We start from the raw sequence: 72089 nt of genomic DNA, 5'->3' as shown, positions 1-72089 counted from the left end.
TCAAATTTTTATGAAAATGCTCCTATGACCAAAGTAGAATATTTGATGAAAAGTTGAATTACAGGAAAACAAATGAAATTAGGAAGATGGATTATGGAGGAAGATGTAAATGGATTGACTTAAGAATTGATTTGAAAGGAATGAATTTGACAACGGATTGAATTAGAAGAATGATGATGTGGAGGAATGAATTAAGAATGCATGATGAGATTTGTGGAGGAAATTGGATCTAGATGATGATGAAGCATGACTAGGATGAAGATTATGAATGAGATTGAATGATGAGGAAAATAAGGAAATGATGTGGACGAATGGAGATGATTAAGACGTCTAGCAATGATGTGAATGATGAAGATCAAGAGATGTATGAGTGTGATGACTTGGATGGAAAGAAGATGTGATGTGGAAGTGATGTGGACAACTTGACTAAGAGGTCTTAAACCAAGACTTGTTTTTTTATTTTTGAAATTGTTTTTGATTTGTTATGTTTTATGATTTTTATGGGTTTTTAGGCTTTATGATGTTTTTTGGATTTTTGGTTGTTATGATTTTTTTGGATTTTTGAAGTTTTAAGATGCAAAATATATACAATGAAATATGGACAAGGCAAGTGTGTTTCAAACACTCAAGAACGTCAAACACACCAATAAACCTATAAGGTTTTGACTAGGATGTACAAGGATCAAGTAGAGGACGTCCTCGATATATGCAAGGTATGTGAGGCCCAAATCTGTAGATGAAAGAAAATACTGACACACAGCCGAGGGGAGACAGTAACCCAAATCTCCTCCTTCACTTCCCAAAGGTATAAAGTTCTTTGGGGCTTAGCCAAGAGTGACGATATTTTGCTTCCAAGAGAGGTGTCTTTCAATTCACCTCCCAATTTTTATACTCCGCCAGAACACTGGAGTTGAGGTCATCCCAAGGGGTGATGAAATCCCCAAGCAGGCATCCTACAAAAAAGAAAAACAAAATAACTTATTTCTTGTGCACCCAAGATCACCCGAAGGCACGAGGGGAGAGAATATGTAAGTGGCCTCGGGGTTTAAAAAGACATGCGTTCATTCCCAATGAAACTCTAGGTTATGTAATCTACTTGAAGACACATGTGTTTAAAGCATACAATGTTCCCTCCAATTTGAAATCATGGTCAATGTAAATGAAAAGCGCAGATTCATCAACAAGAAAGTAAATCGAGCATGTGCATAAGCAAAATGTTGAAAATGAAATCAATTTCCCTTAAGACATTCAAGATTGAATTTGATTGTTTTAGCATTTAACCATGCATTCAAAGATGAGTTTTTAGGCATACATGTTCATTCCCAAAATAAAATTAAGGCAAAATCTGCAAGAAATATGATTAGTGATAAGATATCCCTGCAAAAACATAAGTTAGTGCATCAAAAATGTAGAGCAAACGTGAAACAACCCTGCAATGAAAAGGTTAGCACAAAGTTTGGACTTTGATAGAAAAAATAGAGATCTAAACTGCATCAAAATTTTATGAAACCAATATCATCATGACGGGCTTGGAATCAGCTTTTTGGCGATATTTTGTTTTGCAAAAATGGAGTTCGTATGCTCAAGTTATGAGCAAAAAAAGGAAGACTACTCCTTATGGCTTAGAAAGGCATGTGGACTACTGATGCAATGCTGACATTAGCAACCTGGGAGAAAAAATTTGACGGTTAGGAGAACGTCAAGCAATTTTTTTTTGTTTTTGAACGTTTTTGCTAAAAAAAAGAATGTTAGATCTGAATGACTTTCATAAAAAAAGTTTATATATATATATTTTTTGGTGAAAAGAAAACTTTTGTTATTTTTCAAACGAAATATCAAATTAGAATTTTTTTTAAAAAGTGGGCGGTTTGCAAGTGGCAATATTTGAAGGCAGTGGTTTTGGGGGGGGTGGTAGTTTTGTGATCGTTGTTTAAGGGAGGGTCGCAGGGCCGTGGGAAGAGGAGGAGTGGCGGAGGAAGGGAGGGAAGCATAGGTGAAAGAGGTGGTGGTGTTTGGGCGGCAGAGGGCAGTGGCAGAGGCCACGGGGGGTGATGGTGAGGGTCTGAGTGGGGCAGCGAAGCAGGCAGGAGGTGGACAGAGGATACCGAGTGCAAAGGTGGAGGGATGGTCTGCGGTGGGGTAGCGGGCACTGCAGAGGCTAGCAGCCCGAGGGCAGAGGGGACTACGCGGGGGTAGTGTCGGACGACGTGGCCACGGGAGGAGGGCACAGGCGGAGGTCAAAGTGGTGCTGCTAAGGAGGAGGAGCAGGGCGCGAGGCGGGTGGCAGGAATGTAGGGGGCAAATGCCACAGCCGAGGTGGTGAGATTGCAGAGGGCAGGGGGGGTTTCAGCGGTGGCAAAGGTCACGGGCTGTGCTCGGGTGGAGGTGGCGTGGGAGCTGGGTTGCACGGTTGCAGGGTGGAGGCACAGATGTCACGGTCAAGACGGCGGGATTGCAGAGGGGAGGGGGGGTTTCGGCGACGGCAAAGGCCGCAGGCTACGCTCGGGAGGAGGTGGCGCGGGAGCTGGGTTGCGCGGTTGTAGAGGAGTGAGAGACCGACTGTGGTGAGAAATACAACACTAGTGACTGGTTTCGGCGCTGGGATAAGGGGGAGGGAAGTGGTGCAAGGGCGGCACTCGCGGGCGCCGCCGCTGGTGGCGCCTGCAGGTGGCTGGCCCTGCAAAACTAAAACCGGTTTTTAAATTTAAAAATTATTTTTTAAAAAAAATTATTTTTATTTTTAATTTTTTTAAAAAATTATTTATTTACTTTTTTTTAACAATTTATATATATGTTAAAAATGCATAAAAAAAGATATAAATGAAAACTAAGCCCTTAAAAAAATTTTAAAAAAAAATTTAGACTTTTGACTCCCTTTTTTTTTTTTTTTTTTTTTTTTGATTTTTAATTAAACTAACCCCTTATTTTTAATTTTTTGAAAAACAATCTATATAAAAGCAAAATATTAATAAAATAAAGCAACCCCCCCTTTTTTTTTTTCTTTTAACCTATTTATCTATGAACAAAGAAGGAGTAATTTTTTTTTTCTTTTTAAAAATTTTCCTAATAACAAATATTTAATGCATATGTACCCTAAAACTTGAAAATAAAGCCATAAGCAAAATATAAAGTTTTTTATGTCAAAAAACTTCCCTTAGGTCCTCCAAATGCAATGATGTGCTTGATGGTTCGATTAGAGGCTCTTTATGAAACTTGATCTCCAAATGCAAGCCTTTAACCTACAAGCTTGAACACTCACAAAACACTCAAAAACACATTAGATGGTTAGTTCGAACCCATGAAGTGGGTCCCACCAAGCATGCCAAAATGTGTTGCATAAAAATGTAACTAAAGGAAAACACTAAACAACTAATGCATCTTCCTACATTATCATGCAAAACCTCAAAATATGAAAGAAGACATATAAATGAACAACAAAATAGCACTATGCAAACCTCATGAAACCATCAAGTCTAGATGATTTCATTGCTCATGGGATGTGGTTGCTCACAAGTCTAGCAGCATAACAATAAGGTAGATAGTGCTCCTTGAAAATGAGAAGAGGGCTCTCCATTTATAGGAAAATGGATGCAATAGATGGCTAAGATCGAATGCAAGATGGAGGGCTAGGATCCCTCAGGATTGATGAGGTGTCAATGAGGTGGAGGCCAAGTAGACTCCACATGGATTAGGGTTTTGACCATTCAAAGGGGGCAATATGCTCACACATGTGTGAGAAACCTTTGATGGTGACATGATCAATGAGGTGTGAGAAGCATGGCTTCTCACACATGTGTGAGACAACTTGATTCTCATGCAAGAGGACAAGTGTGCAAGAGGTGTGAGAAGGCATGGCTTCTCACACATGTGAGAGACACCTTGACTCTCATGCAAGAGGACAAGTGTGCAAGAGACATGCAAGACATGAGGGATAAGGAAAGTGTGAACATCTCTCACATGTGTGAGGATTCCTCACACATGTGTGAGAATACACTTAAGATTAAGAGGAGATTAGCTAGGATGATTATACAAAGCAAGCATGATTAAGGAAGTGGGTAGGTTTAGCAAGATGGGTTAGGTAGGCTAGTGAGGTTAGGTGAGGGTTAAATGTAGGAGCCATGTGCTCAAATAGGATTAAATGTAATATTTAATTCCAAGAGGGATTTAGGCAAGGATTAATTAAGTAAACAAATACTTAATTAAAGTGGAAGGATTGAATTTAAATAAACCTTAGCTTATTTAAATCAAGGAAAGGCTAGGATAATTAAATAAATGTAAAATTTATTTAATTAAGGTAGGGGAATTAAATAAATAATAAATATTTATTTAATTGGTCATGAAATTGGTTTTGGACAAATTTAGGTGTCTACAATTCAAAATTGAGAAAAATCCAATAGTAGGATAAAAAGTTATAGTCCCTGCACCGAGATTGATTTTTTTATTGTAGAAAGTCCATGATTAACTTTCACTTAGCAAAATTGGTCTCAGTTACTCCATCTTTATAAACCAATAGATGGTGGACATATTATCAAGCATGATCAATTGATCCATAATCATGATATTTAGAGTCATTAAGGTCTAAAATCCTAAAGAACTAAAAAATTTGTGCTTTTGAACTAATGAGCTTGTGCTTTTGAAGTTGAAGTTGAACTTTTTGGTTTAGGTTCAAGTTCGATAGTTCCTTGCAATACTGTCTGCCTTCCAAAATAGAATGAAGAATTTAATTTTCTGAATGCTTCACTATTGTACCTATTTTTGCATTTGATGACCATAAATGGATATTTTGAAGCTGGTGCAAATATGAGTTTAGTATAATGCTTACTATATGAAAGAGTTTTGCCAACTTTGGTACGCTTGGCATTATCTTAACCCATCTTGTAATGAAGTTATTTTACTTCTTGCTTTGAACCTTTTGCATTAAAGAACATGACCCATTATTCACCACCACCTTTTGGCCTCAGATCTTGGACTCTCGAGCAACTTATAACATTAGATCTTCTTTGTATTTTATGCATAACAAAGTGACCTTTCAAACTCTGAACTTGAACTTGAACTTTGTGATTCAATATTCAAGTTCAACTCTAGCATATGTGAATAGATAGATCAAATGACTAGAGGCTGACCATCCACTTTTATCATTTCTTATTGGTGAGAGAGCTTGAACCTCAAAGATCTAAATTTCATCTTGCACGCCAAAATCTAGAACTTTGACTTTGAACTTGTTGGCCCAATTTTGAACTTTAAACTTGAACTTGAAGTTGAACATAGTAAACATTGCCACACATGATCTTATCTTTCAATCTTACTAATCCTTTTCCTTTAATCAAACAAGGTGCATCATTACCAAATCTAACACTATTTCCATTGTAATACTCAAGGGTAATGTACTTACTTTTGTCTCGAGTCATGTGATGTGAACATCCACTATTAATGATCCATCTATCACTTTTGTTTAGATAAGAGATTAATTCAATTGCCACATCTTCGTCAAAATCACCCTTAATAGAAACATATACAACTTCATCATCATGATCTTTAGATTCATCATTGGATTCTTCTTCAACAATATATCAATCCTTCCTTCCCATGTCCTTGTGGCCTTTGTAACTGCCATCTTTTCTACCTCTGACCTTTTCTTCATTCTTGTTGTTTTACTTATCAGGACATCTTGTTACAGTATAACCAACCTCATGACAATTAAATCATATGATAGGTAACTTACCTTTGTACTTTTTGTACCTCTACGGAACTTCCTAGCTAGCAATGCTTCCAGTTCTTCTAGCTCTTCATCATCTATATCACTATCACTAGCAATAGGTTTGGCCTTTTTGTTTTTCTTATGTTTAGGCTCTTTTAGTGTCAGGTTAGCTTTAAAAGCATATTCAACATTTTATGATTTGAAATTATCAAAATTTGAAAGTTCAGAAGTAGCGAGTCTACTAGCCAGTCCTTCAAGGGTCAAATTTCTACTAGGGGTGCACCTTAGTTCTTGTATAGAAGAGACTCTAATAGCATAGATAGGCAATAGGGTTCTCAATACTTTTCTCATCACAATCTTCTCTTCAATCTTTCCATTAGATCCTCAAATAGCATTAACAATATCTTTGATCCTTGCATAATACTAGACTATAGTCTCACCCTCTTGCATTCGCATTTCATCAAAATTTCCTCCAAGGATTTCAGCTTTGGCTCTTAGCACATTATTGTCTCCTCCATAGATCATCTATAAGGCATCCCACATATTCTTAGTAATATCACATCCTTTGATGTCATCAAACTCTGAATAGCTTAGGGTAGATGCAATCTCTAACATTTCTTGATTATGTTCTTTCTTCTATTTCAATTGATCAGTAGTTGGGGCTACAACTAGATCAACATGCTTAGTGGTGATATTTGACTATGCATAATCTCCAAGAACTCCTAGATGTATCTTCATCAAGATTTTCTATGCAAGAAAATTATCCTTTTTTAGCTTGGGCACCTCCTTTCTGTACATCTTGATGTTTAGCTTTAAGTACCTTCAAACTTTCTCTTCGCAAGCACTTGGTGCTCTGATACCAATTGTTGCAATACTTTAAGATAACTAAGAGGGGGGTTAATAAGTTATCTAAGGTCCAAATGTACAAATAAAGCATTTTAGTACCGTAATTTATCCTTATGCATGCATTGACCATTCAATATATTAAACATATGCATATTGTTGTCTTATGTCAAAATAAATTTGCAAAAATGTAAACATGCAAAACCACAAAATCAAACACACATTTTGACACAAGGATTTTATGTGGAAACCCAATTTGGGAAAAACACCAATAACATGCTACTAATTTTCACTCTTCTCAAGTGAGATCTTTGAGGATCTAACTCTGTTAAAGGTTACAATGCACATTGTTAAATGTGACCTAGTTAAAGGATTTCAATCATCCTATTAGGAGTGAGCCTTGTTAGATCACTTTAGAACATTCCATTAGAATGTCACCTTGTTAAAGGATTTACTAATGACTATTAGGTCAACCTGAATCCAAAGGATTTATCTAGACTAATACAATGATAAGAAAGTTGCAGTAGGACTTGATATGATAATAAAACACAAGTCACTTATAGATTAAAGATCTCTGGTTCAATCCTCCATTCTACTTGGAATTCATACCCTTCATCTCTTATTTCTTGTTCACCCTTTAAGCCTTCAACCTATTAAGTCTTCTTTCTTTCCATGCTAATTACAAACTCTTTTCTTTTGCCACCATATGAAGCAACACCCTAGACTTCTTGTTGTCCTTAAGTTAGTGCACATGACAATTATTTCTTTAGGCCTACTATCTCTATAAATAAAGAATTTAGGTCTTCTTCCACTTAACAACAATCATCCATTCTAGGGTTAGTTAAGATTCAATGAATCTACCCACTTTTTCCATTTTAGTCCCTTCTAGAAACTTGTTGTACAATCTTCTTTGAATTCTCCTCAAAATAGTTTATCTTGAATTTTGTGCCACCAACTCATCATAGAAATATTCCACATGCTTCACAAAATTCAAGAAATCAACTTTGTCAGTTCATATTTGTCAAATCTTTGATCTAGGACAGTTTACTATCACTTGACATCCACATTGTTCACTTGGAAATTACAGTCTTCTGATGCTCACCCAACACTGGGTTGCTCGGCATTAACTAAATCTTCCTTGATTAATCACCACTGTCATTTCCTTGATACTCAAAACTTATTATATTTTTCTAATGCTCGACACCTACAAACTTTCTGACACATGACACATACTGAATTCTACTTGGCATGAGCTAAGTTTACTCTGCTTACACTTTTCTTTACTTAGCCTCCTTCTAGTCTTTTCTCAAGTATACTTTCATTATATACTTAAGTAGATAAATAATAAACAATATCATCAATGTATTCCTTAGTCTTAGTGCTCCTTTTATACACCAAATAAATCAACCTTTCTCTAGGTTCTCTTGTTATCTTTTCTTTTCAAATCCTCTTCATCAATCAAACAAATGATAGCATTCAGAACAAAGTAAGAAATTATCTCACCAAGTAGTAGGTTTAACATCAGTGACAAAATAAGGATTGTTCCATGATAGTTTCATCAATCTTCTTTACTTCAACAATCTAATTTCAATATTTATGCATTTTTTTAGAGGTCATCAATCCCTATGAAGGTAGCGTAACCAATCAAAAAAATGAAAGGACTAAGTAGAAAAAGGGAGAAATCTGGATCATTGATTATGATCTAGAACCTTCTCTAGTTGGTTATTTAAAGAGGGTGAAAACCCTAAATCAGTGGGAACAAGAGAGATGAACGAGAGATTGAACAAACACGTGTATGAGAAAAGGAGGTTATGTTTGATGATTAGAAGTAGAGATCAGACAAAGCAACTTAGTAGTGAAGGATAAAATGGAGTTTATCAATAAGGAGATCAAATCAAAATTGGATAGAGGAGATCTGTAATCTAGCATCAGAGTGCTAATCAAAGGATTAGGTACTGATACATTCTAGCAAGTGAATTAGGGTAAATCTCTTAACAGAGTGGTCCCAATAGGCATGTTCAAATCTTGTAACAAAGTACTTACTTAGTTATAAGTCTATAATTTTTAATCAAGGTAGACTAAATAAGTCTTGTAAGCTCTTACCATGGAAGACACCTCACAGCGTAGATCACCAGAAGTGGTCAAACATTGTAGCCTTAATAGGCACACTTTATTGTTGTAGTAGTGAAGATTTGTCGGTGTCATCCCCACCCCACTTCTACCTTCACCTTGGAGGGTTTCTGGGTAACCAAATCTTTTGTGTTATGCATTTACATTTACTTTCATGTTTATACATGTGATGGATAGTTTATCTATTTCAGTTTATGGTTATATGGATATATGATTATGATAAGAGATGTGTTAATGGTGAATGCAGTTGATTTATTTCAAAGAGAATAAAGTGTTATAGATCCTAATTCACCCCTCCCTCTCATTATCTTACTTTCACAATAGACTTCCAACACCATCCCTACTGAGGTTTCCTCTTGGCCAGGGATTCCCTAGTTATCAAATAATGGTATTATAGTTACATTATGTTACTGTTATGTTTACTTTTGAGTTTAATCACATGCACATGGTTTAAGATTGTAAAAGATGTAGAAGTTGGGAAATAGTATGTGAAATACTGATTCAACCCCACACACCCACACCCACCCCCACCCCCCCCAAGTATTTCCTATTTCTAACAATTGGTAGTAGAGTATAATTACTAAGAGATAACTTAACATCTTGAGTAAGATCACTATGGATATAGATAAATTGTAAAAGAATCTAGAGGAAATACTTGAGGAACTTAATGTAATCACAAAAGAAAGAGATAGTTTGAAGAACAAATAAAAATAGGAAAAATCTTACATTTAGAAGTTGAAAAAGGAGATTGAATCCACTAATTTTGAGAAGAATGAATCAAATGATCAAATCAAGGATAGTGATATAGTTTCTAAGCTAAAGAAGGAAAATGAGATGCTAAAGAATGAACTTAAAATTGCCAATATTAAGATGAGCTTGATAGAAGATAAGAAGAAAAGTCAATTAGATTTGAGATCTAGATTGTAGATATGAAATTTAAACTTATCGAGGTGACATATGAACTTGAGACTACAAAGCTAGAATATATAGAACTTGAGAAGTATAATACTATTGTGAAAGGATAGCTTACATAGACAAAGAAGCATCTTGAGAAGTTGTATTATAGCACTAAAAAACTTAATGAGAAGATCATTGAACAAAGATCTACTTATGATAAGACTGGTATTGGTTACTATGAAGGTGAATTGTCTAAGACATATGAAGTTATTGAGGAACCAGATCTTGTAATCAAAAAACCTAAACAACAAAAACAAGATCTAAATAAGGAAGTACCTAAACAATTTGAAGAACCTAAAGAGGTGAGAAGATAATTTATTGGAAGATGTTTTGCATGCAATAAAATTGGTCACATAAAGATGTTGGTCTCAGATTGGTTTTGACAATTGAGTGTCAACACACTTAACCAATTCTCAAAGATGATGCCGAGTGAACTTCATGTGCCGAGCAAAGTTCAAGTACTGAGTGATAAGCGATGTCGAGTCACTATAGGTGTCAAGAAAAGTATAGATGCCGAGCAAGAAAAAATTACTATAGGAGTTGAATGAGAAAAAATTCCTATATGTGCCGAGTAGAAAAGTGAATGAATTAAATAAGAAAAGTGAATAAATTGAGCAAGAAATGAAGAATGAATATGGATCATAGATTCATAACTAACCCTAAGTCTTCGAAGTCTTTAAAAGGAGGATGAAACCCCATTGTATGTGTGCATGTGAGAAGTGTATGGGTGAACTATAGCAAAGTTTAGAAGGGTGTTTAAAGACTTAGAAAGGAAGAGCAACATTATAGAATTTAGTTGATCAGAATAGAGCAATCAAAGTTTCAAGAAGAGATATATCATATCAAGCAAGGATCAAAGCAGACAGAGCAGAACAAGGATCTAGAATCAAAAATCAAAGATTGTAAGTCATTAGGTCAAGACTTTCTAATACTCTCTAGCAATTGTATTAGGAATGAAAATCCTATGATGATAGGTTGGTCTAACAACCATGTTGTAAGCCTTTAGACAAGGTGCTAAATCCTTTAATAGGGTAACATTCCAAGTGAGTATTTTGTAAATCCTTTAACCAAGTCACTTTTAACAGGGTGTAAAGTCTTTAACAAGATAGGCCTTTCACAGGTAGACCATTGGAAGTGGTCAAATTTTGTAACCTTAAATAGTTACATATTGTTGCAGTGATGCTTTGTGGGTGCCATTCCCACCCCAGTTTTACCTTCTCATTTTGGAGGGTTTCTGGGTTACCAAGTTCTTGTGTTATATGTTTTCTTGCATGTGTTTACTTACATGTTTATTAGATGAATTAGATGCATGTGAATGATTTTAGTTAAAAGGTTTTAAAGATATTAAACTTAGTTACTACCCCCCCTGCCCACTCCTCCTCTCAGAAGTGTATCTTCCCACTTGTAAATTCCAACAATTGGTATTAGAGCTAAGTTCTCTCAAGGAGCCTTACAGCTTGGAGAAATTTTTTGGAAATATAAGTCTACAAACTTGGGAAGATCATAGAGAATCAGGAAATTGATATACAACTTGCTCTACACACTTGGGAAGAAGCTAAAGAAGAATTGAGAAAATCTTTGAAGAGAAGAAGAGACATTACCATAGCTAAGAATGGTACACAATACAAGGAGATTGACACCTCAAAACTATTTACAAATGGAGATTCCAAAGAACTTGATGCAGCAATAGCAGACCTAATGAAGAAGAATAAAGCTCAAGTAGAAGAAATTAGAACACTCAAGATTGAACAAGAGTCACAAGCCATGATGCTTTGTGAGGTGACTGAATAGAAGAAAAGAGCCATTGAAGCTAAGGCTATGCTAGAAGATGATAAGAGAAACTTTGTCAATAGACTAGAAAAAAAATCAATTGAGCTTGCAAGAATTTCAAACATACAGCTAGACACCCTAAGCCAGATGATGAATGCACATCATGAACTAAATGTCAAGGATATTGAGATCTCTACACTAAAGATGTAGAATGAACAACTACAAAATGACCTGAAAAGAGAGAAGGAAATTGCACAGAGTTTCAACAAACAAAACGAGGCCATCAAGTACTTTGAGTAGCTACTAAAATCACCAAGGGCTAGCAATGATACTTCAGGACTAGGATACATCAGCACTGAACATGGAGAGTCATCCAAGACTATAGAAGAAAGGAATAACAAAGGTAAGAACACTAAACCTACTTATTATTTTTTTGGTAAAAAGGGATATACCTCTAGTGTATGCAAGAGCAAGAATACCCATCAGCATGAAAAACCTAAGAATGTGAGTCATTATCATAAGTGCAACAAGAAAGGACATCAAGCACATGATTGTAGGACTAGGACTATTAGAACACCAAGATTTGAAGGTCATTGCTACAATTGCAAGAAGTATGGACATATAGCTTTTGAGTATAGATCAAAGCCTATGTGGACACCTAATCAACCAGCAAAGGGAAATAACCATGGATATCACTACAATTGGGACTACAAAACAAGGTATAGCTATCATTACTATCAATAATATGGACACATTCCTAAAAATTGCATAAGAACACATTTCAGAGGAAACTACAATAGATGGTTGAGTCAAACCACATCTTTCAGTTGCTTGAAGATTGGTCATATTAGCAGGAATTGCCCAACAAGGTCAAAGGCACCCAACTCAGAGATCAACATATGCAAAGGGAAGGTGGATGTTGAACACATTAGAGGAGAGATGAATAAGACTTGGAAGAAGAAACATAGGAGTAGCACATCAAATGAAGGGATCACTTCACCTAAAAGGTCAAGTGATCACACTTCATCAAACTAAGCAAAGAGAAGGCATGAGGAACTGATATACAAAGCTTTATGATACATCAGTTCCTAAATCAAACAAGTACTAAAAGGAAGAGATCAACATGAATAAAGATGCAAAATTTCAAGATTTCACAAGTGTTTCCAAGTTTCTCTCAGATGTCGAGCAAAATTTCAATACATACCGAGTTGATTACCAAAGATGATAGAAGTCGAATGATTGGTGGGAGCCGAGTTGGTAGTGAAAGTCAAGTAAAGAGAAAATTTAGTTGAAGCTAAGTAAGTGATAATCTTGTGGATGTTGAGTGATGGAAAACCAATGGAAGCTGAGTAATGCAGAAATCCTCAAGAAGCCAAGTGGACAGTTGGAAATGCACTACGAATTAAATGCTATGAAAATAGGGTATATTATCACATTTTCAATCATTTTTCTTCATCGCGATCAAAGAGAAAAGATGAAAAAGAGTGAAGAATGACTAGAAAGTAGAGAATCCAGTGTTTAAGTAGATTTCAACAATAATTCAACATGATTTCATCAAATTTGAGGTATTTACATTTGTGCCGAGTTACACAGTTTCACATTTTCTTTGAATTCAAACTCTAGATCGTACAAATGGCTTCTAGCTCTAGGAAAAAACAAGAGAAAGAATCATTTAAAGTTCATCTAGTGTCCAATGAAGTAAAACAACCTAAGTTTTGGTCAATCCCTAAAGTAGCATATAAAAATGACCCAGATGGAGCCCTATTTGTCATACCCCCTAAGCTAGTAATGGTTCAGGATGTTAGAAGATGTTACAATTGAAAAATTGGAGCCATAGGAGACATGGAACTGAGGGAAGCTTATGAGAAATTGTGTGAAAATGGAGTATTGAAAGAAGACTATCAAATTGTTGAAAAGAAGGGTTTGATGGGAGCCCTAGAATTTTCCATAGTTTTCAAAATAGAATGGATCAGGATAGTGCTTAGCAAGATAAATGATGAAAGTTTATCGTTGGAGGATGGTCCAGTAAAAATTACAAAAAGGGTTGTACATAGAGTGATAGGGTATCCAACCCTAGATCAGCCAAAGACCCTCAGAATTGATGCCAAGAAAGGAATTGAGAAGAACACTGGTGCCAAGTGGAACAAGAGAGGAATTACAATAGACACCATTCAAGACCCTCTTATTGACTTTTCTATTGGAGTCACTGCACATAAGTTCTACTAATCTAGCGAACTTAACAGTGTGCCTTGCATTATAGTAGATGTGGGTTACAAATTAGGAAAAAGGATCATACCTATGATCTTGTAGAACTGCAACTGCAACAAATTAATGAGAATTTAGTAGCAATAAGAAGGACAAAGGGAGCACAATGCAAGTTTGGTGCTATTTTGATTTGCATTTTCTTTAATGTACAAAATGAGTTTCCTTCTTTTGGAAAAGTTGACTGGAAAACAAATAGGCCTATCATATCTCAAGTTAATAAATACATTGAACAAATGGGAGCTAATTTTGAGACCCTAATGACTAGTTATTTTGAAGACTTTAAGAAAACCATGAAGCAAAGGCTAAGAATTCTAGTTTCATTGGTAGAAAAGCATGTAAATGATGTATGCTTTCTTGTAGATATTGATTACACCTACATACAAGTTTCCATACCAAGAGTTAGAAGGTTAAAACCTATTGGATATGAAATAAATATAGATGAGGCATCAACAGCTATAATTGCACTACTAGCTAAGGAAGTGGACAAAAGTGCACCACATTTAGGAACTTATGATGTGGTCAGGTCAATGGTGGATATGGAGTTAAATATTTCCTCCACACTGAAGAAGAAAAAAAAACCTGTGAATAAACTTAAATCCAAATTTGGTGAGGCCACTGTAGAAGGAGAAGAAGGAGGTGAAGAAGTAAAAGATGATGAAGAAGAACAAGGAAAGGAAACACTTTCTTTGACCCAAGGAATGGGTGAGGATGTAGAAGAAGAGGAAGGTGTTGAGAAAGAAGCATCTGAGCCAAAGCCAAAGAAGAGAAAAGCACAAAAATATCCAGTTGCATAGCCCAAGGGGAAGAAGAAAGCAAGAAAGCCAAGCCCAATCAAGCCAACTACAAGGGCAGATACCAAGGCAACAACCCAAGTGGCAAAGGAATAGGGAAAGCAAAAAATCATAGAGACAAGAGGGCCTACAAAGAAAAAGAAGAGAAGAAAATATGTTGCACTTCCAAATTTAGACGAAGAAAAGACAGAGTCTAATGATGATCAATACAGATTGGTAAGACACTCTACCAAGTCTAAATTGGAAAATGTTTGCAATAACATTAGAGATAATGCAGGTATAACTAGTTTAAAGACCATTGATTTTAATAAATTTTCAAGGGAAGAACAAAACATAGTGGAAAAGTCTATCTACACTATGATGGCTAAGTTCAACACTACCCCACTTGAACTAGACAAATCAATGCATAAGGAGCTAAGCTCCATTGTTAAGAACAAATGGCATTACTGCCTTAAAATGGAAAAGGAAATAAGGGAGTCAGCATTGGCTCATGTAATGCCAGACCTTACAAAAGGTCAAATAACTAAGGCTAACAAGAAACATGGGAGAAAATTTGCACCCAAATATAGAGCCTTCGGAATTTTACAAAATTAAATTGAAGATGTTGTGCAAAAGTCCACACAAATGTGGAAGTTAATTTATGGATTAACTACTATTAAGGAAGGTCACGAAGATCCCTTTGAGGGGAGAAATGATGATGAAGAGGAGGAAAATGAAAAAGAGGAGGAAGGAGAGAAAGAGAAAGAAGAGGAAGCAGTGAAGAAGACACAGAAGGGTGAAGAGGCAACAGATGAGGAGCAACAACCAGAATAGAGTGTCCAAGACACCCAATTGCCACCACCAAGTTCTCCACATACAATACTTGCAAAAACTATCATTGTCAAGGATTTTCCTGACACCTTAGGTCAGAACATCAATCCATTAACTGTAAAGGATCTTAAAAAGATTCTTCACCAAACCACATTGCAATCACAACTGTGCACAAATCCTATTTTGGTGAGTTTGGAAGAGTTGCAAAAGGTTGTAGCTGAGATCACTAGGTGGTAGGTGAACACACAAGAACCACCTTCACAACCTCCCACAACTACAACAGATCAACCAAAAGAGCAAGAAGCACATGATACAACTACTAAGGTTGATCACATATTCATAGAAACAACAAATGCCAAGGAGTCAGTAAAGGAGCAGATAGAACAAGATGTTCCTACATCACAAAGCCAAGGTGCACCTCCTCAAATCATCATTATTGATCAAGGTGGTAGAAAATAATAGAAGGAAGAGGAGAAAACTCCTCAGGAAAGAGAGTAGGAGGAAATACAAACATTGGTGAATTTGCCTACCTCAGGGACTCCTACCAAAAAATTGAGCACTGATGTAGCACCACTACAAATTTCAGCACTAGGATCGAGCTCCACCAAGGTAGCAAGGTTACTTCACTATGGAGACCCTGCACTTGATGAGGAAATAGTCATACCCAGTTATGACTCCAAGACCATGAACCTAGCTCAGATAAATGAAGTGCAAGAGGCACTGGAGAGAAGGAAGAAACAAGAGATACTCAAAAATGAGTATAGAAAAAAGAAAACATTAGTGGAAATCAAAGACATATTCCTTGATGCATTTAGCTTGCCAGTACCTGACGAAACCAAGCCCATCATGGAGTAATTGTCCAACACAGTGGACTAGGTACAAAACAAAGACCTTGATACAAATGTTAAATTATTAGAGTGGTCTGAAAAGAAATATCAAATAAAAGTCAATGAAAAGGCATCTAGTGAAATAGCACTTTCATAAGTAGAATTGGCTAAGAAAATTGAAAAAGTGAAAATAGTACTTGAGAATGTATTCTCATTGTACTCCAAGTTGTGTGATTCATCATATTTCACACAAGAAACCAACCAAAGAATATTAAGCTTGGAATGAAATCTTAAGATATCTAGCATACAGCTACATAAAGATCCAACTCAAAGTGAGAAGCATTTTTCAACAACGCTTCACATCCAGAAGGAGTTAGTTGTACTAACATCAGAAGAGGCCAATATTAAGGCCAAATTAATATAGATTCAATCTTCTATTACTCCACATCTAGAAGTCCTACATAAGGAATAGGCCTACGCAAAAACTATTTTAAAGAAAGACCTAATCTTTCTACTTTAGAAGGCCTAGTACATCTTGCAGCAGAGATAGCCATCCAGCTCAAATCACTAGAAATAGCATTGGAAAATTGTGATGCTTCTCTAAAGATGATAATGGAGGTAAATAAAACATTTTTGGCTAAATATTCCATTCATTCTTAGGACCCTTTGACATAAGTGTCGAAAAGGGGGAGAAATTCATTTTTTAGCTAAGCAATAAGAATGGGGGAGTAATACATTATGTAGATATGGAGGCGATATAAAATTTTGAATTTTTGAGAAAGAAATAAGGAGATACAACCAAAGGATGAAAAAACTACAAGAAGATGTGAAAGTAGAGAGTAGAAACAAAGGGGAGTGCAAACAAATCAAACACAAAAGTAGACAAGGCAAAGAGTATTAGACATATCAGCATGAGACAAATTTAGCATAAGAGTCTTTGGTTACAAGAATGGAATTTTGGATAAAAAAATAGCACATCGGCTCAGGGAGAGTTACAAATTTTCAAGGTATACAATCATTTACAAAATTTTGAACAATTTTTTGGAGTTTTGTACATATGTCAAATAGAATTAGTATACTCATAGAGATGAGATCGATAATTTTTAGTTAAGTGTTTTTGCCACTCATGTCAAAGGGGGAGATTGTTGCTCTCAGATTGGTTTTGACAATTGAGTGTCAACACACTTAACCAATTCTCAAAGATGATGCCGAGTGAACTTTAGGTGCCAAGAAAAGTTCAAGTGCCAAGTGATGAGTGATGTTGAGTCACTATAGGTGCCAAGAAAAGTATAGATGCTGAGCAAAAAAAAATTACTATAGGAGCCAAGTGAGATAGAATTCCTATATGTGTTGAGCATCAAAAATTAGTAAATGTCAAGTAACACAGAATCAACATATGAGTTTGTATCTTCACAAACTCAAATATAAACCATTTTTGAGATGACTTAGGATGAATCTCGAAGGATCTTGAAGATAAGATCAAATATTTTACATTACCTTTGTAATCAACACGAAACAATAAGAAAAATGGAGAAGGCATGCAAGCAATAAGAAAAGTGAATGAATTAAGGAGGAAATGAGGAATGAATATGGATTGTAGATTCATAACTAACCCTAATTCTTCGAAGCCTTTAAAAGGAGGATGAAACCCCATTGTATGTGTGCATGTGAGGTGTTTGGGTGAACTATAGAAAAGTTTATAAGGGTTTTTAAAGACCTAGAAAGGAAGAGTAGCATTGCAGAATTCAGTTGATCAGAATAGAGCAATCAAAGTTTCAAGAAGAGACTTATTAGATCAAGCAAGGATCAAAGAAAACAGAGCAGAACAAGGATCTAGAATCAGCAATTAAGGATTACAAGTCATAAAGTCAAGAATTTCTAATACTCTCTAGCAATTGTATTAGGAATGAAAATCCTATGATGATAGGTTGGTCTAATAGTCATGGTATTAACCTTTAGACAAGGTACTAAATACTTTAACAGGGTAACATTCCAAGTGAATGATTTGTAAATCCTTTAACCAGGTTGCTTTTAACATAGTGTAAAGTCTTTAATAGGATAGGCCTTTCACGGGGCAGACCATTGGAAGTGATCAAACTTTGTAACCTTAAATAGTTCCATATTGCTGTAGTGATACTTTGTAAGTGTCACCCCCACCCTAGTTTTACCTTCTCATTTTGGAGGGTTTCTGGGTTACCAAATTCTTGTGTTATCTATTTGCATGCATGTCTTTACTTACATCAATGGTATGAGCTGAGAAGTGATATGAGATTTGCAAGTTAAGTTGTATGTTATCATTAGGTCAAAGGTTTTCTAATACTCTCTAGCAATTGTATTAGATATGAAAATCCTATGGACTTAGGTTGGTTTAATAACCATTTGTAAATCCTTTAACATGGTGGCATTCCAAGTGAATGTTATAAAGTCCTCTAACCAGGCCCACTTCTAACAGGGTGGTTAAATCCTCTAACAAGGTCACATTTAACAATGTGTTCTAAGCCTTTAATAGGGCAGGCCTTTCACAAGGCATCACTTTAGAAGAGTGAGAACTGAGTAGCATGTTACTGGTGGTTTTTCCCAAATTGGATTTCTATGTAAATCACTATGTTCTGTGTTGATTTCTTATGTGTTATGTTTGCATGTTGATTTACAGTAACTTGCTGATTAGAAAGGTTAAAGCTTGGATGAATGAATGATTGAATGGGCTCACTATACTTAGTGAAAAGTTTAAATAGGATATTTGGACCTTGAATAATTGATTCACCCCCCCACCCCCCGCTCTCATTTATTCTAAAGCATTTCTAACAATTGGTATCAGAGCCATCTACTGATTTAGTTTCAAAGTACTAGAAGTAGGAAGATCAAGATGTCTAAAAGGGAAGTTCCCAAGCTCAACAAAGATAACTTTGTTGCATGACAGAGTCTGATGAAATTGCACCTTGGATTAATAGGTGACTATGCACAAACCTCAAATGGAATAGAACATGTAAATCTAGTAGGACCTCTTATTACAGATGATTTGAACAAAAAGAAGGAGCACAATCAAGCAATGCTGGAGATTGCCTCTGCACTCAATTATGCAGAATATGATGACATCAAAGATTGTGACACTACATTCAATATGTGGAAAGCCTTATTAGATATCTATGGAGGAGATTAGAATGTCTAGAGAGAAAAGAGAGAAAGCCTAAGAGGAAAGTTTGATGAGATGAAAATGGATGAAGGTGAAAATGCTGCTCAATATGCTACAAGAATGAAAGTGGTAAGTGCAATAAGAAGTCTAGGTGGTCAATTGGAAGAAGAAACTGTCATCAACAAATACTTAAGAACTCTGCTCCCTATCTATGCTATTAGAGTTTCAGCCATCCAAGAGCTAAGGTGTGTACAAGGATATACACTAACCTTTGAAGGAATAGTGGGAAGACTCATTGCATTTGAATTACCCAATTTTGATAACTATAGACTTGAGAACCTTGAATCTGCTTTCAAGGCCAAGATGATAATAAAAGACACTAAGGAGGAGACATCAAGCAAGAAGAGAAGAAAAGGAAAAAATTCATCCAGTGATAGTAGCGCAGATGAGGAAGATGTGAAACAGTTAGAAGCACTACTAGCTAGAAGATTTCATAGAGGCAAAGGTAAATTCAAAGGTAAAATTCCTATCATATGTTTCAATTGCAATGAAGTAGGTCATATTGCTGCAAGATGTACACAAAAGAAGAACTACAAAGAAGGAAACAAGTATAGGAACAAGAGAGAAGATGATAGCAAAGACTACAAGGAAAAAGGAAAAAGATGCTACATTGTTGAAGAAGATTCTGATGAGAATGATGATGTAGTCTATGTGGCCATGAAGGATGAATTAGATAAAGATAAAGATGAAGCAACAACATTGGTTACCTATATGGATCATAAACAGTGGATGCTCACATTGCATGACAAGAGATAAAAGTAAGTTCATTACCTTTACTCAATATGATGCAAATAGTGTTAGATTTGGTAATGATGCTCCATGTCAAATCAAAGGAAAAGGCTCTATTAAACTCACAGAGAAAATTTCATGTGATAATACATACTATGTTGAAGGGTTGAACTAAAACTTGTTAATTGTGTCACAATTAGGCAATGTAGGTTCCAAAGTTGAATTTGGAAACAAAATTGCTAAGATCTATGACACTGATGGAAATTTGATAGAAAAAGGTGAACAAACTAGGAGTAATCTATTTTACCTAGATATGGAAGATGCAACATGTCTTGTTGTTAGACTTGATGATGTATGGTTGTGGCATAAAAGGTTGTGTCATGTTAACTTTGACAATCTGATTAGCATTAGCAAGAAGAATAAAGTCAGAGGGTTGCCTAAATTGAAGAAACTTGAAAATACAATGTGCAAAAAATGTCAACTATGGAAGATGACTAAGTCTAGTTGCAAAAGAAAAACATACACTTCTAATGAAGTACTAGAGTTAGTCCATGCAAACTTATGGGGTCCAATAGAAGTGCAAAGCTACCAAGGAGATATATACATATTGCTACTTGTAGATGACTATTCCAGGATGATGACTGCTATGTTTTTAAAGAAAAAACCTGATGCATTTCAAATGTTTAAGTGGTATTTGGCCAGAGTTGAGAAGGAAATAGGAAAGAACCCGAAATGCCTAAGCTCAGACAAAAGAGGTGAGTTTACATCAAAAGAATTTGAGATATTCTACAATGACAAAGGTATCAAAAGGAAAACATCATCACCAAGAACTCCACCACATAATGGTATTTCTAAAAGAAGGAATAGGTTAGTGATTGACTATGCTAGAACCTTGATGATGGAGAAAAATGTTGCACTAAAGTACTGGAGAGAAGCTGTAAGTACTGCAATCTACACACCGAATAGAGTTCAAGTCAAGAAAGGTACAAATGCAACACTTTTTGAATTATCATATGGTCACTCACCTAATGTTAAACATTGTAAAGTTTTTAGTTATAAATGCTATATTCTTAAAGATACTAGAAATGGAAAGTTTGAGGCAAAAAGTGATAAAGGCATATTCCTTGGATACTCCACTAGAAGCAAAGCATATAAGTTTTTAAATACTAACACTAACAAGATTGTGGAGAGTGCAAATGTAAATTTTGATGAGCATGTAGAAGTCCAAGATGATGAGTCCAAGTAATCAGAGGATTATGGATCCTTCGTATACTTATATGAAGGAATGATTGTAGAAGACAATACTACAAATCAAGTTGGGAATCAACAACAAATTTTAGTATCTACCGAGTCTTAGCCAGTGAATGTCGACCTGCATTCAGAAGTTGAGCTACAAAATGTAGAAAATGCATATTCTAATTTTGAAAATAGTATATATGAGAGGAATGATGAAGTGCCAGATGAATAAGAACAAAATGACTCTAAATCTGAAGGAGCAAACATGGAAAGAAGGACTGAACCAAGGTTAGCCAAGTATGTGAGAAGACATCACCTTGCAAAACAAATCATTGGTGACAAGGATGCCAAACCAATGACAAGGAATAGATTGAGGAATGAATCATGTTTGCTAAGCAAGGTTGAACCTAAGATAGTGAAGGATGCACTACAAGATGATGACTAGTATAAAGCCATGGAAGAGGAGATAGATCAGATTTAGAAGAACAAAATATGGACCCTAGTTCCTAGACTAGCTGATAAGAATGTGATTGGTACCAAATGGGTGTTTAGAAACAAACTTGATGAGAATGGTGAAATAACAAGAAACAAAGCCAGACTAGTTTGCAAAGGCTATGCATAAGAAGAAGGACTGGATTATGGGAAAACATTTTCCCCTATTGCAAGAATGGAAGGCGTAAGGAAATTACTTGCATATGTTGCATACAAAGGTTTCAAAGTGTACCAAATGGATGTTAAGTCTACTTTTCTGAATGGAATATTAGAAGAGGAAGTCTACATAGAACAACTAGAGGGATTCGTAGATGACAAGAATAAGGATATGGTCTGCAAACTGCACAAGGCACTTTATGGACTGAAGCAAGCACCTAGAGCACAATATGAGAGACTGCACAAATATCTTGTGAAGATAGGATTTGAGAGAACAGATGACAATAGCAACTTGTATATCAAAGCAAAGAAAGGTAAGGACATTTTGATATCAAAAATCTTGTTGATGATATAATATTTGGAGGAAAAGATATTCTATGCAAAGATTTTGTTGATCAAATGAAGCATGAGTTTGAGATGTCAATGTTTGGAGAAATCAAATTCTTTGTTGGATTACAAGTACATCAATTGAAACATGGCATATTTGTGACCCAATCCAAATACATCAAGGAGATACTCAAAACATTTGGATTAGAAGAGTCAAAATTAGTTAACACACCAATGGCAATAGGACATAAGCTATCCAATAATGATGAGTCTACTGAAGTAAATCAAACATTGTATAGATCAATGATTAGAAAGCTACAATATGTTGTACATAGTAGACCAGACATTGCATTAGCTATTGGAATAGTGGCAAGATTTTTTACAAATCCAAGAGAAAATCACTTAATGGTAGTAAAGAGAATATTGAGATACCTGAAAGGAACTGATGACTTTGGTCTATACTACAAGAGAAGTGATAAAATTGAACTAAAAGGCTACACCGATGTAGATTGGGGAGGTAACATTGATGATAGGAAAAGCACCACTGGAGGAGCACTTTTCTTAGGGAAACGATTGATTACATGGACCAATAAAAAGAAAAGCTATACCTCATAGTCCACTGCTAAAGCTGAATATGATGTAGCTACTATAAATTGCACCAATATTGTATGGATCAAACATTTGCTGCAAGGTATAAAGGAAGAGGTAACTGAGCCTATGATACTTTATTATGATAATACAAGTGCTATGAACATATCAAAGAACCCTGTAATGCATGCTAAAACCAAGCACATTGTAATCAAGTATCACTATGTAAGAGAGTTGGTGGAAGACAAACAAGTGAAGATGGAATATGTTAGCTCAAAGGAACAAATTTTTGAAATCTTCACAAAAGCACCACCTAAAGATTCTTTTGATTATCTTAGAGGTAAGTTAGGGGTGATACCCCTAGCCAAGGCTACTTGAAACAAAAGCAAGAATGCCCTGCATCAAATGAGCTGATTATTAAAAGATTTTACACATTGATGCATAGGATGTTTACTTTAGGATTCATGCCTAAAATAGTAGAAGTGATGAAGTTCCAAATTAGTCATAAGCAAGGTGACAGAGGAGAAATTAAATGAACCTGCATAAGTTACACTTGCATACTAAGATGCTAATACGTCTTTGGAATTATTGTCAACGAGGGAGAAGTTGTGAGAAATTGATCAACAACATGTGATCAAAAGTATGAGGGAGATGCTGATCAAATGAAGATAGAGGGAGAAGTTGATAGAAATAATCAAAAGTTGATCAGATGAGCAGAAGCTAAGCAATACCAAGGACGAAAAAAACAAAGAACAAGGATACAATAGTAAGAGGGAGAAGAAAAAATGATGGTATCAAGATAGTAGAGGGAGATGTGAAGTTACAATTTAATTTTTGGCATTCGACTTACTATTTTAACCTAGTTAGCTCATGGTTAAATAGTTTAGTCTGATGGTTGATCAGTTTGGTTTGCCATCAATGCCAAAGAGGGAGATTGTTGGAAATCTGATTGAAAAGTTCATAAAGAAGATTGTTGTTAATAGAATGTTTTCAATCATTTTTTTATCATTGATGTCAAACCTACTATTTGTAGGAATGACATTTTCTTATAAGATCCAAGTACTATCACTTAGTTGATTGATGAAGAAGATTTGATCAACAAGATGTAACAAGAGAACCTAAGGGAAAGGTTGAGTTACGATGTTGTAATGAAGTGCAAGGATCAGTTAAGACAATGGTTAAAAGATGTATTGATAACATACTCAAAGATATAGAGGTTGGTCACACTTAGAAACATTAGAGGAATAAGTTGTAGCAATGTTGACTGCAAAGTTTAAACTAAGATCATTTGTAGATGTTGAGCAAGTTAGTTGAATTCGAGAAAATTCTTAGTTGGAGTCAAGTAATAGGAAATTCTAGTGTGTGCCAAGTGATCTTTAGGTGCTGAGTGAAGATTAGGTCCTAAGCATAAAAAAATCTTAGTTGGTGTCGGGTGATCTTCAGGTGCCGAGCATCAGAAAAAACACAGTTGATGCCGAGTAAAATATTAGCTGCTTCAATCCATAGTATGTGTCGAGCATCAAGATTTCAATAGTGCTGAGCTGCTATATTATTTCAAATGACAAAGATTCACCAAATCTGAGCTGACAAAGTGGTTACCTTGAATTTTGTGAACTAGTTGGAAGATAAGGATAATGAGCTGGTGGCACAAAATTCTCTCTAAACTATTTTTTTCGCAAATTCAAGAAGTTTCTAGAGGAAAAAAAATATGGGTTAGATGGAATGAATCTTACCTAATCCATGTGAATTAAAATCAAAAGGAAGGAAGAATCGAGCAGGAAAAGAACTCTAAGACTTCTATTTAAGGAGTCATAGACCAAGAAGCAAATGTTGTTGATGTTGTTGCTGCCAAAGAGCCAAATTGTGAAGTGGTTAAAGGGTGTCAAGGAGAAGACATCTAGGAGAAGGAATAGCACAAGGGCTTTGTTTCTACAAGTGGTCAGAAGAGATGATTGAACTGGTATAGTAAGCATGGAGACTTAAGGAGACTAAGCTTGAATGGAGACCAAGTTGTCAGAGTTGCAAAGATTGAAGGCCAGGAAATGGTATGAGCTAAGAAGTGATTTGAGATCTACAAGTTAAGTTGTATGTTGTAGTCAGGTCAAAGATTTTCTAATACTCTCTAGCAATTTTATTAGATATGAAAATCCTATGGAATCAAGTTGGTTTAATAGCCATTTTAAAATCCTTTAACAAGGTGGCATTCCAAGTGAATGTTCTAAAGTCCTCTAACTAGGCCCACTTCTAACAAGGTGGTTAAATCCTCTAACAAGGTCACATTTAACAATGTGTTGTAGGCCTTTAATAGGGCATGCCTTTCATAGGGCATCACTTTAGAAGAGTGAGAATTGAGTAGCATGTTACTGGTGATTTTTCCCAAGTTGGGTTTCCACGTAAATCACTATGTTATGTGTTGATTTCTTATGTGTTATGCTTGCATGTTGATTTGTAGTAACTTGCTGATTAGAAAGGTTAAAGCTTGGATGAATGAATGATTGAATGGGCTCACTATACTTAGTGAAAAGTTTGAATAGGAAATTTGGACCTTGAATAACTTATTCACCCCCACTCTAAATTATTCTAAAGCATTTCTAACAAATATATCATTGTAATTGCATGTTTGAGAAGTGTGCTCACCTTGTATACCTTTTGTAATTGTAATACCAACTCCTATTAGGATGTGGCTTCTAACAAGGTCTAGTCCTATGATAAGGACAAAGATATTGTATGAATGTAATAGAATCCTAATAGAGTCAATATCTTTCACAAGATACTTTTGATTAGTGGATCATTTTGGGGGTACCATCCCCACCAAGGTTTTTTGTTGGCTAGAGCTCAAACATAGTATACAAATAATTGTGTTATGAGTTGCATTGTGTTACTTCAATCTTTACTTTTAATTTTAATCACATGTGTGTATTTTAAGATATTAAAATATGTCCATAGTTCGGAAAAATTTTGTGAAATAATGATTAACCAACCCCTCTCAATATTTCCTATTTCTAACAAATAATACAGTTAGATCCACTTGGTTAAGAGATTTTTTTTTATAATGGTTAGAATTTAATGTTGAAATGATATGTTAGGTTTAGCATTACTTTTTCTTGTTTAGACCTATATTTTTCTCAAGCTCTTTTCTTATTTCCCCCTTTGGATACTTTTTGGTTGATCCATTCACTCACACATTAACTTATCACTTCTCTTGTTTTATCTTTACAGTCCATCTCTACTCGATTATCCTTTGGATATCAATATTCTTCTTCAACTTGATAAAAATTTATGAAAATTGTGCTCATCCCTTAAATAAAAAACTCTTTTCTTTGTTGTTCCATCAGATCCCTTCATTTTTCTACTTAATCACAATCATTGATCTTCATCCAGCTTAGATTCATTGAATCTAGACACCCAGTTAACATGATTTCACCTTGAAACGTGTGCCTCAATTCAAATCATCTACTCACCTTCATTAGATTATCTTTGAATTACTCTAGTCATTGATCTTATAACTAACTTCATGAAACTTCTCGAACAATCTTTATTTTCATCAAATGTTGGCCTTATATTTAACCTTTTATTTTGTTTGATTAACATTACATCTCACTCGACCAACACTAGAGTTCCTTTACTTCTTCATCTTGTGTTTGATGAAACTTGTAATAATTTAGTTAATACTTGACTTCTTCTTTTGCCAACCAAACTATCTTCCTTATACATAATCTCAATACATAATCAAATCATGTAAAAAAATGAAACCAACATTATGTTCAGAGTCTAACTCATTCAAGTGCCCATTGAATATCATACACTTATCATCTCTTTTATCACTACACTTTCTTCAAATCATCTTTATCAATCAAATAATCTTCGTTAATCAATTGATATGTCACTCTTTTGGATTAGCATAATGTCTCACCAATCAAGGCTTGACATCAATGACAACATAATAAATGATGTGACTCTTTCACATACATTAAAAACATTATCCATTGGGGATAATGATATCCCCCTTTGGCATTGATGGAAACCCATTCTAATCAATACACAACATTACATTACATTATGAAACAATAGACATTATCAATCCAACATATATTTAGCTCTTTAAATTCATTTAGGTTTACTAAAATCTTCAAGATCTCAGCATTAGGTTCCCTTTCCTCAATCTATAACATTAGACTCCCCCTTAGCATATACTCCTATGTTTAGCTACATCTTCATCACTAGTCTCTCTTCTTTGAGAATCTCTCCCCTTTGGGTGTATGGCACTCAATCTTTTGGCATCAAAATATTACATACATCTCCTTCCTTTTGGTAAAATTTCCCCCTTTGAATATACAACATTTCTTCATTTCGTGATCCTTCCTTCGTATTCTTCTTTCTCCCTTTTTTTTCACATTCTCTTCTACTCATTCTCTCCTATTGATATTTTCCCTTAGTAATCATCTATCCCTTTGACAAAAATGCCAAAGGTAACTATAAGTTTCATGTTAAAGCTTATAAAACCTAAAAGTTATACCTTGTACTTTACATGTACTAATTACATCTCTTTCATTACAATCACTTTCAAAAACTCTAGAGAGTGTTGCTAAAGTGTGAACTCGTGCATCGACTCCATAAAGATATACAAATCATCCATGAATTGATACAACATGCATCCTTGCTCAGTGAATCTTATATAGGTGAAGGACCCCTAACTTACCTGTAGTGCCTGCCCCTATGTCGTATTTTTGTTATCATTGTCAAACTCTTTTAGGGCTAGTTTTATGTTGATGATTATTAGTAACATTATTTTGAGATTATCAAATATTGTTCTAGATTTAGTTTATTATATGATGAGATTACTTGGTACTTTATAGTTCATGTATGCATCATGATTATTCAAGTGATTTCAGTTATTGATGATGAATAGTTAGATGATTTATTATCATATTTGTTTTCTTATGGATACTTACCCCATACTTGCATGTGTATGGTGTGCATTTTTTTTTCTTTTTGTATGACGTTTCTAATGTGGTTAAGGAAGGGAATCGTAGTCACCTGCTAGTCGGGATCTACACGATGCACCACTTCCTGCCATTGCTTGTTTAGCTTAGTATATATTGTGTATGTACGTACGTGGATTTTATGTAGGTTGCAGGTATCGGGCATTGACTTCCCTAAATTTCTAGGATGAGCGTACCCTATCGCATTATCTCAATGGTAAGAGAGGGAAGATAAATTTTCAAGTCCAAATTCCAACCCTTTAAGCCATTTGTCCTAGTTGAAAATTAGGACAAGTATCTAAGTTGAGTACCCTTTGAATACGTCGGATGACATAATTCATGATATTAACCCCTTACTTTGATTTTGTATGTGTTTTTCTTTGATGGGTTTTTGTATTTTACTTTATGAGTTCTTGGTGTATTTTCTATTAATTAAGTCTAATTAAAAGATTTAATTAATGATGTAATTAAATGTAAAATTAATATGATATTTTAATATTTATTTTTATTTAATTAATTGGGAAATTAATTAAATAAAAATAATTAAATTTGAAGATAAAATTTATAAGTTTAAATTTGAAACGTGATAATATTTATTTAATTTAATAATGATATATTTAGAGTTCATTTTTAAGTAAATGTTAAATAATATTATTATTTAAGTTAATAAATATTTTATCAATTAAAGTTTCAAAAATAAATTTAAGTTGGAAAATATATTAAAATTATTAAAAGACTCTAGATCACATGATGCGTGCATGTGATTAAAATATATTAAGATAAAACAAGTGGATTTAATAAAGTGAGTGCATGAGATTTAAAATTAATAAATTGATTTTTTAAAAGGAGTAAAGTGAATATTAAATAAATTAATATGCATTATTTTAATATTTATTCATATAGGAGTATGCGAACTCTTGTAAGTTGTCATGTTGACAACACAGGAGTTTGCACTCTTATTATGCACATGTTGTCTACACTTAGGAGTTAGCACATTATTTGAGCACATGGTGTCTACAAAATTTTAGACACCTCATCATGTTTATCTTCTTATTGTGGAAGTTATGTGCTTAGTTGTCATGCTTATCTCTTAGTTCTTTCTAGACACATTCTAGATGCATCTTAGAGGCCTTTATATAGAGGTTGTCCCAGTGTGTATGGACATCCTCATATGCTTCTACAAGCACTTCTAATCACTCAGAGGGGTTCGGTTCATGGAGGAATTGCGAACGTTGGAGAAGGAAGGAATTTTCGAAAAGGAGAAGGTTCTAAGAAGAGGAGCTTCTCTACAATTTTTTGAGGCATAGTGAATTAGCATCAGCGTCTCAGTAGGTACTCATGATTATTTCACATATTTTATTACGCTCTTTCTCTTCCTATCTTCATCGTGTCTGTTATGTGTGTTTGAATAATTCTCTATGAATGAATCTTCAATTTTGTAATTTGGAATTTGGGCATGCATATTGTTTCATCCAGTTATGGGAATTAAAAATATTATTGCAATCTTCCCTAGTAGAATCAAGATTTGGAAATTGATTCGGCTTTGAGTTCGAATTAAAATAGAATCTTATTATTATGCATTAGTTTTATATGATTTATTAACTAATCTAATTAAATTTAATTTAATTAAGATTAGTTAATAGTAGAAAGAAGTGTAATTATTTATTAGTCAATTTTAGTAAATGGATTTTTAAATGAGGGCAAATTAAAAGAAAAGAGATATTAATAAGTGGTTAGTAGAATTAAATAATTGAATTATTAATGAGATTGATTTTACTTAAAATCAATGAAGATTATTTTAAATAAATGATTGTCCTTGAAGTGTTTAAAGGAAATTGTAAACTAATTGTTTGAAAGTTGATAAGTATTATTCTAATGTTTTGAATAATGTGAATGATTTTATCTAAAAGTCAATGGGAACTAGTTCAATGATTTAAATAAGTAAATAATTATCTTATGATTATTTTAGAAAATTGTTTTAAAATAATGGAGGGATAATTCTATGTTTTATTCAAAAAAAATAAAAAATGGGTTGAGTTGTAGATTGAATGAAGAATTTTATACACTTGAAATGTACTTGAAAATGAAAACTGAAACCTAATATTTGGCTTAATCGTGTGATTGCGAAAACAAACTAAAATATGTGTTTGTATCTTGTTCTTTATGCTATTCATGTTTGGGGTTTGGGTGGTCCTAGAGTGTTGACCAATTAGGATGTCTACCAGAGGCTTGGGAGTTATGCGAATGTGATGGCATGTCGATGTTATTTGGTCTTGATTCTTTTAAAACCCAACCATGGTAATGTGATGGCATGCTCTATGAGATTTTTGTATGCTTTCCAGTCTTCTTGTGTGAAGCTAAGGTGTATGTATTTGAGACACTTGACTTAACCATTTTTGAGTCATCGATCAGTTATCCTTGGACTACTTTTTAGTCGCCATGATGGGACTAAAGTGGTGATTTATTTCTTGATGTTGTCATGTTGTGACATGTTTTGACTTGACCATTTTGGAGTCTTCGATCAGTATTACTTTGAGATACTTTTCGGTTGCTCGTTGAGAACTGATGGATATTATGATTATCATTGGATGCTTTTCAGTTGCTTGTGGAGAATTGATGTGATTATTTTGATTATCTTTTGATACTTTCCAGTCATTTGTTTAGGACTGAGGTGATTTTATGTGATTATGGATTTGTGTTTTTATTGAGCCTAGTGTAGGTTATCTACTTGTAGTGTCGAGAAGTGGCTTGCAATGGGAGTCGAGGCCCTAAGTGGCTGCCAGGGTAACTCATTGTAAGTTATTTAATAAGTGAAAACATTTACACTAAATGGGGATTAAAATGAACCTAATAAGATAATTGTATGTTCTCGTCCATGCCTCAAGTGCTAGTACAGACTAGGATGGGAGTAGAGAGAACGCTTGGTTGCGACTTTGCATTCTATAGTATGCCTCGTCAGTACGAAAGGATACTAGTGGCCGCATAGGGATCACTAGGGGGCCAGGGTCTATTGAGAGACTACCAGGGTAACTCTAGTGTGATCCATGCAATGACACTTTCTCGCTTACATAGTAGGTTTCTTATGTGTCTTTGTTGTGCCTCTGGGAGTAGATGTTAACCTATGTGTTGGAACCTTTGAGTTAGTGTACTTTTAGGATTCCTAGACTTAGAGAGTACTTGTGCTATGTGATTTTTTATCTTGTGTTATGTGATTTGATATCCTATTTGGGACTTGAGACTATCTCCTCAGCACGGTGGGAGTGGGCCATTTAGGTTCCACGCGATCGGGTGGTAGTGCTTTTTCACTCTTACCATTTGGAGATACATCCGTAGTCACCGTGGCTAGAGCATTCTTTGTTGGCATTTATCTTCATTCTGTTCTTGGATCTTATGACGGATGTTATTTATTGGTACATTTCTCTATATTGATGATTAGCATGTGATAAATTATGTTATTTACTTGCAGAATCATCTTATGCTTTATTTTGCATGATTAGATTTCTTATGTATATGTTGTAGCATGTTAGATTCCTTTCTGCATATGATGTAGTATGTTTTAAGAGTGACATCCCTACTATGATAATACCTATGATCTCTTTGGTGACTTGGGATGTTATGCACGGAGGGATGGCTAGGGCCCACAATGGTCTAATGATGCTATTGACAGTTGGTAGGAACCGTGCACTTAGTTAGATGTGTTTTGAGATGGATAGTTGTGTTTTATGGTGTATGGTTATCTTTTACAATGGATGTTTATATCTTCTATGATGATGTATCATGTATGTTATTGGTTTCATTTACTTTATTGCACTTTTATCATGGATTTGATGAGGATGATGTATCTTTATTTTTACATATGTATATTGTTTTAAGCCTTTTATACCCTGTGACATGTGTAATGGATGATTGAGCATTTTGAATAGGCATTATGAAAAAATGTGTAATATGGACATTGGACTCTTTAGTTATTCTTTCATGTGGATGTGGTAGTGTTAGTCTTAGTATTAATTAGATCAAATGCAACTCAACGTATTGGGATCCTTAAGGAATGTAACTTGTTATGAATGTTTTTAGTTGTATGTATGTTATTACTTCCGCTACTATGTGTTTGATGTGAATGGTTTATCTTTCATGATTTAAAAAAAAAAAATTGTTTGGAAAACTTAGTAAAATTTTAGGTTAATTCTTTTGGATCCCTTGGCAGGGCATTACATTACCTCTCAGATACTCAAAATCATCATTAGGCAATGGCTTAGGTAATATATCTACAATTTTCTCCTTAGACTTCACATACTCCAATCTTACTTATTTTTCTTGTACTTGTTGCCTAAAGTTGTGATACTTGATAGATATATGCTTATTTTTTATATGCATAATAGGATTCTTTGATATGTTAATGGCACTTGTTGCTTATATTTCACAATAAATAGTAATAGGCTCAATGACTTCCTATTTCATACCTTCAAACAGTTTCTTCACCCATACAATATTTGAACATTTAATAGTAGCAACAACATACTCAACTTTAGTAGTATATTATGAAACACAACTTTGTTTTACTCAAAATATCCACCACTAGTACTCTTCATGTCATCAATATTTTTTTCCCAATAAACATCACTATAGAATCTTAGCTAAAAATCATTGTCTTTCTTGTACCACAGTCCTCAATCTTCAAATCCATTCAAATAATTATCATCTTTACTGTAGTCAAATGTATCTCCTTAGGGCTAGATAAAATCCTTATAATTATACCAACTATATGTGCAATATTAGGTATGTTGTGTATAACATATTGCAACTTACCAATCATTGATCTGTATTGTGTCTTATTCACTTTAGCAGTGGCATGTTCTTTAGATAATTTGTAATTGGTGACTATAGGAGTACTAACTAGTTTTGAATCATCCATACCAAATGTCTTTAATATCTCCTTTATGTACTTAGACTGAGTCACATATATATGACATTATATTTGATAAACTTGTAAACCATTGAAAAACTTAATCTCACCAAACATAGACATCTCAAATTATTTTCTCATTTGATCAAAAAATTATCTACATAACAAATCATTACCACCGAATATTATATCATCAATGAATATTATGAAAACATGAGCTTATATTTAGCTTCACTCTTCAAATACAAGTTACTATTATCACTTGATCTAATAAATCAGATTATTCTCTCGGTGCTTGCTTTAAACCACATAGTGCTTTGTTTAGTTTACATATTAGGTGCATCTGATTTTTCCCCACAAATTATTTAGGTTGTTCAATGTATACTTCTTCTTCCAATATTCCATTTAGAAATGTATAATTAACATCTATTTTATATACTTTGAATCTCTTGTAGGTAGCATAAGCAAGTAGAGTTCTAAATCCTTCCAATATAGAAACATGAGCAAAGGTCTCACCATAGTCAATTCCTCTTCATGGGCATAACATTTACAAACTAGTATGACTTTGTTCCTCACAAATTCTCCTTTCTCATTCAATTTGTCCTTGAACATCCACTTGGTTCCAATCACATTCTTATCTTTGTGTCTTGGTAGCAGTGTCCATGTAGTATTCTTTTCAATATGATCTATCTCCTCATTCATAACATAATCCAATCATCATTTTGAAGTGCATCTCTTATAGTTATAGGCTTTAAATTATATATCCAACATGTATTACCCTTCAACTTAATTCTTGTCATGACCCCAATAGTCTTACATCCAATTATCTAGTTCTATGAATGGTGCCTTCTCACATACTTTTTAAAAACAAGTTCAGTTATGTGATCTTTAGAATTATTATCTCTCAATTGGGGCTCAACATTTAGTCCAGGGTGTTTTTTCTATGGCTCAGGTAATGTATGCTTTCTCTTGGTATCATTTCATTGTTTCTTGGTGTACCATTGTAATGACTTAGTTAGGTGCACAAGTGTAGTGACATGTGCATCATCATAAATATACACAAACTTGTTGCAATCTTTAGGTTATTTCTTTCTCTCCCCATCCTTCTTATTTGCAAACTCATCAATTCTCACATTTGTACTTTCAATAATTGTGCAAGTCACTTTGTTAAAACATTTATAAGTATTTATCCTAGTAGAGTAACCTATGAATATACCTTCATCTCCTTTTGAGTTAAACTTTCCATTTCTTACTTCTTTATGAATATAACACCTACTTCCAAAGGTTTTGAAATAACTTACATTCAGTTTATGACCTTGCCGGAGTTCATAAGGTGTCTTATTTGTTCCTTTCTTCAACTAAACTCCATTGAGGGTGTTAATAGAAGTTCTTACAACCTCTCTCCATAATATTTGTTCAAATCATTTTAAATCAGTAGTGTTCTAACACAATTAAAACTATGGATCTATTTCTTCTCTCTACAATCCCATCTTTTTGTGGTGTTCTTGGTGCAGATAATTATCTTATAATTCCATACTCAACACAAAAGTTAGTGAATTCATTAGAGATAAACTCACCACCCATATCAGATCTCAAACATTTCAACTATTTACTAGTTTCCTTTCAACTCTAACCTTATAGCACTTGAACATTTGAAATGCATGATGCAGGAGCATCCTGGGTGTAAGAGCAATCTTGCATCATCCAAAAATATTTTTTATTTCAGTCTTTTCTATTTTAATAAGGACTAGTAGAGAGGGTGGTTACTATTTATGGGAACTTACTATTTTTAGTAAGTTTTTCATACAAGCTCGAAATGTTCTCATTTTTTTTATATGAAGGTTCATTTTAGAGTTGTAAGCCTACCATAAAATTCTCATTGCTCAAGCTTAAGTATCAAAGAAGTTATTGTGGATTTTCGATGGAAAAATTTGTAGAAAAAATCTTCAGGCTCACCGTTGGAGGCCTTAGAGTACCTGGATGAGGTCTGAAAACTCAACAGAAGGGCGCTTGCACAGTTTTGAGGCTATAGATTAGGAGCTTGCGTTTCCAAAAAGTGGTTATAATAGCCAATTAGAGCAACGGTTCGAGAGTTATGGCCTTTCAAATTTGGGCTACCTAAAATTCCTAAAGCAAATGTAAAAAATGTATTTGGCTGACTCTATATGTATTGTCAGGGTCTGTCGGCCTTAGGTGTTATGTTTAAGCATCTAGAACCTTCCCGGGCAGCATAAAACTGCCTATTTAAGAAAGGCCCGAACATTGTCTAAGACAGCTCTAGGTGATAGTTGGCAGCACTGTCCTGCAATTTTTTCTAATGAAGACACCCATTTGGATTAGCATATTGTAATTGAGAATTCTGTAATTCTGCATTTGTGGCAATAATAAGAAGCCCATATTTTTCTCGCATTTGTTGTTGTTTCTTTGTTTTTGTTATGAGTTTATGGTATTAAGGGGAGTCCCCTGCATCAATGCATAAGATTTCAACTTTAGAAATATAATTGTCATCATTGTAGAATAGTCATCAACAAATAGAATTAAATATATATCTCCATAGTAGCTCTCAACTTTCATGGGACCATAAAAATCAATTTGAACTAACTCTAGTATATCATTAGATGAGTGTGACTTACTAGAGAAAATAGACTTAGTCATTTTACTGAGTTGACATTGTTTACCCATAGCATTATTAGATTTATGCAAGTTTGGTAAGCCTCTCACTTTCTTCCTTCTACTCACTTTAACATTATTATTAAAGTTTAAATGAAAAATTCTCTTATGTGATAAGCATACATCTTCAACTCTAATAATTAGACATGTACTTATAGTAGGCTCAAGGAAAAATAAGTTACATGTTTTTTCTCTCTAGTTTCATTCAAATATCCATCATCATCATAAATCTTTACCTTTCTATTCTTAAGTTCTAATTTGTGACATGTATTGTTTAGTTATACAACATTCAAAAAGCTATACTTTAGTCCTTGAATCCAATAAGAATCATCACATCATCATTCAACATCAATGATCCTCTACCTTTTATTGGACATGGAACATCATTACCAAGTTTAGTAGTTCCACCATCATATTTTTCTAACTTGTTAAAATTTTCTATATCACCATTCATGTGATGCAAACATACACTTTCAATAATCCACATATCATTCTTATTAAAATGGGCTTTATCTTCTTCATACCTTTCCTCATACGAGTCTTCTTGAACAATATATACAACTTCCTCACATTCATTCTCATCTTCAACAATGTAATATGACTTCTTTCATTTGTCTTTGTAGGCCTTGTAGTGTTTATTCCTTCAATATTTTTTTCTCCCTTTTTTCATCCTTGTCATTTGTGTCCTTGTTAGGAAACCTAACATAAATATGACCAACTTCATTGAATTTAAAATATAGTAGAGATAATTTACCTTTGAATCTTCTTTTACCTCTTAGTAACCTTTTAGCCAGCAATGCATCAAGCTCTTCATCATTGTTTTTTTATAATCACAATCATAATCCTCTTTTCTATACTTTTATTTCCTTTAACTTCCAATGATTATTGATGACTTGAAAGCGTTCTCAATTTTAGGCATATTGTTATCAAAGTTACTCAACTCAAATGTAGTTAAGCTACCGACCAAACTATCAAGTGTAAGAGCATTACTAAGCATAGCTTTGAATTCCTGAATAATAGATAGTCGAATAGCATAGATAGGAAATACAGTTATGAGGAATTTACTTACAACTTCTTCATTACTAATTACTCCTCCAGTATCTTTGATGGCACTCACAACTTCTTTGATTTGGTTACTATACTAAACAATGTTGTCTCCTTCTTTCATCCTCATTTCATCATACTTTCCTCTTAAGTGGCTCAGCTTTAGCTCTCAACACATTTAGAACTTTGTCATGCACAAGTGCAATATTATCCTAAATTTATTTAGCAGTAGCATAGTCTTTGATATCATCAAAATCAATATCTTTAAGTGCAAAACCATTAGGATATTATGTTTTTTCTTTTAGTTCATCTCATCAAATTTCATAGGAAATTTTGGGAGGTGTGTAGTGGTGGTCCAGATAGTCCAATACATTGTCTCCAATTCTTATAAGATATAGTCTCATTTTGCTTTGCCATAATGTGAAGCTCAACTTGTTCAGCTTTGGTACCTCTCTCTTATACATCTTTGAATCTTTATCTCAAGTCTCTTTAAACTTTTCTTTCAAGCACTTAGCTCTGATGCCAATTGTTAGATAACCAAGACTGGGATGAATCAATTATATATAGTTATTTTATAGGCCTTAAAAAAAAATTTTACCAACTCAAACATGTTACTCTTTCAAATTATTAATTGGGTAACCAGATCTAACATCATAATCTAATTGATACAAACTTTTCTTCAAATCATTAACTTAGTATATGAAGTCTTAAAGTAAACTTCCAATTTATACTGAGTTGTAGTAGTTGATAATTAACATGAAATAAACATGCAAAATAATAAGCATTCACACAATTTTGACACAAGTATTTAACATTGAAATCCTATAAAGGGATTAACCACCTGAGAACCAGCAACCAAAAAAATTCACTCTTTTGAAGTGATCTATGTTAGGAGCCTACATTTTTAAAGGTTAAATACACATTGTTAATGTGACCAACTTATTAAAGGATTTTCACCAAAGATCATCTAGACCTTATCACTCCATGAAATATTTATAGAGTGGCCTTCTCTAAAGGACATAAACAATATTCAAATAGAATGTTACCATATAGGATCTCAATAATATTGTTAGGTCTGCTTAGTTAAGAGATTTTCTTGTACAATGTGTTGGCAAACAAATTTTTCATTGTGAAGTTATCTTTGAAAATGACCCTATTTTCCATGTGAACAATGACAACCACACCAATAGTTGGAGAGATTGCAACCAATGACTATCAGATTACAATCTTCCTTTGCGTTTGAGAGGGGTAGCTCCCCCATATGATATAAGTTTTGATTTTTCAATATAAATATGTATTCAAAGATCATTATCACCATGTTGATTCATGATTCATGAACATTTTCACATTTCCATGAAAACATTCATTGCAAAGAGAATCAATAGTTTTACTCTTCAACAATTTAGATTTTAGAAAAAGAACTCAAGTGCGCTTTCCTTTATTTTCTTACACCAAGAACATAAGAGGAATTTTCAATTACAAATACAAAATCTATGTACACACTTTCCACGAAATTTTTTATCATAAAAATTCTAACATAAGTGTTCCCAAATTTTGAAGTCCAAAAAGTCATTTACAAAGCCAAAATGATCCCTTATATAGACATTGTGGTTAAGAACTACTCCCTTGTGGTTAACAACTATGTCCCAATTACATGATTTGGGAGACGTTAATTAATCTTGTAAAAATTAACCTAAAAGTTATAAAGCCACTAATTACAATGTTCATATTGATTCTAATGAAGTTCTTAGAGAGTCTTTTTTGATGCCAAAATCATTCTTTTTTTTGATGGAGGGTTCAGACTTGCAAGGCAACCTAGCAAGGCATGAAGCCTACGAGCTACCAACTAGTGAAGGTCACCACATAGAATTTTTAGGGACTTGATATAGGCCCACACCTAAAACCTCTTCATCTTAGAGCCAAGGACTGAGAGGCATCCACGTTGTCAAAATCACCCAAGGCACGATCCCAACCTCATCCCTTATGATTGCAGATCCTTGCACTCAACAAGACTTGATTCCTGGTGGGCTCTTTGTGAGCCATTCAACTTCACTAGTATACCAAGGGCCCATTGACCAAAATCATTCATTCAAAAACCAAATTATGTGTGAAAATTATGTTCTTTGACTGTATTAGATCAACTTTATATCTTTCTTTGATGTCTTGTAACCCTTTTGGTGAATTTTTTTTTTGATATGTTGCTTCTATATCCCTGAAATATTGTTGACACCATATGAAACTGAAGAGATCAAATATATCCATTGTATAATTTTCCCATATAAATCAACACATGTAGTTAGCATATGGATCATAGAATGATGTAGTAATGCATCGTAGACATGAAATCTATTGACTCTCTCCTTTGGGAGACCTATTTACAAGTTTACGCCAACTTCAACTTGTAAATCAAGAGATCATAAAGTCTCTGTATATCATCATAGATTTCCAAATTTGCATACTCATCATGTGATGGTGGCATTTAAATGACGTGTCTTTGGTATGTCCTCCACAATCATACAAATTATAACACGAGCAAATCCTTAGTGGCATTTAATCTTTAACAACATGGTTAGGAGATGTTGGAAATTTTTTGAATGTATGTGCCCATACCCACCACACATTCTTCAAAGGAGTTTCCACCTTCTATAGTCCACTCCCACTTTGTTACATTCAACATGCATATTCATAGGTTTGTGAAAGTTAGTAGAAATTTGTCTTCATCTACTAGAAGCCTCCATTGACATTTTGAATATCTCATTTTATTTGTATATGTTCCTTTCATCTTCCCTTCATATACTCCAACAAATACACTTTCAATGGGCCCATCTTGATCCAATCTATCTCTTTGTATCGTCACACTTTCCATGTAATGTCATTACTATGATATATCAAGCAATTATCATACTCTATATGGATTCCATGCCTGAGCTAATAATGGTATTTTTTCAAACAGTTCATATGCTTCATGTAGAACACATCCCTCATCTTTATAGTGCGATGGCTTATCGTGACTTTACATCCACATCACTTTGATAGTTTTTGAAGATGGGGAAAATGGTGGCAGAGTATAACACTACACTATCCAATTGCAATGACTATCGATCCATTGAAAGAGAAGCCTTTATTCCTTTGATTCTTCCTCAGCACTGTTTGATACAAACTTGTACTAGGCACATAGCTTGGTTCCTTCATATTTCTTGCTAATCTCAACGAATTACAAAAATAAATTCTTTTGTAAACTTGACTAATTGTGTCTAATCTAGTAAGCTCTGTGAAGTGAAATGTTCCAGTGTTATATTTGAGCTACATTTCCTATACTCCATGCTTAGCATATATATTGACAAGAGAGCTTCATGCGCATAACGACAACTCACTCCTCGATATTATGGGTGTGGAGTTGCTTACCTAGTATCAACTATATGTCTCAACTGTACCATATTGGTGCATGCCTTCTAGATATTTGTAAAGGTGGACACATTAGGTTTAATGTTTGCCTCATATCCCCATGTACAATGATATTGGCTTAGTAAGACATTGTGTTAAATAGTTCACATACTCAGCTTGCGTGTCATGCCCTAAATTTAACAGGGCAACTACACAACCACAAATTTTATTTTTTATTTTTTTAAAATCGTTTAACTTGAAAATTAGAGAGTTAAAGACTAAGTTAATTACTAACCTAGGATTTGATGAAGTAAGATAAAGGAACGAAGCTATCATACTCGAAACTTGGATTCTAGTTCTTAATGTGAAGCCCATGATGTGAGAGTGTAATTCCAAATTGAGTCAGGATAAGGGTGAAGACCTAGGAATTGAAATGCAAAGGGTAATACTTATGTCCTTACATAAGGGTTTTGTTGACATGATGCTAGATATATTAAGGCTCGTACTAGTAATGGGTCAGAGTAATGTTGAAGGGTCTGGAAAGGCAATGCTAAGAGTCTTAACACATAAACTTTGTATTGAATTTACCTTTATTTAAATAGCTTCATCCTTATAATATGCAATTGTTATTATTTAATAGGAAACACTTTACCAACTGATTTACTATGCATTTAATTATTATTATTAATCATTAAATGAACTCTACATTGTTTCATTGCACATAACCTCTGATAAGCATCAAAGAAAAATCATTATCAAATTTGAAGCTATCAATGTTATTCTTAATTAATTTGACTATATATGTAAGTATTATTTTTCTAAATTTTTTTGAAGTCAAAATGTATTATAATCCAAAATATTTTAAAATATATATATATCATCTATCTTAAAATATCATCTAATTCACACTCTAATAAAATCGAGTTGAACTATATTCTAATTATGCAATTCTCTATAATCCAAATTTATTCAAATTATGTATTTTACTTATACTATAAATTACTAATTCTCTTTTTTAAAACACCTATATTATTTATCATTTACTTAATTTACTTAACACTATCTAAGTTTACTACTTCCTATCCTAAGTTATGTTACTTAACTAATCCATACTATGCATGTCTAAAAAAATCCTTTAATATAATTATTTAAAAAACAAAAACATTCTACCTTCTCCAAATCGATGATCAACTAAGACCCACGTGCCCCCTCAATGTAAGAGCCTAAAACCAAGGAAATTTTTCCTATAATCATCCCCTAGGAGACGTGCATAACCTACTGATAAGGATGGGACATTTAAATTTATGCAATTTTCTTTCCTCCCCTCCCCCCGCCCCAACTTGCATCCACCTACCTCCCTATTAAAACTTAAAGGCCGCTTTTTTTTCTCATCCCACCGTACAGCATCACATCGGGATGGTGTGAGGGAGATAGGTTTATAATGAGACTCAATAAATGATGTTGACTTTTAATACAAACTTGCTTTCCTAAGACAACTCGACTTGGGGGTAGACAAGATGGAACTCGTTCCATATATAATAATGTAGAACTTCTTCTTTTTTATATTAAATTTATACATTTCTGAAAGCCAAGACCCTGACACCACATTATTGCCTGCTCGCCTTCATTAAGAAAAATAATATAAATATATTTTCTTGTGGCTGCTTTAAGATCTCCTTTATAATTATGAATGTGACTTATTGTATTTGACAACATAGTGATCATAAATTTTATTTATTTTATTATTATTATTTAAATGTCTGTAACTGAGGGAAAGGTTATTTGCTGTTGTCCATATATTTTCCAGAGAGTATTAAACATCTACAGGGTTTCTATTAAACTTGGCTAATTGTCTAGCTCTTCAAAGATTCTTTTAGTGGCAGAGATAGATTTAGTGATAGTTTATTTTTACCCTAATCATTAACATTTCTATTCTAACAACCAATTTCATTATAAAGCAAGTCATCTTATTACTAGAGAAATCAACTTTAGAATGGAACTTAAGAAGTTTGAAACTAAATTTCATTACATCATATATTCAATTACTCTAATGCCAATCAAGTCCACTTCATCAATTGCATACCTTGCATCTAATTCTATTTCATTACTAAACATCAAGCTACTAGATTATTCTCGTGAATTCTTTTTTTTTAAAAGTAGATAATGACATCAATAATCATGTTCAGTTCACTCTTTAAAGGTAAAACCTGATACAAATTCTTTTCATCTACACATTTCAAATTTATGTAGTGACAATATCAACACAAAAACAATAACAAGGTGATGAAGCCATCAATGTCATATTTCTTTTACTAATTAGAAAACATTATTGATCTCCAATACAACTAAACTATTCTTATGAGTTGAGGGGAAGATAAATAGCAAGATGATATTATCTTATCCTTTCTTACATTGTATGTCATAAGACAAAATTCTTCTCTTGAATACATCCCTATTTCAAGCAATGATAAGGCAACATTAACACAACAAAATTTCTCCTGCTTGTTCTTTTCAAATTTACTTTCAACACAATATCCAACATGAGCCCGGGTGGTGGAATGACCATACCAATCTATTCACCATATGATACACAGGGTTTGCAGATCTCTTCGTCTATGGACATATGAAAAGGAACAAACATTACACTCTTACAATACACTTAGTTTCACTTAACATATAAATTGGAAAACTTATACCACACTCTTACCTTACAATTCCTTCACATAACAAGTGGAGTTAGTCTCTCCAATCACAATAATAATAAGCCTCTTCCTATGCAAGGAATAAACTTCATAACATCCAGTTTTCAAGCTCTTCAATGGATACCTGCACAAGAAAGACAAATGGGGAACCATGGAGGCTCACCTCCCAACCTAGGCCTCAAGAAGGCCACCCACTGAGCTTGGGGAAACAAGACATAAACGGCTTCATGCTACACATTCACAAGCCATGCATATTCACAATTAAATGATAGGATTATCACAACCCATTTTCAACATATCCCATCCCAAGGCTTTGCACAAAGATTCACCACATGAATCAAGTAGAGGGTGAAGGTGGGCTCTCACCATTAGAAGGACTTACAGAACTTTGATTCACAATACACACATCTTCTCATTATCATCAAGCCCTTTCAGGGCACACAATATCTTCCCTTCCACACACCTCCTTATACCTCCCAAAATGCTAGTAGCAATATATACACAATCCATTGAACATATACATTCATCTCCACCCATGGGAATATTCCTCAACTACATGTGTGAGCCCAACTAACCCCTTCACCCAAGCATCTCTTCCCTCCCAAGGGTGAGTGATGCTTCACACCCATATCACAAAACACACAACATGAATACAAAGCAAGATCAAGGAGAGACTCACGCAACTTCTCACATGAAACACACAACAAGATCCTTCCATAATCACAACTACCATACACCAAAATCTCATCATGAAATGAAGAACATCATTTCTATTCTACATGCAATATGAAGAAAACTTCATGGATCAAGGTACCAAGCTTCCTCCAAGCAAGGCAATGGATAGTTGGAGTAGAGCTCCCTCCTTTTTTTTCAACCCAAATAGTCTCTAAAAATAGAGAGTGGCCAAGTGAGTTCCTAATTTTAGCCATACCCCTATATATCCTTCCCATTTTCGGATTCAATAAAGAATGCAACTTTTATGGGGTCTCCTAGGTCTACTAGGCACCCTAGAGGTCATTGTTAGCTTCCTAACCTATAGTATTAACATGGGTGGGGTTTATTTTTGTCACCATTCACCCTGGAGTTGCTTTATGGCCCTCCTAATGCTAGATAATTCAATTTTCGAATTCTTCCCATGGTGATGACTTTGTCCTCTTACTGATTTTAGGGTTATAATTAGATTTCTCAATTAAGACATTGAACTCAGAATAAGGTGGCCACATGATCCATCATCAATGAACATGTTATTTCACATAATTAGCACAAGTGTCAAGTGACACACACAAAACGCACTAACATCACACATGACACGTTCAAAGTCTACACATGAAACACATACTACACACATTCATCTCATATTTACAAAATAAGCACATCACAATGAGGTTTATGAATCTTACAAAGATTCACCTTGGTAGAGTCATTTAACATGTGTCTATACCTTGTTTCCCCGTTAAATTCCATGGTTCCTCTTCCTACACATCAACTCGAGCATCAGTAGTCCCAGGATTCAAATAAGCATATTCAACATGAGTGCATATAAAAAATAATATCCATATTAACATAATTCAAATTAAATATCCTTTCCTAATCTTTCAATTATTCCACTCGAAATGTTAAGATATCAAAATTTTCATGTCTTAAGCATCATAATCAAATTAATATTCATCCATACACTAAAAATCTTCATAAACAAATTAATCATTTTGCATAGCATCAAAATCTGATAATATCATGTCATAAAACTGCATTCCAATAATGTTCAAACATTTCTTATGCAATAACAGGTTCTTTGTGCATCTGACAATGTAAAACACTACTAAAGTATCGAAATCTATAGATAAAGTAAATCTACTATCATTCTAAATATGTCAAAATATCAAGGTCTCGAATATCAAATGTAATTAAAACATCCATGCTATGACGAGTCGGGCTGAGGTCTCGTGCAACCATTATGTTTTGTTATCATTTGATCTACATTCATTGTTATTTCTTATGAGAGTGAATGCTAATTCATCTTCTCTAATTGTCTAGTAAAGCATACCTTGAATCTCGTGGCCAAGTTCTCAGCTTGAACATTTTGAATCTTATTTCAGGTGGTCTTATCTTATCGACCTAATGTTATTGGATAGGGTATCAACCTTATAATAGGATCTCATAAATCATTATTAGTAACAAAAAATGTCAATCATAACCTAATTAACTCCTAATCATATTTATCTCACCAAGATCTATGGTGGGGTACTAATGTGGGCCTTACATTGCGGTTCCACAATTTTCATGGATGTCCATTGTTGGATTTTATCAGTTATGCGCATCATCTAAAATTTTACATTTCTCATACAAATATAATCATAACCTATTTTGAATAATACTATTTTGCACATGGCCTGCAACTATGATGATAAATTAAATTTCTCTATGCTATGTAAGTTTGACAATCTCACTTTCATAAGCAAAATGTATTGCAATATTGGATTGTTTCTAATATTGAACTGATTCTTTCCTAAAACTGTTCTTTCCTAAATTGATTCTTTCCTTTTCCTATAGCTATTTCCTTTCCTACAGTTTTATGTAAATACAATGAATGAAAAATATTCTTCTTGATTTCTGATTTTCAAGTTGGTATTAGAGCTTTGAAGCTTGAATCATTTTTATCCCTTCATTGAATCATGGCCAATTTAGATTGGAAGTATTTGAGAGAAAATATGCTCCCATTATTATTCAATCTAAAGGTTCATTGTTCAAGGTAGGGATTACACTTAATGAAACAAACTATGATTTGTGGTCTCAAATCATGGAAATGCATATTATTGAGAAGGAGAAACTCTCTTTCATTTGTGGTAACTCACAACCACCTACCGAGAAGGATGATGGATATGAGAAGTGGTATGTAGACAATCAAAAGGTCAAAAGATGGTTGTTGATATCTATGTCCCCATAAATTATGAAGCGATACATTCACTTACCCACTGTTTGAGATATTTGGAAAGCTCTTTCTAAGGCTTTTTATGATGGAGTAGATGAATTGCAGGTATTTGTCTTGAATCAGAGGGCTTTCTCTGCCAAACAAAATGGTAGAACACTCTTTGTGTATTATGGAAAATTAACCGAGATTTTTGGTGAGTTGGATTATCATGATAAAGTTATCATGGAAAGTGAGAATAATGTTGAATCTTATTGAAAATTAGTTCAGCGACAAAGGGTGCATATTTTTCTTGCTGGATTAGATGGTAACTTCAAACAAGTTCATGGTGAAATTTTGAGAAAGGATCCTATTCCGGAATTAGAAGCATGTTATGCATTGGTCCGCCATGAATCTGTTTGATACACAACAATGATTGGAGAACCAGAAAAGACTGAAGCTTCAACCAAGGTGACTTGAAACCAATCTAATTAGAATGGGCCTCCTCAAAACCCACCTAAGATCACTAATGGTGTTGATAAATCCACCTAAAAATGCACCCTTTGCAATCAAACTGGTCATACCAAAAGTCACTGCTTTGAACTTGTTGGGTATCTAGAATGGTGGGATTGTAGCCATGATTCATGGAAGAAAAATTCCAAGAAGACCTCCAATGCAATGTTTGTTGAAGCAAAGAAAGAAAAATATTGTTGCTGGATAGATCTCAACATTAGTAGTAGTGGAAGATGATGGTGGTAAGTCTTTAAATACATCTACACTTGTTTCTAATAGTGCATGGATAATTGATTTTGGTGCTATGGATCATATAATGTTTGATTCTAGATAGGTTTCATCCCTTAAACCATCCTCACAAAAATTTGTTTCCACTGCCAATGGCTCTCCGGCCCCAGTTATTGGAGAAGGATCTTTACCTCTCACTGATACTTTGAATCTGGATTCTATTTTAGTGGTTTCATCTTTGGATTACAATTTTTTGTCAGTTTCCCAAATCACCACTACTTTACTTTGTGTTGTAATATTTTGGCCTGATTTTTGTGTGTTTAAGGACATCCAAATGAGGCACATGGTTGGTTTTGGTGTTAGGCAAGGGAAGTTGTATTACTTGGACTTGGTGTCAAAGAGTTCAGACAAGCTGTGTCAAGCTCTAGCGATGGATGGCTTTGAGGGGGACAAGCAGAAATTTGAAATCTGGTTATGGCATCGACATCTACGACATGCTTCCTTTGGTTACCTGATTTTTTCCTAGTTTATTTGCAAAATTTGATGTTTCTAGCTTTTGGTGTGAAGTTTGTGAACTTGCAAAAAGCCATCGTGCTTCTTTTCCATTAACTTTGAATAAAAGTCCAAGTCCATTTATGACCATACATTTTGATGTTTGGGGTCTATCCAAAATCACTACCTAGGGTGGATCATGTTGGTTTTTTTACTTTTATTGATGATTGTACTAGGATGACCTAAGTATGCTTAATAAAATATAAAAGTGATGTGAACTTGTTATTTCAAATATTTTATAACATGATTCGTACTCAGTACAATGCACAAGTTCAAGTTCTTCATAGTGACAATGGAGGTGAATATTTGAGTTATGAACTTCAACAATATTTGGAAGTACATAGAACTATTCATCAAACTACTTGTTCTAATACACCTCGACAGAATGGAGTAGCCGAGATTAAAACAAAATTGTCACTTGTTGGAGGTTGTTTGTGCTTCTTTGATAGAAACCCATATGCCATTATTATATTAGGGCGAAGCACTTACCTCTGCAACATATTTGATCAACTGGGTACCCTCCAGCACTATTGATTTCCAAACACCATCTCAGGCTCTCATTGAGGTAGTTGTTGCTCCAGCTGCCCCAAATTTACCTCCTCAAATCTTTGGTTATGTAGCTTTCATACACCTCCATAAGCATCAAAACAACAAGTTATCTCCTCGAGCGTTGCGATGTGTCTTTCTAGGATATGTTGCTTATCAAAAGGGGTACTGATGCTATCATCCTCCAACCCAATGAATGTTTCTTAAATTGGATGTAGTTTTTCATGAAGAATTGATGTATTTTTCCTCTAAGCCTGAACTTCAGGGGGAGTAGCAGAAGGAAATTTAGACTCTAGACTATGATGAGCACATCTCTAAAGATGTGGATGTTCACATCTCTGAAGATGTAGGTAGCTTGGACATCTCTGAAGATGCAGATGTTCACATCCCTGAAGATGTGGGTAGCTTGGACATCTCTGAAGAAGGGGAACTCTCTAAAACTGTTAATCAAGAAGTAGGTGAAACTTAGGATCAAAGTAGTGATGAACACCCAGAAACTAAAGCTATGGGTTCACCTTCGTCTAAGTCCCTCACACCACACCAATCGCTTAGCAAGGATATTCTTGAACCATCTGGAAAATAGCTACCTCAGTGTGTCACCAGAGGTATCCCTAAATCCATATATGAACCCAAACTTTCTAGTAAAGTTAAATACCCTATGAGTCATTAGGTGTCTAACCATTATTTGTCAGAATCAAATCAATCATTTGTAAATCAATTATCTACTATATCTATTCCTAAAAATGTGCAGGAAGCCTTAGTTGATCTAAGGTGGAAAGCCACTATGAATGAGGAGATGAAATCATTACATGAAAATAATACCTGGTAACTTGTTGACTGTCCACTAGGAAAGAAACTAGTTGGATGTCAGTGGGTTTATACTATTAAGTACAAAGTAGATGGTATAATTGAACAGTTTAAGGTGAGACTGGTAGCAAAATGGTACACCCAAACCTATGGGATCAATTATACAGAGACATTTGCACTTATAGCTAAAACTAATATAGTATGAGTCTTGTTGTCTCTAGCTATGAACTTGGGTTGGCCATTACAACAGTTTGATGTGAAGAATGCCTTTCTACATGGAGAGTTGTCTGAAGAAGTCTACATGGAACTCACACTCAACTACATGTTACCATAAATAAATAGTTTGAAGGTGTGCAGATTAAAGAAGTTGCTATATGTGTTGAAACAATCTCTAAGGGCATGGTTCAGAAGATTCACAAAGTCAATGAAAGCCTTTGATTACCATTAGAGCAATTCAAATCATACTTTATTCATAAAGAACCAACAGGGTAAGATCATTGCACTTATTGTGTATGTGGATGACATGATAGTTATAGGAAATGATCTTGAAGAAAGGAGGGTTCTACAGGATTACTTGTTCAGAGAATTCAAAATGAAAGACCTCGGTCCCTTGAAATATTTCCTTGGGATTGAAATGTCTCGATCTAATAAAGGGATCTTTCTGTCTCAAAGAAAGTATGCCTTATACTTGTCACAGGAAATCGATATGTCAACATGTCAACCCGTTGATACACCCATGGAAGAAGGATTGAAGTTATGTATTGAGTTTGATCAGGTACTAGTTGATAAAAGAAGATTCTAGAGACTTGTAGGAACATTGATGTACTTAGCACACATAAGGTCAGATCTTGCCTATGCATTAAGTATTGTTAGCTAGTTTATGCATAATCCTAGAGAGCAACATATGAATGTGGTTATACACATTTTGAGGTATCTAAAGTCTACTCCTGGAAAAGGAATTTTATTCCTAAAAATGAGGATTGTCAAAGTCTGGATGCATATACTAATGTTGACTAGGCTGGAGTAGTAGATGATAGGCATTCTACTTCAGGTTATTTCACATTTGTAGGAGGTAATCTCATTACATGGAGAAGCAAAAAATAGAATGTTGTTGCACGATCAAGTGCAGATATAGAATTTAGAAGTATGACACTTGGAGTATGTGAAGCATTGTGGCTAAGACTTCTCCTAAGAGATTTGGAGTGTTTTGCCTAGGCGGCCAATTCAACTATATTGTGACAATAAAGCAGCATGTGATATTGCTCATAATCTGGTTCAACATGATCATACAAAGCATGTGGAGGTAGACAGATTCTTTATTAAGGAGAAGTTGGATGAGAAGATTATGGAGCTACCTAAGATTCGATCAGAAGATCAACTGACCAATAATCTTACCAAAGAAGTTTGAAGTCAAGTGTTCTCGAAGTTTTTGGACAAGTTGGGCATGTGGGATATCTATGCACCAACTTGAGGGGGAGTGTTGTAATATTGGATTGTTTCTAATATTGAATTGATTCTTTCCTAAAACTATTCTTTCCTAAATTGATTATTTTCTTTTCCTATAGTTGTTTCCTTTCCTGTAGCTTTATGCATTTGGCACACAACTATATATGTACCTGTACAGTTTTATGTAAATACAATGAATGAAAAATATTCTTCTTCATTTCTAATTTTCAAGTAAATGGTTACTACGAGCAGATAAAGGAGAATTGATAAGATCAAATGACCTTTTTGTAAGGACCTATCATTTCTTGCCCTCAAACAATGAGACCACACCATCTATATTTGAAATTTTTTGAACACTAGATAGAGAAAGCATGGATTCAAATCCATCAAAGTTCTTCCCATAGTTGTACTTCAATGATTTCTCAGTAAATTCATGGCTTGATAATGAAACATTTATTGAATTCTCTTAGCTTTCTTGCAATTGTTATTTTTCATTGTCATCATTTCAGTGGTCAACTTTCATATTGACTATGCCTAGGGGATTTGAATTTCAGCTCTAGGTGGGTTAGGTGCATCTATTTAAAAGTTTAAAAAAAATTTCAACACATCCACCATGTGTATATTATTCTTAGCAGAGGTGGGAGCCTTTGACTCCTTGTGATGGCTTTTTCAAGGGAGGGATCTTCACACTACAATTTGCATAGCTCCATTACTTCCATGCATGGGTGCCAAAGAAACCTTGTCAACATTCTTGGTTGCATCATTCATACAAGATAACTAACTTTATAGAGGTTAATTAACCTCTTAATTCTTAACCACTATCAACTAGACAAAAGGTTGATAACCATCTCTAAAACACATGCTTTGAGCTCCAATCTTAACCTCTATGATTTTTGGAGGTTAAAGTTCGGGTTCAGAATGCGTGTTTGGGAAGTTTTCCTTAACTCATTTTGAGATGAGAGGTTAAGATTTGGATTGAAACACATGTTCTAAACCCCAAACCTTAAGCTCTTAAATATTAAAGGTTGATATTGCCATTGAAAACATGTATTTTAGCACTCTTCATTAACCTACCACAAATTGAGACGCAAATGACATAATTTGGAGATTCAAAATGTTGAGTGGAGATGGAGACAAGGTAGAAACATTTAGATAAAAAATACTTAAAAGTCAATAAATTGTAGGGTCTTTTAAAAGTTTAAGTTTGGAAAACTTGATCTTGTTTTTACTCAAGTAGTTGAATTTTTTCACAATCTGGTAGACACGGGAACCTGGGCAACAACTGGCTCTAACTGGGGACAAGGACTGCAAAGGATGTAGGAAAACCCAGGGGATTTGAACAATGTCTTACCCATTGGGATATAGATTCACCATGAAAAATAACTTTGTAAAGGACTTGAACTGACAACAAAAATGAGACAACTAAAAGGAAAACTAGACACAACAAAAGAACACAACAAAAACTCCTAACTAGACTATGTACAAGGTAGGTGTCCCTACCTCCAGTGACTCAAAGTATAATCATGCAAATCCATTCACTGGATAAGAAAAATGAATACCATGGCAAGCTAACACATGACAACTCTCAGGTTCCCATGGATTTGAATATAAGTTCACTTTTTAAGCTCCACATCTTTGGACAAAGAAGTATATCCAAATAACCATGCCTCATCAAGAATATCTAAATTTAGAATCAACTCTTCTTCCCATTGCATGTCATAGATGATTTCATTTTGAAAGAGTTGAAGTATTAGGCTCTCATTCTTCTAGATGCAATTATGATCTTTTTTTCTTTTTGTCAAGCCCTCTACTTGACTTTCTAGTGATTGGTCATCATGAAAGACTGAATTCATTTCTGATACTAGGCACTCTTTTTCTCTCATTGGCAACATTTTATTTGAACCATTTATATCATAGTTCCAACCTAAGCACAGATCCCTATCAATTTGGATTTCCTCATGATGCATTTCTTTCTCTTCTCCTATTTGATCACCCATCCGATCTTCTTTATAAAAAGAAACAATCACTTTTTCCATCATGGTGTGCACATCCTCTAATAATTCCATCTATTCTAAAGAATTGATTGTTAGTTGATATTCATGCGAAGGAAATGCTTTTAAAATAGCATCATCACCTAAACCCCCTTCACATTTTTCAATCCCTTGATCATAACACATTTCTCCAAGGCATGATGCTTTTGTAGTGTGAGATGTCATCTCAATATTTCCTTTTGATTAGTATGAATGAAGCAATAAAGTATGAATTCCCCTAATTGATCCATTCATATCATTATCTTCTATCATTTCAACCACCTTGGGAGAAAATATTGCAGTGGATATTTGTGTCTCATTCAAGAATGATTCAACACTAGAAGAAAAAGTTTGAAAGGATGATGCACTATTGAGAAACACATTGTTTAAAATACCAAGAAAATGATCAAGAGTAATGCTTTCATGAAGATGATCAATCATTTGGATAATACCTCTCATACCAATACTTTAATTATCATATCATGATGAATTTGAGTCTCTCATCATTTTCTTTTTATAGGAAATTCTTATTTCATCCATATTATCAACTTTGTGCACAAGGTTTCTTTTAGTATTATGACCCATGGTTTGTATCCTTTTTAGTGTGAAATATTCTACTAACTTAGGATGATAAACATCTTTTAACATCTAACCAACCTTCATCTCATATCTCATATCTAACATCAAGCTTCACATATACTTCATATTCCATTACATTGCAATAAAGGAATTACTTTACTTGGTACAAGTTCCAAACAAGTAATTAGATTAGAATTTTTTAGTTTCCATTTTTAATCCCTCCAAGGAGTAGAGATGGGTGTATGGAAATTATGTTGATTCTTTCTATCGTGATGAGTGGTGGGAGGGTATTCTTTTGAATTTTTTGAAATACAAATATAGAAATTCTAAAATTTAAACATGGTATTACATATTACCTCCCTTACATATATTACTTTCCAACCAACCTAAGTTTCTAATCAAGTCTATATCTACAAACACTTCCAACATGGCAAATTCACACTATATAATCAAGTTCTAGTTCTATTTTCAATGCCTAACATAACTTTGAGAAGACATGATACTTACATTTACAAGACATTCCATCATTCAATCAAGGGATAGAGGAATCAGTGCAAATGAAATTCTATATGAATAGTAAATATAATCCATACAAGATGGAAAGGAATATGAAATAACATGTATCAATAAGCCACAAGAATAAAGGTTGATTCATAATATATTCAAAATATCATTTGGCAATTTTGCATTCATATTTTATTGGGAAAATAAGAGTCTCCATGTAAACTAGAGAGTCATGAAACATAAGACTTGGATTGTCAAACAGATCAACTATCAAATCTATTTTCAACCATAGGAAAAAATGGTACTTAAATAAATGAGTAGTTGATATGATAAAACATCATTTTCAAAGATGTGTATACTTGGGACGCACCTTTGATATATTATGGAGAAGTGCAAGTGAGTTATTGATGTGAAGATAACAAGATAAATGGTTGAATCAACATATGATGATATGATCTAATAATGAAGATAAAATAAAGTATGTATTTAACTGATAATGAATTGTGCCCTTGTTGCAAATGAAGAATCTATTGGAGACAATTATTCAATTGTATGTTGTCAATATGTTACACAAATGTCATTATTAAGTAAGAAATGAAAAGTTTGCAATTTTAACCTTGCAAATTTCAGTATTGACTAATTAGTAGAGTAATGAAGACATTCCAATGTTAATCAAGAATTTAGTTAATGAAGGATATCATGCTTATAGCGTTAACCGAGTGGCCGGGCATTAAAGGACTTCCAGTGTTAATTGAGTGTTCAATCCTAGTATTGGCCAAGTGACACCATAATGCAATTGTCTAATAAATAATTGATTGAGGTCGACTATTTGGATGTTTATTGATTATTTGTAAGGGTATTCAAACCAAATTGTCCTAGCTTATGATATATAAGAAAGCTCAAGTTGTGAAGATAAAATGTAGAAGTGAAATATAAAATAAGGTGAATATATGAGTAGAGGAAAAGGAAGAGTGAGAAAGTGTGGAAGATAAGTTGTAAAGAACATCTGATCAATAATGATCCAAAGATCAAGCCAAAATAGAGGTCTAGATCTACAAAGATAGTTTCTTCTTAAATTAGGTCAAATTAATGTTAGCTTCTAACCATTGTAGTAGTAAAGAAATATATTAATAGAGTTCAATTAAAAGTCATATTGTAAATCCTCTAACAAAGTGACATTTCAAGATTGAAGTGTTTAAAGACCTCTAGCTAAGCCACTCCTAACAAGGTGATCTAGATCCTCTAACAAGTTCATACTTAACAGTTCCATTGAAGAACTATCAAGTTGGTGAAGTTTGTCGCACTTTAAGTGTGAAATGTAAAGCTTATTGCATATGAATTGGTACAAAAGGTACATAGTAACTTCAAATTCTATATCCTTTGGCATTGTATGTCAAAGAGGTATAATTTAGTGTCAACAAGGGAGAGTTGATGTCAAAGTGAAGGAGGGAGAGTTTTGTATCTCAGAAGGAAGATATTCAAATGATGGGATGTATAGTAAAGAAGGGGGAAATGACAATAGTTCACAATAGAGTGTTAACAGATGTAAGAGGGAGCATTTATGTAAAATTATCTTAGACAAATCCAAGAAGAATCTTAGAGGGAGTTGGTATGGATGAGAATAAGAATGAAACTGAGGATACTATCTAATTGATCATACTCTTATTATTGTATGTTGACATGTTGTGTTGCCATCAATACCAAAGAGAGATTTTGTTGGAAACAATTCTTCAATTGTATGTTGTCATTGATGTTACACAAATGTCAGTATTAACCAAGCAATGAAGAGTTTGTAGTATTGACCTTGCATATTTCAATATTGATAGAGCAGTTGGATAATGAAGACATTTCAGTGTTAACCAAGTAGTTAGTTAATGAAGGATACCCTACTTGTAGTATTAACTGAGTGGTCAAGCATCAAAAGACTTCTAGTGTTAACCAAGCATTCAATCCTAGTATTTACCAAGTGATAGCATGTCTAATAATTAATTATTATGGTTGGCTATTTGGATGTTTATTGATTATTTGGAAGGGTATTCAAGATGAATTAGTCTAGCTTATGATATATAAGAAAGGTCAAGTTGTGAGCATAAAATGTAAAAGTGAAATATATAATAAGATGGATATGTGACTGAAGGAAAAGATAGAGCAAGAAAGTGTGGAAGATAAGTTGCAAAGAACATCTTATTAGTAAGGATCCAGAGATCAAACTAGAACCAATATTTGAAACTACAAATATAGTTGCTTCTTCAATTAGGTGAAATTAATGTTACCTTCTAACCATTATAGCAATAAAGAAATATCTAAATAGAAATGATATAATAGTCATATTGTAAATTCTCTAACAAGGTGATATTTCAAGATTGAAGTGTTTGAAGACCTCTAGCCAAGCCACTCCTAACAAGGTGATCCAGATCCTCTAACAAGGTCATACTTAACAGTGTGTTTTGTAACCTTTAATAGGGTTGGCTCCTAAAATAAATCACTTCATAAGAGTGAAAATTATTTTAACTAGTTGCATGGCAGTTTTCCCAAATTGGGTTTCCACGTTAAATTTTCATGTCATCGATGTTCATGTTATTCTCTTTATGTTTTTGCAATTAAGTTACTAAAAACTAAAATAGATTAATAGTCATAAGATTACTTTTTTAATCGATTGACAATAATATTATAGTGTTAACCAAGTTGGACAATATTGAATGATCAATGGAAAGCTTATTTTGACATCTAGGGAAAGGGAATTATTTTGGCGGTAATTGATTCACCCCTCCCCTCTGAGTTACACTCTTCATTTCCAACAATTGGTATTAGATCATATGGTTCTTTTTGGAAAGGTTTCAAGGACCTAAGCTAAAGATTAAGATGTCATACAAAAGGGAGATTCCCAAACTTAATAGAGATAACTTTCCAACATGGCAGGAGTTGATGAAGTTGCACCTATCAAGAATTAGTGATATTGGTCACCACCTAAACCTATGAATGTGGAGTAGATAAAAACAAATATGTGTCACCACCTAAACCTATGATTGTGGAGCAGATGAAAGAGATAAAGGATCACAATACAATGATGATTGATATAGTTTCTTCTCTCAACTATTTTGAATTTGATGAGGTTAAAGATTATCTTACTGCATTTGAAATATGAGAAAACTATAGAAAGACTATGGAGGTGATAAAAATTTGTAAAGAGCCACAACAGAAAGTTTAAGAGGAAAGTTTAATTAAATGAAAATGAAAGAAGGTGAAAACATTTTCCAATACATTGATAGAATCAAAGAAAGTGTGAGTGCAATCAAAGTTGCAGGAGGAGACATAAATGATGAGATAATGGTCAACAAGGTACTAAGAAATCTTCTTCCCATTTATGCAATTAGAGTTTTAGCAATTCAAGAGATGAGATGCAATCCTTTAAAAAATAAAAATTGGATGCACTTGTGGGAAGATCAACTACTTTTCAGTTGGATAACTTTTACAATTATTCTTCTACTTCTAGAAACTTTGAATCTGCATTCAAATCCAAACTAACCGTTGGTAGAAAAGGATGAAACTCAAAAGAAAAATAGGTTAACAGTAAAGAAGAAGATGATTCAAATGAAGACCTTGAAGTCATTAAAGCCCTACTTACAAAAAGAGTATCAAAAGGGAAAGCAAAATTCAGAGGAAAATTCTATTGATTCATTTCTCATGTGAAGAGGTTGGTCATATTGTTGCAAGATGTCCAAACAAAGAAGACAAAGATGAGAAAACAAATAGCAAGTTCAAGGAAAGAAAGAATTCAAGAGCTATAAGGACTACAAAGACAAAGGTAGGAAATATTGTTGCATTGCTAAAGATTCTAATAATGATGATAATGAAGAAGAAGTAGTTTACATTATTGTTAAAGATGAATCTGATAATTAGGAAAATGAAAAGATGAAACTTATCTCTCATGTTAGCAAAAATGATACCTAGATCATAGATAGTGGTTTTTCTCATCAGATGATTGGTGAAAAAACTAAGTTTGAACGTTTAAAACACTATGATGGTGGAAGTGTTAGATCTGGAAATAATGAACCATGTTATGTAAAAGAAAAAGGAATCATAGCATTAACTAAAGGAATCAAATGCAAAAATGCCTACTGGGTTGAAGGATTAAGACATAATCTGCTTAGTATAGCTTAGCTAAACAATACAGGATACAAGGTAGAATTCATGAATGGAAAATCTAAACTATTGGATGGAAAAGGAAACCTAGATGGGACTAGCAATTAGAGAAAAGATATCTTGTTTTACCTAGATTTCATTGAAAGAACATGTTTATTAGCTCAAATTGAGGAAAGTTGGTTATGACATAAAAGGATGTGCCATGTTAATTTTTAAATCCTGGTTACCGTAAGTAATAACAAAGGAGTAAGAGACATATCTTATTTGAAGAAACCTGAGATGGACATACGTAAAAAGTGTCAAATTAGAAAGATGAGTTTCAGAAGCAAGTCCTACAATTCTAAAAAAGTTTTGGAACTAGTTCATAGCAATCTGTGTGGACCAACTAGTATAGAAAGCTACTTTGAAGACATATACTTCATTCTATTTATTGATGGTTATTCTAGAATGATGAATTTAATATTTTAAAAGATAAATATAATGTTTTTCAAAAATTCAAATGGTATTTTTCTAGAGTTGAAAAGAAAATAGGGAAGAATCTAAAATTCTAAGATCAGACAGAGGAGGTGAATTCATCTCAAATGAATTCAACGAGTTCTACAATGAAAGAGGAATCAAAAGATAAGCATCAGCACCTAGAACACTAGAGAAAAATGGTATAGTAGAGAAGGAATAGATCCATGATGGAGTGTGCAAGAACACTAATGACTAAGAAGATTATTGAACAAAAATATGAGAGAGAAACAATCAACATAATAGTTTATACACTTAATCGAGTTCAACTAAAGAAAGCTACAAAAAAAACACCTTATGAATGATGGTATGGCTACAATCCTAATTTTTTTTTATCTCAAAGTATTTTGAAACAAATGTTATATCTTGAAATATTTAAGGAAAGGAAAGCTAGATGTAGAAAGTGATGAAGGTATATTTCTAGGTTACTCCAATAAAAGTAAGGCATACAAATGTTTGAATCTTTCTACTCACAAAGTTATAGAAAGTACACGTGTGAAGATTGATGAGTTTGTAGAAAGAAGTGAAGAATAGAGAAAAAAGGAGTCTAAAGACTACAAAAATTATGTTTACTATGAGGAGGAACTTGAGACTTTACCACAGATAGTTGAAGTCAATCAATAGCAAAGTGAACCAAAAAAGTCACTAGTAGTACAACTCGAGTCACATAGAAAGGCACCCAAGTCAAAAACATTTCAACTTGAGTTGCATCCACAGGTAGTGCAACTTGAGTCACTAGAAGTACAACCCGAGTCATAGTTAGAGAAACCTGAGTTATAACTAGATCAGATAGAGGAGCTCAAGAATAAGGAAGGAGAACATGGAGAACCAAGTTTAGAGTCAAGAAAGAAAGGTCCAAGACATGCAAAATATGTTAGAAGACATCATGCACCTGAAAAAATAATTGGAAGAGAGATAGAAGGCATATTGAAAATGAAAAAATTAAAAGGTGCATGTTTTCTTAGTGAATTTGAGCCTAGATCTGTAAAAGATGCATTAGAAAATGAAGGTTAAATAGAAGCAATAAATGAATAAATTGAGAAAATTGAAAAGAATAAAACTTGGTCTCTTGTGCCTAGGCCTAAGGATAAGAATGTGAATGGTACAAAATGGATATTCAAAAATAAGTTGAATGAGAAAGGAGAAGTAACAAGGAAAAAGGTAAGGCTTGTATGCAAAGGTTATGCTCAAGAAGAAGGTATTGACTATGGAGAGACATTTTCTAATGTTGCAATATGTGAAGGAGTTAGAATACTTCTAGAATATGCAACACAAAAGGGATTCAAAGTATATCAAATCGATGTTAAATTAGTTTTCTTGATCGAAATCTTGGAAGAAGAAGTCTACATTGAACAACCTAAAGGTTTCATTGATCCAAGCAAAAGACACATGGTATGTAAAATTCATAAATATTTATATGGACTAAAAGGTATGAAAGGCTACATTGATATCTAATAAGAATTGGTTTTGAAAACATAAATGATAACAGTAATTTGTATATAAACAAAGGACCATATGCCAAAATATTGCTTGCAAAAATATTTGTAGACGATATCATATTTGGAGGACTTGAGATGTTATGCAAAACATTTGCTAAAGAAATGAGGAAAGAATTTGAAATGTCTATGTTTGGAGAGATAAAATTTGTTGTCGGTCTTCAAGTTCATCAAATGAAGGATGACATATTCATCACTCAGTCAAAGTACATCAAGGAAACATTAAAAGTATTTGGAATGAAAGATTCCAAACCAGTTAGCACACATATGTCTTCTAGATACAAAATTTCAAAGAATGATGATTTAAAAGAGATAAATTAGACTACTTATAGATCAATGATTGGGAACCTTCATTATGTGGTACACACCAAACCTGATATTGCATTGGAAGTTGGCATAGTTGTAGGGTTTTTTGCTAATCCAAAATAAAATCACATCATGGAAGTAACAAGAATTCTAAGGTACCTAAAAGGAACTAAAGAATATGGTTTATGGTATAATAAAGAAGCAAATACTGAGTTAAGATCTTTTACTGATGTAGATTGGGTAGGAAGAATTGATGATAAAAAAAGCACTAGTGGATGAGCATTCTTTCTTGGAAAGATATTAGTATCTTGGACAAGAAAGAAGAAGAATTTTATTTCTCAATCAATAGTAGAGGCATAGTATGTTATTGCATTAGTCAATTATTCTAACATGATATGGATCAAGAAATTATTGTTAGGAATGAAGGAGCAATCAAGGAACCAATGGTTATCTACTATGTAACACAAGTGTAATTAACATATCCAAAAATCTTGTGATGCACACAAAGAAAAAACACATTGCAATCAAATATCATTTCTTAAGGGAAGTGGTTCAAGAGAAAGAGGTGAGATTGAAATATGTGAACACCTAAGGCTTTACCTAAGGATGCATTTATGTATCAAGAGGTAAACTAGGGGTTATTCCCCTATCTGATGTTCACTAAAGAAAAAGATAGTGAGGCATCAACAAAGTCCCATTGAAGATCTATCAAGTTGATGAATTTTGTCACACGTTAGATGTGAAATGCAAAGCTTATTGCATATGAATCGGTACAAAAGGTACATAGTAACTTCAAATTCTATATCCTTTGGCATTTCATGTCAAAGAGAGATAATTTACTATCAATAAGGGAGAGTTGATGTCAAAGTGAAAGCAGGAGAGTTTTGCATCTCAAAAAGAAGATATTCAAATGATGGAATGTACAACAAAGAGAAAGAAAATGAAAATAGTTCATAGTAGAGTGTTGACAGATGTAAGAGGGATAATTTATGTGAAAGAAGTTGAGACAAATCCAAGAAGAATCATAGAGGGAATTGGTATGGATGATAATAAGAATGAAACTAAGGATATTATCTAATTACTCATACTTTTATTATTGTATGTTGACATGTGTTGCCATCAATGCCGAAGAGAGATTTTTTTGGAAAAAATTCTTCAATTTAATGTTGTCATTGATTTTACACAAATGCCAGTATTAACCAAGCAATAAAGAGTTTGTAGTATTAACCTTGCATATTTCAATATTGGCTGAGCGCTCGAGTAATGAAGATATTCTAGTGTTAACTGAGCAATCGGTTAATGAAGGATATCCTACTTACAATATTAACTAAGTGGTCAGGCATCAAAGGAATTCTAGTGTTAACCCAACATTTAATCGTAGTATTGATCGAGTGATAGAAAAATGCAATTATCTAATAATTAATTGATTAAGGATAGCTACTTTGATGTGTTGAAAATAGATTTATACAAGTACAAATATTTGTTCCAATAATTTTTGTCACTAATGTCAAACTTGATACTTGATGGTAAGAAAATTGCATATATAATTTGAGTACTATTATTTGTTTGTTTGATGAATAACATTTGATCGATTAAGGTAACAATAGCACCTAGAGGAAAGGTTGAGTTATGATATTGAGAAGAAGTAAAAGGATTAGTTAAGACAATGATATTATAGTGCATTGATAATCTATTTAAGGTTGCAAAGTATGGTTACACTAATTAAGTTCAGAAGAACAAGTTAAACAAAATATGTCTGTTAGTCTTAAAAAATCTTCATAGTAGGTGTCAAGAAAAGTTAGTGTAAGTTGAGAAAAAAATTAGATAAAGCCAAGAAAAGTCAATTTTAGTGTAAGCTAAGTGAAACAATGTAAGTCGAGTAAATTTTAGTTGATGTTGAGCACTAGTAAACTTTAGTTCATCCAAAGTGTTTTGATAGTGGATGTCAAGCAATGCAATATGTATCGAGCACCAAAAGCTGGTTACTATTGAGTGTCAGCATTATGAGAAAGATTGAGAATTTGATGAATCTTGGAAGATAAGCTTGATGAACTGGTGGCACAAAATTCAAGATGAACCATTTTGAGGTAAATTCAAAGAGGATGGTAAGGAGAAGTTTATAGAAAGGAATTGAATAAAATGATGGATAGATTCATTTAATCTTACCTAATCCAACCTAATCCTAAAATGGATGATGGAGGAAAAATGGAAAATGATCTACATTTTCTATTTATAGAGATGGTTGGTTAGAAGCAAAGGTTGTCATGTGTGAGAACCTAAGGAAGACAAGGAGGCTTGGGTATTGCTTAATTTAGTGACCTAAGAGAAGAGATTGCATTGGAAAGAAAAGAAAGAAGGCTTAAGGGTATGGATGCTTGAAGAGTGAATAATCTATCAAAGCTAAAGTGTGTGAAATCTATTGGCACTCAAAATTGTAGTCTGAATTTCGAGCACTATTGAAGTATTTGAGCCCTATAAACGCTTTTTGATGCCTTTGTACCGGGCTATTAGTCTGAGTCCCAAAAGGTGTTCAATGCTTCTAGCACCTTTCATTCAGTGCATCTAATTGTTTCACAAAATTCAATCATCATTTCGAGTCATTTGCTTAAGTCCTATTTTGAGAAGTTGTCAAATCTGCATTTTCATCTGACTGTCAAACAACGATAGGAGGTTGTGTTTGAACTCGAATATCTTTTTCCCAGAATTGTGTCATAGCTTGCCACTTTGAGAATACCTAATATCCATATCCAAGAATCTATGTTTCATATTTTGAGTCATTTTGAGTTCATTTGATTAGGTTTTGAACCCCTCGAAGTTGGTCAGTTATTGTTTTCATGCCTTTGCACTTTGTGCATATTTCTGGGAGGCCCTATTTGACATGTTATATCTACAAATCCATGATAGGTCAAGTTGAATGGATTGTACCCCATATTTTCCTTTGAAATACTACAAGTGTGTCAATTTTCAAACCTTGGAAAATCCATATGCGCACTTTTCCAGGTCAATTCTGTTTGCCAAAATCATTTTTCAGTCAGTGTTCCTAGTTACAAAATCTAAGTAGCCTACTTTGAATGTCCGCCATTTGTGTCCTATGATTTATCATGAGCCCAAATCACATATTCATATTTTCCTCATGACAAAGAATGAATGTCCCAATTTTCGTCTTCCCATGTGCCCGTTTACCCAGTTTTCCAAGCCATTTCCAAACCCAGTTTGTGGTTTTCTGACGTGTTTTCTTGCAGGTGAATTTGAGAAGGTGACTTTGATGGTCAATATCTTTTGACCCTAAATTTTCATATCGACGAGATCTGACAGGGTACAAAAATGTAGAGCAAAGATTTGGTGTGTTCAATTTCAGGGCAAGATCAGTTGATTTGGCTAGTTTTCAAAGCCAATCAAAGGACCTATTGGCACTAATTTGACAGTTTGCAAAAAATGATGAAATGTGATTCTAATGATCAGAATTAATGCTCGAAATCAATTCCAATTGCATAGGTGTCAACTCTACACAAAGTTGAAAAGACAACGACTTCTGTAATAATGGAAAATACTAAGAGATAATTCATGGCTTTTGTTTGAAAGAACATTATAAATGAGTTGCTAAGGTACTTCCCATTCTTTGATGTTGTATTGTCTTCCCCATAAGCTACCTCCTGCAGGTACTACAAATTGAGTGTTCTTCACTGATGCAGAGGATGAATTGTTGTCAATGGGCATGATTACCTATAATAATGATTGGAATGAAGACATCTCCCTTGATAACAGAAGAAAAGATTTGCATGCATGAGGGTTTTAAAGTCTTGGAATATAACTGAAGAAAATGTTAGAGCTGCAAATGTTTGGATATACTACAACCACTTCATATGTGGCTGAAAAGGCAAAGTTAATGCTTGAAGAGACTGGAATTCTCCTACATATCAATGCAGTAGTCATTTCCCATGCTATATCTAAAGATTGAGGCAGTTCTCTGTCAAGCAAAGATTAATGCTGGAGTCTATATTCCATGGCTAGGTTTGGCATTTGGTCCATTGATGAGCATCCAATCACCTCCAATATAATTCCAACCATTGATGGTTTTAGCAATGGATCACACTGGAGTCATCAATGCCAAGAAGTGTATAGAGCCACCAAATAAAGAAAATTGAAAGTCGCACACTAAGAAGTGCCAAGCAAGGAGACCAGCATATGGTAGGCTAGCGAGAGGTCAAAGCTTCTTTGGAAACCTGTTACTCATTGAGCAGGAAAAATGGCTTTTGCCAATAAATTGGGAAGCTTTTAAGACAATTTGTTAAAAGGCGCAGACTTATGTCAAAATAGAACACGCTAAAATCAAAAAACAAAAACTCAAACAAAATGCAAATCCAGAAGAATATAACGCCAAAAGGAGGTGCCATGATATAAAGGAGGTAGGCACATTTTTTGAAACCATTAAGAAGCTCTGACGCCAATAAAAAGAGTACAGACACCTCATACATCACAAGAAGAGATAGAGAATGTTCAAGCAGCAGCGGAAGTACCATAGGTAGCCTGCTGCAAGTTGAAAGGCACCATAAAAAACAATAGGAGTCAACGCATTTTCAAAGAAGTCGCAGATTTTAAAGAAGGAAACCTGAGCCTAGAGGCAAAGAGCGTAGCCAAAGATGAAATTCATGCCATTTTAGAGTAAATGAAGGCAAATCCGTAGCCATCCACAGCATTATAAGAGGATGCCATGACAAAAATAGATCTCAAACAGTTGAAATGGTATTATCACACATTGGAGAAAGAGTGGTCTTCAAAGCATTTTAAAACCAAATCTATGAAATAAGAAAGTGTCTTGAAAGATACATGCTTTTTGAAAAGTGCATGGCTTTGTGTGGGCCCGCAGAGTCAAAAGCACTAAATTTTGATGCCCACGGTTGGAGATGACACATGGCAGCACACTGTAAGAGTGGGAGGTGGGATAGGAGGGCCTTACATTCTCGCAAATTGTGTATGGTTGTAAGGTGAAATTTGGATGTCCCCAGTGGTGCGCCAGTGTATGGGCGTAAAATAAATGTTAAAATGGTACGGGGGTACATGAAATGATAGCGTGAGCATAAGCACATAAGTCAAAATTTTGAGGCCTTCGGGGATACGTTCATACCCATAAGAGCGAAAAGGGAAATGATCTCGTAGGAGTGGGAGGCAAAGTTTAGACGCCTTTAGGGATACGCATGTGCCCGTGAGAACATAAAGGGCATCCTTCAGCGTGAGAACATAAAGAGATATTCAAGGGTTCATGATTCTATGGGGTGATGATATGAATATTAAGGAAATATTAATTAATTAATTAATATTTCAAATTGATGATCAAATGCAAGTCTGATACATGGCAATGGCAGATTGAAGGAGAGTATAAAAACCAAATGGAAATCAGAAGTTTTCAAACGCATATGAAAATTGGAATAAGTTTTTAAGTTTTATATAGTTCAAACTATATAAAATTTTAAATTTTTGAATTTTAAATCTTTGATTTAGTCTAGGAGCTTGTTTTTCAAATGGCCATATCAGGGGCATTTTTTGTCCGAACCAGGCACTTCAATATACCATCAGAACTGGGAAGAGTTGAATTTTTTGAATTTGAGGTCAGATTTTGCACAACAACTCACTGGTTTAGGTTATAAGCAAATTTTCAATTTTTAGAGGCTTTCTCAGTGAAAAGGAAGAATTCATCATGGGATGTCAAAATCAGTTGGGGAACGTATAATGATGATTTTTGATGCTTAAAATGAATTCTGGAAATGTTTTTACCCTTCTTGAATTAATTTTTAACCAAATTTTACCATTCCAGATCAAGAATCAAATCAGTTATTTGTTCAATCATAGTTTCAAATATTTGAGGCTTTTAGAGCCATAACTGAAAGGGATTTGATTCATATTTTGAGGGAAAAGATCTGAAAGTTGTTTTGAACCTATTGAGAAGGTTTTTCCAAGTGGACAGATGGTAGTAGCATATCAGATCCAGGAATTTCATCTTCTCCTATATCTTCTTTTCTTTTCCTCATTGTAAGGGTTCCAATTTTTTGTTACTAAGAAACCTTTGTCGGTTGGAAATTTTCAGTCATTTTGTGAGACCACTTCATTGGATCTAGAACTGTAATTCCACCTTCATTCTTCAGCATTTTCTTTTATATGAACATCAAGTGTAAAGATAATACAAATAGTTTTGAGATGTTAGGTTGTTTCATGTTTTAATTTCATGCACCTGAATGTATATTTTCAAAGAAAGTGAATACATATGAGCAATAGTTTTACTAGCTTCATTTTGTGTCTTGTCTCCTGTCTCAACAATCTGCAAGTCTTATGTGGTTTTGGAACAAAGATCTGAGACCCATTTGCATCCCTTTTAGGTTGTATATTTGATGTATTTTTCTTTTGGACCTAAGGGCCAAGTAAATTCTTGATATGTTTAACAAAGTTGTTGGTTACTTGAGAAGGATATTTTGTAAGAATGAGATCTGAATGAACATTGATGTTTGAATCACAAGGTGATTAGATAGATCTAATGTTTGGGTATATAGAATATGTCATGATGTCATAGATGTATGTTTTGGATTCATGAAATTGCCCAATGGATTAGGCACTGATCAGTTACATGATCATTAGGTTTTGTTGCATGGTTGAGGATTTGTTGAACATCAACATCAATAATCAACGTTTTTCCTTTTCATGTTGAAGAGCTATATTAGAATGCCCTCACTCAGCTTATGAGGTTCCTAGATCTGCATTTAGCTACTGTAGATTGATGTTATTTCATGAGTTATTAGGAGAAATAAGGGTTTTATCTACTTCATAATAGATTCAGTGTATGCTTTGACAACTAGTACCTTATAAAGAATCTATAGGTCTACCTGCCTAGGTTTTGTAGAGCTTGAAGTGTAGAAGGAGTATAGCCTTATAGTTGGCCCGGTGTCTGAATGGATGTGTTGATAATGGGAGTTAGCTCCCCCTAGATATGTTTTGTTCTCATCGGGGTAATTGGAAATGGGTAACATTTTCAAACACCAACAAAATCCAAGTAGAATGGAAGACTAAAATAGAGATTTGTAATTTAGAAATGAAGTTGTAAATTGTTATTAGATCAAGCCTTATTGTTACTTTCTAATCATTGTACCAGTCTAGGATAAATCTTTTGGATTAAAGTTGACCTAACAGTCATTTGTAAATCCTTTAATTGGGTGACATTCTAAGTGAATGATCTAAAGTCTTCTAAAAAAGCTCACTCCCAACAAGGTGATTGAAATCCTTTAACCATATCCTTTAACCTACAATTTTAAGTAATTGCATAATCTAATGGATGAATGCATGATGAAAATGTTTAATGGATATGGGTTCATTAAGATGTGAAGTGTTTTAACTATACATCTAGATCATGGACAACTGATTCACCCCCCTATCTCAGTTATTCTAAAGAATTCCAACAATTGGTATCAATGTCATCTACTTAAGAGGACTAGTTTAAAGGTGCTAGAAGCACAAAGATCAAGATTAAAAAGAGAGGTACCCAATCTTAATAGAGATAACTTTCCTTCATGGAAATGTCTGATGAAGCTACACCTAGGAGATCTTGGAGATCATTCAAAAACTATCATTGATGTTGAGCATATCAATCCTATTGGAGTCTTAAATACTAAAGATCTAAAAAAGAAGAAAGAACACAACCAGGCAATTTTGGATATTGCCTCTACCCTAAGTTATGTCGAGTTTGATGATATTAAGAGTTGTGACAGTACAAATCAAATGTGGGATGCTATACACACCATCTATGGAGGTGAAAAAAATGTTCTAAGAGCCAAAGCTAAAAGTCTTAGAGCTAAATTCAATGATATGAGAATGCAAGGTGAGAATATTGCTCAATATTGCTCTAGGATAAAGGATGTTGTTAATGCAATAAGAGGAGCTACTAATAAAATAGATGATGATACTAAACTAAGAAAAGTTTTTAGAAGACTATTGTCCATTTATGCTATTAGAATTTCTACAATACAAGAACTGAGATGTATACCGAGGAATGATCTGACTCTTGAAGGTCTAGTAGGTAGAATCACTTCTTTTGAGCTATCTAATCTTGATAATTACAAACTTGACAATATTGAATTTTCTTTCAAATCCAAGATGCCATTGAAGGAGCCTAATGAGAAGAAAAAGAAAAAGGGAAAATATGTGTCCAGTGATAGTGATACAGATGAGGAAGATGTAGATCAACTTGAAGCACTACTAGCAAGGAGATTTCACAAAGGTAAAGGCAAGTTCAAAGGTAAGTTACCTATCATGTGTTTCAATTGCAATGAGGTTCGTCATATTGCTACCAAATTTCCAAAGAAGAAGAATTATAGAGGTGGAGACAAGTACAAAATTAGAAGAGAGGAAGAAATCTTGCTACATTGTTGAAGAGGAAACAAAAGATGGATCTAACGATCATGATGATGAAGTGGTGTATGTTGCAATGAAGGATGAGTCTAATGAGGATGAGGCAACTACACTAGTGTCTTGTGTGAATGACAATGACAAATGGATCATTAACTATGGGTGTTCACATCACATGACTTGAGATTGAAGTAAGTTCATTACCTTGAATTTGCTGGAATTTACAAGTGGGAAGGTTTACTTCTGAGAGGGGGGGTAAATTAGAAGTAACAAACTTTAACCTTTTAAAACTTTTGGCTAAGATCATTCACATGCAGCTAACATATCTACTTAACATAAAAAATAAAGACATGCATGAAAATGGATAACACAAGATTTTGGTCACCCAGAAACCCTCCAAAATGAGAAGGTAAAAATAGGGTGGGGATGAAACCCACAAATAATCACTGTAGCAATACATAGCTATTTAAGGTTATAATTTTTGACCACTTCCAATAGTTTTCCTTGTGAAAGGCTTGTCATGTTAAAGACTTTACACCCTATTAAAAGAGGCCTAGTTAAAGGATTTACAAACACTCACTTGGAATGTTACCTTGTCAAAGGATTTAGCACCTTGTTGAAAGGCTTACAGCATGGCTATTAAACCAACCTATCATCATATGATTTTCATTCCTAATATAATGCCTATAGAGTATTAGAAAGGCTTGACCTGATGAGTTACAATCTTCAATTGTTGATTCTAGATCCTTGTTCTACTCTATCTGTTTTGGTCCTTCCTTGATCTGATATATCTCTTCTTGAAATGTTGATGCTTTGTTCTAACCAACTGAGCTTTGTAATACTAATCTTCCTTTTCTAAGTCTTTACACCCCTCTAAACTTTGCTAGCATTATCCCATAAACTCTCACTCATGCATGAATAATGGGGTTTCATCTTCCTTTTAAAGGCTTCGAAGACTTAGGGTTAGGTATGAATCTACGATCCATATTCATTCTTCTTTTCCTACTCAATTCTTTCACTTTTCCTATTGGTTGCATGCTTTCTCCATTTTTCTTATTGGTTGCATGTTGATTACATAGGGAATGTAAAAGATTCATTCTTAAATTCAAGATCCTTCAAGATTCATCCTGAGTCAGCTCAAAAATAGTTTACATCTGAGTTTGTAAAGGCACAAACTCATATGTTGATTCTATGTTACTTGGAACTTACTACTTGCTAATGCTCGGCACATATAGGAATTCTATCTCACTCTACATCTATAGTAATTATATTTTTCTCAGCATCTATACTTTGCTCGACATTTATAGCGACTTGGCATCACTTATTACTTGGCACTTGAATCTTGCTCAACACCTAAAGTTCACTTGACACCTGTTGAATTTTGAACTTGGCACACACAGTAGCTCAGCATCTGTATTATAATCGGTATCAACTTAGAAATCGGTTAAGTGTGTTGACACTCAATTATCAAAACCAATTTGAGACCAACAATCTCCCTCTTTGACATGAGTGGAAAAAACACTTAACTAAGCATTATGAATCTAATATCTATGAGTATAATACACATCTTGTTTGGCATATGTAAAAAAATTCAAAAACTTGTTCAAAACTTTGTAGAAGGCTATATACCATAAAAATTTGTAACTCCCCCTGAGCTAATGTGACATTTTCTGTAACCAAAATTTCCTTAAGCTAAATTTGTCTCATGCTGATGTGTCTGGTACTCTTTGCCTTGTGTTTGTCTACTCTATTTTCTTTGTACTCCCCCTTTATTTCTACTCCCCCTGCTCCTTGTAGTTTTTGTTATCATTTTGGCTTTATTTCCTTATCTCTCCTCAAAACTCAAAATTTTATTATCTCCCCCTTTTGGTATCATTATTATCTCCATCTCAAAAATGTATTTTCTCCCCAAAAATGTATTATCTCCCTTTATCTACACATCTATTCTTATTATCTCCTATCTTTATTATATCTCCCCCTTACATGAATATCTCCCCCTTTTTGACACTTATGTCAAAGGGTCCTAAGAATGAATGGAATATTTAACCAAAAATGTTTTATTTACCTCCATTATTATCTTTAGAGAAGAATCCTAGTTGTCTAATGCTATTTCCAGTTGTCTAATGCTCTTTCCAGTGCTTTGAGCTAGATGTTTGTCTCTACTGCAAGATGTACTAAGCCTTCTAATGTAGAAAGATTTGGATCTTTCTTCAAAATGTTCTCTGCATAGGCCACTTCTTTATGTAGTACTTCCAGATGTGGAGTGATGGCAGACTAAATCTAAATTAGTTTAGCGTTAACATTAGCCTCTTCTGTTGTTAACATAGCTAGCTCCTTCTGAGTGTAAAGTGTTGTTGCAAAATGCTTCTCACTTTGAGTTGGATCCTTAGTTAGTTGTGTGCTAGATATCTTAAGGTTCCTCTCCAAGCTCAGTATTCTTTGGATAGTCTGTGTGAAATATGAAGAATCACATAGTTTGGAGTATAATGAGAATATGTTCTCAAGTACTATTTTCACCTTGTCTACCTTCTTAGCCAGTTCCACTTGTGATAGTGCTATCTCACTAGATATCTTTTCATTTACCTTCATCTGAAACTTCTTTTCAGACCATTCTAGTAATTTGACATTAGTTTCAAGGTCTTCATTTTGTAATTGGTCCACTATGTCAGATAGTTGCTCCATAATGGCTTTGTTTCATCAGTTACTAGCAAGATAAATGCATCAAGAAAGATATCTTTGATTTCTACTAATTCTTTCTTTTGCCTATACTCATTTTTGAGTATGTCCTACTTCTTCTTTCTCTCCAGTGCCTCTTGCACTTCATTTATCTATGCTAGGTTCATTGTCTTGTAGTCATAACTTGGTATGACTATTTCTTCATCAAGTGCAGGATCTCCATAGTAAAGTACCCTTGCTACCTTGGTGGAGCTCGAGCCTGGTGCTAAAATTTGTAGTGGTACTGCATCAGTGCTCAATTGCTTGGTTGGAGTCCCCATAGTAGGCAAATTAACCAATGTTTGTATTGCCTCTTTCTCTCTTTCTTTGGGGGTTTTCTCCTCTTCCTTTTCTTCTTCACTCATGCCTTGATCAATTACAATGATTTGAGGAGGTGCACCTTTGCTTTGTACTGTAGGAACTTTTTGTCTGATCTACTCCTTTGCTAACTCCTCAGCAATTGTTGTTACTATCATTGTGGGATCAACCTTAGCAATTGTGTCTTGTGTTGGTTATTCTTTAGGTTGATCATCTATAGCTATAGGAGGTTGTGAAGGTGGTTATTTTGTGTTTACCTTATCTTTAGTAATTTCAGTTATAGCCTTTTGTAATTCCTCTACACTCACCAAAATAGGATTTGTGCACAATTGTGATTGGAATGGTGTTTGGTGAAGGATCTTTTTGAGATCATCTATAGTCAATAGATAAATGTTCTAACCTGAGGTTTCAAGAACATCCTTTACAATTATAGTTTCTATAGGTGTAGGTTTTTTATGTGGAGGACTGGGTGGTGGCAATTGGGTGTCTTGGACACTCTGTTCTTGCTATTGCTCCTCAGTTTTTGGCTCATCACCTGGTTGTGTCTCCTTCTCCATTGTTACCTCTTCTTTCTCCTTCTCTCCTTCTTCATCCTTCTCATTTTCCTCTTCCTCTTCACCATTATTCCTTCCCTCAAAGGGATCTTCTTGCCCTTCCTTGACAATAGTCAATCCATAAATTAATTTCCACATTTTTGTGGATTTCTTTACAACATCTTCTATTTTATTTTCCAAAATACTAAAGGCTCTATATTTGGGTGCAAATTTACTCATATGTTTCTTACTGGCCTTGCTTATTTGACCTTTTGTAAGGTCCAACATTACATGAGCAACTATTGATTCCCTTATTTCCTTCTCCATATTTAGGCAGTAATTCCATTTATTTTCAACAATGGATCTTAGGTCCTTAGGCATAGAATTGTCTAGTTCAAGTGGAGTAGTCTTGAACTTGGCCATCATAGTGTAGATAGACTCTTCCACTATGTTCTATTCTTCCCTACTCAATTTATTAAAATCAATGGTTTTTAGTCCAGTTAAATCTACATTATCTCTAATGTTATCACAAATATTTTCCAAATTAGATTTGGTGGAACGTCTTACCACTCTAAATTGATCATTGTCAGATTCTATCTTTTCCTCATCTGACTTTGGAGGTGAAACATATTTTCTTCTTTTCTTTTCTGTAGGCCCTACTTGTTGTGTATCTTTTTTCTTTCCCTATTCCTTAGAAACTTTTGTTGTAGCCCTAGTGTCTTCCTTGTAGCAGGCTTGGTTGGGCTTGGTTTTTCTACTTTCTTTTTCCCTTTGGGTTGTGCAATAGGTTTTTTTTGTGCTTTTCTTTTCTTAGGTTCAACCTTGGGTGCTTCCTAGTCAACACCTTCTTCTTCCTCTACATTCTCACCCATGCCTTGGATCAATGCTAATGGTTCTTAACCTTGTTCATCTTCTTCATCTTCAACTTCTTCATCTTCTTCTTCTTCAACAATGCCCTCACCAAATTTTTCCTTTAACTTCTTAACCAATTTGTCCTTTTTCTTTAATGTGGAGGTAGTCTTCAACTCCATATCCACCTTTGATCTCACCACATCAAAAGTCTCAAAATA

This window comes from Cupressus sempervirens, chromosome 7 (assembly GCF_028749045.1).
Source record: "Cupressus sempervirens isolate cs-2001-9-10 chromosome 7, ASM2874904v1, whole genome shotgun sequence".
Taxonomy (NCBI): Eukaryota; Viridiplantae; Streptophyta; class Pinopsida; order Cupressales; family Cupressaceae; genus Cupressus; species Cupressus sempervirens.
Note: the sequence above shows the minus strand (reverse complement) of the source record.